Source organism: Peromyscus californicus, unplaced genomic scaffold (assembly GCF_007827085.1).
Source record: "Peromyscus californicus insignis strain IS unplaced genomic scaffold, ASM782708v3 Scaffold_7__1_contigs__length_154581171, whole genome shotgun sequence".
Taxonomy (NCBI): domain Eukaryota; kingdom Metazoa; phylum Chordata; class Mammalia; order Rodentia; family Cricetidae; genus Peromyscus; species Peromyscus californicus.
The window spans coordinates 113,637,873-113,709,961 of record NW_026294595.1 but is presented as its reverse complement, the minus strand read 5'-3'; the positions used below and the strand labels follow the sequence as shown (position 1 = coordinate 113,709,961).

The window sequence follows — 72,089 nt, the reverse complement described above, 5'->3', positions numbered from 1 at the left end:
AGCCCAGCCTGGTAGATTCAGTTGAGGCAGGTTCAGTCCCCTCCTCCCTACACCAAGGCTGAGCAAAGTGTCTGAGCATAGGCCCTAGCTTCCAAAAAGCCAGCTCATGCACCAAGGACAGGTCACAGTCCCATTGCCTGGGGGCCTCTTAAACAGTTCAAGCTAATCAACTCTCTCACTTATTCAGAGGGCCTGGTCCAGTTCCATGGGGGCTCCTCAGCTATTGGTTTACAGTTTATGTGTTTCCACTATTTTGGCTATTTGTCCCTGTGCTTTTTCCAATCATGGTCTCAATATCTCTTGCTCATCCCTCCTCTCTCTCACCGATTGGACTCCCGGAGCTCCACCTGGGGCCTGGCCATGGATCTCTGCATCTGCTTCCATCAGTCACTGGATGAGAGTTCTATCATGACAGTTAGGGTGTTCAGTCATCCGATCACTAGAGTAGCAGACAAATGGATGGAACTAGAAAATATCATCCTGAGTGAGGTAACCCAGACTCAGAAAGACAAACATGGTATGTACTCATTCATAAGTAGATACTAGATATAAAGTAAAGGATAACCAGACTGCAACTCACAATTCCAGGGAGGCTACCTAGTAAGGAGGACCCTAAGGAAGACACAGGGATTACCCAATGACAGATAAATGGATGAAATCTACATGGGCAAACTGGGGGTGGGGGTGGGGTAATGGAGGGCAAGGGTCAGGGGAAAGAGAACTTAGGGGAGCAGGAGGTCCCAGCTGGATCAGGAACAGAGTGGGAGAACAAGGAAAGAGATACCATGATAAATGAAGACCCCATGGGAATAGGAAGAAGCAGAGGGCTAGAGAGGTCCCCAGAAATCCACAAAGATACCTCCACTATAGACTACTGGCAAAAACTTAGCTGTATCCTATAGGCCCTTTGAAATAGAAACAAAACTCTATTTGCTTTTTATACAGGAGATTCAGAATTTAAATCTATTGCGGTGATACTTTATTTGTGCTGAAATGTGGTGATATTTTATTTGTATGTTAATAAATAAAGTTTGCCAGGAGATCAGAGGAAATAGCAAGCCAATTTAAGTAAACACAAAGTCAGACAGTGGTAGCACACGCCCTTAATCAGATCACTTGGCAGGCAAGGTCTCTGTGTGTTCAAGGCCATATTAGGGAACAGAGCCAAGAGTGGTAACTCACACCTTTAATCCCAGTACCAACCACAGAGACCTGGAGGTCTGTACAGACAGGCAGTGACAAGGAAGTGAGGTAGTTGGGCTAAGAGCCAATGCGAGGGTAGAACAGGAAGGCAATAAAACCCTGGGTAGACAGGAAGTTGTGGCACTTTGGAAGCTGTGGCATGTTGAGGTGGCCTATTTCCCTCTGATCTCTAAGGCTTTCACCCTTGTATTTGGCTCCATGTTTTTTATTTAATAAGACCACTTAGAAATTCATCTACAATCTATATTCAGGAAAGCTATCTTACTAGAAATAATTGTATGATTTATACTATGGATGAAATTATATGAAATATATACATATATATTTGTAATCCTATGTCTCTATAGAAAAGAATTCTACTGGCTCTTTTATTTACTTAGAAAAACTCAAAATTTCATGGTACTACAATATATTGTTAGCATCACTAATTTTATTCTTCATATAATAACACCTTATTCTGAAAAAGTACTGTACTGACATGAATATATATTAGAATCCTATACCAAGACTTTAAGACTATCGCTTTACAAAATTAATTCATTATCACTTTATGTGGCATTACCAATTGACATCCCTGACTCTCTTCCTTCTAGGTCATCTCTCATATCAATGAGTTTTTGTTTCTCAGGCTCAGGACATAAATGAAGTATGATACCTAAAAGAAAGTTTAAGCTAACTTAAAATGAAATTCTCTTCCTTGGGAAGGTTATCTTAAATTCAAAGTCTGGAAGCATAAACCTGGGGCTACGGAGATGGCTCAGCAGTTAACAGTGCATATTGCCCTTCCAGATGGCCTGAGTTCAATTCCTAGCACCATGATCAAGCAGCTCAGAACCGGCTGTGACTACAACTCAGCATCTGATGCCTCTGATCTCCTCAGGTTCACATATACATGTGGTGTACATATACACAAATATGGTTAAAAATAAAATAAAACAATTAAGAGCATAAAACTTTTGGAGGCTCTGCTGTGGGATGTCTTTCTGAATGCTGTGAATGTTTAACTCCCATTGGGTAATAAATAAAGCCATTTTGGCCTATAGCAAGAAAGCTTACAGCCATGTTGGAAATCCAAGCAGAGATACAGAGGGAAGAAGGGCAGAGAGGAGAGATACCCCAGGTGCCACCAAAGGAGCAAGAGGATGCCAACAGACAGGTAATGCCACAGCCACATGGCAACATATAGATTAATAAGAATGGGTTAATTTAAGATGAAAGAGCTAGCTAGCAAGTAGATGAAGCCATAGGCCATACAGTTTGTAATTAATATAGGCCTCTAAGTAATTATTTATAAGCTGCTGTGGAACAGTGGGTGGGAGAGATTCATGTGGATTGCTGAGCAAGACAGGACCAGAGAAAATTCTGTCTACATTTAGTGCCTACCATCAGGCATTGATACACACAGACCTAAAATGCACAGAAACAGAGCCAAGAGCAACTTCCTAGTTCATGTCTCTCATGCAAGCCATGGTACAGACTCTGTGGCATTTAAGCTTGAGCACAGCATGGTCGATTCCTGCCACCACACACAGAGCCCTCTCCAAGCCACACAGTGCACTTTGTGGCAGATTTAGCTTTTGCTAGTACAGACAAAAAAAAAAAAAAAAAAGAAAAGAAAAAAGGTTTCTGGGCTACACATTGCTTGATGGTGGCATAGACCCAGTGCTTCCCAGGGTTGGCAGTGAGCAGTGAGCATGCAAATCTCCCAAAGGCAGGCATATCTCTGCCATGTTGGGAAGCTGAGGTGGGTGAAGCAAGCTTAGGTCTAGCCAAACTGCAGTTTAAATCAATGGTCAAAAAATGATGACAGATTCACAACAGGACAGATTCAGATGAAAAAAAATTCTAAAAGGTTTACAATATGTGTAAAAAGGTACATAGGTTTGGAAGAGAGAGGAAAATTAATATAGGCAATTATATAAAGAAATAGTTTAAAAAATAAAGTCTTTAAAGAGATAATAAAAGTAATATAAAAGTTAAGCTATATAAGGATGAAAATTACACAAAGAATCTGGATACTGCATATTATTATATTGTTTTTGGGATTTTTAACTGCAGAGAGACATTTGATGGTAAGGGCTACTAAGTTAAACCAATATGTATATTTTAAAGGTATCTTGTCTTCAAACTTTGTGTCTAAGGATATGTTGCTTTGGAAAAGAGGTTCTGCTTTTGTTTCCACAAAAGGTGAGAACCTGTGGATTGTTTCCAGGCTAATATGTTTTGATTAACCAAGACCTCCTAAAAGGTTGGTACAGTCTGACAGACTACTATAGTCAAGATTTAACTACAATTCTTAATTTTCTCAGGTTCCTCATAAGATTGCCAGTGCCCCCAATTAGTAGTAAGTAGTATGGGAAGCTATGCCAAACTTCCCAAAATATTGTTTATGAATGTTTATTTTGTTTAAAGTAGAGTTGATTATAAATGCAATCTCTTTCTAAAGAAGAAAAGGGGATACAGACATGATAGGATAAAAAGGTAGATTATTGAACCTATTTTTAAAGAGCAACAATTTGTTTGTAATGCTTTACATTGTTATGGATTTTCATTTATTAATACAAATTTAAAGTTAATCTTTTATACTGTATATATATTTCTACTCTTGTTTAAGGCATTATGTTTATGCAACTCATTTTAAATTATAGTGCATAATTAAGAAATACAGATTAATAATTTGTCATCTATGATAATCAAACATAGTCATGTTAGTTAAATTTTCTGGGTATACATAGATATATTTCAATTAGATAGGTAATCCTGAAACACTTCAAAGACCTACAGAATATGGTATTTAAAATGTTTTAAGAACTTAGACTTTTCTGGACATTGAGACATGTCTGTCTGCTCATGGCAGCACCAATCTACTTCAGAGAAGTTGATGGGCATTGGAGAAACTCCATGTGGAGTTCACTTTCTTTATGGCAAAAGTTAGCCATTTGGGCAAGAAATTGCTCTTGCCTGGACTGCTTGGCAGTATTTTGTATAAACTGAACATGCAGGACCCATAGAAAGGTGACCACTGAACTTTGCAAGGCAAGACAGTATTGGTGAAATTATTAAGGCCACTCCACGTAGTTAAAAGGAGGTTTATTTAATGGTGTAACTTACAAATTAAGGGATAGGTAAGTCGCGGGGTCTGGGGAAGGTGTATCGCAGTCCAGCGGTGTTCTCTGGAGCTCTGCTTGGCCCACCTCCACCGTCCAGGGTCCTGGAACAGAGAGAGCGCGCTGGCCCATCCAGACCTCGGGTCTCCAGGCGCCTCCCTTGGTCCTGCCTTGTAGGCGTGACAGTTGCCAAAGTCTCAATGGGGGTTGGAACTTCAAAGCTGGAATGGCTACCTGCTACAAGGCGGTTCTTCAGGTTCCTGCTTCACAGAAGAAAATGCCTGGCATTCTATAGGACATGGGTAGAAGCAACTGTTGAACTTTGTCATAATGGACAGAATAGCCCTTAAAATCTCCTGCTTCACTGAAAGCTGTGCCAGAGACTCTAGGCCTATAGGCTGAAGATAGATGCCCCAACATTACAGAGGAACTTTGGATGACTTTCCAGGCAGCCAGATATTTCTATCATTTCTAGAATTTTGGAAGTTGCTTACAATGCACTTAGTATTTACTTAGGTAATACTATATCCTTCTGGAGTCTTTGATGAAGCTGAAGACTAGACAGTTATAGTTTTCCTTAGTCATGATAAAAAATAAATTAGTTATAAAACTTTAGATTCACAAAAATAGGATAGATGATAGAGTATTTTCTTTAATTTTTCCAAATAAAAATAGACTAGATATTATAACTGTAATTCTTGCTTGATAACTTTTGTTACATAAAATTTTTCTATGTTAAAGTTAAAACCTTCCTTTTGATTAGACAGAAAAGGGAAAGTGCTGTGGGATGACTTTCTGTATGCTGTAAATGTGTGTGGCTCCCATTGTATAATAAATGAAGCTGTTTGGGCCTATGGCAAGAAAGCTTATAGCCAGGCAGGAAGTCCAAGCAGAAAGACAAGGCAGAGTCAGAGAGACACCAGCTGCCACCAAAGGAGAAACAAGATGCCAGCAGACTGGTAATGCCATGGCCATGTGGCAACATGTAGATTAATAGGAATGGGTTAATTTAAGATGAAAGAGCTAGCTAGCAAGAAGCTGAAGCCATAGGCCATAAGTTTGTAATTTAAGCCACTGAGTAATAATTTTATAAGTAGCTATGGGGCCATGGGTGGGAGAGATTTGTGCTGGGCAATGTAGGACTGGAGAAAATTCTGCCTACATGTCTCTGTTGCCTGTCTATAACTGCAGTTTTATTACTCTGTCTTGAAGACAGAGGTGGTCATCCATGAATGAGTACATGAAACCTCTGACAGATGAGTTCTTTCAGAGACTTAAACCGAAGCAGAAACTGCTGTTTCATTTTATTAAATGAAACTATACCATTTTTACATGTCATTTAAAACACACGATAAAAATAAAATGTCATTAACTTTGTTATTGAGCTTAGGTAGGCCAGAAGTTTTGGTCTTTTGATAGAATTTACTTCTTTTTTCTGTTTAAACACTAAATTCAATTGAAATGAACTGTGTATAGATGTACATTTCTATTGGGTCATGTAATTGGAAACCCTGATATAGCAATCCTTCAAGTACCAATCATAAATAACAATCCCATTTATGAGACACATCTGTTTGCCCTTGTCAACTAACCACTAGCAGAAGGCCTTCTCAACTCTGATTACTCTGAACATAGATAATGAGCTCTTCCTCCAATTTTATTGATTTCCTCCTTGCCCCGTAGAAACATACTGATTCATAATTCCTTGTAAAGTTATTAGGTAACTTTGTATTTCATTTAATTTCACTGAAAGCAAAACATGTTCTGAAATTAACACAACAGAATCTTGGAAGGGGAAAAAATACCAGAGTCACCTAAATTTAAAAGTGGGTAATCTATTCTGAATTAGCAGAGTTAAAACAGTGATGGAATCAATGCACCCAACCTCATTACCCCTATACCTTATTATTATAAACTGGGAAATCACCTGTATTACAGTCAACTGAGGTTGGAGACACAGAATTTAAACTAATGGTGAGAAAATTGCATTATCTATTACAACTAAAACCAAATAAAACGTCAAAATTTATGCCTCACACATATTCTTATATGTTACAATACTGTATCCATATATATATATATATATATATATATATATATATATATACATATATATATATATGTATATATAGGAAGCCTTTTTTTTTTAATTCTACAAAACTCACAAAGAGTGATTTAAGTTGAGAACATGCCAAGGATAGTTTAGCAAGAAGCATGCAACAAATATGATATCAGTAGGTCAGAATTAGCTGAAACATCCATATTATTCGCTATCAATGCAATATATTATTGCATATATGTACATATGTATTACATATATGTTACAATATAATGTAAAATAATGTATATTGTGTGTGTGTACACACATGCGTGAGTTTGCATGCATGTGTGTCATCGCTCTACGCAGCTCCAGTGAAAACCTGGACAAAGTGAAAGGTAATGAGGGGATTAGGGACATACTATTTCAGAACTGATAGTCAAGAAAGACCTGCTGAAGATATATACTGACAGCATATGTGGCAGAAGGTCATCAAGGTGGGACCATGGATGTCTGTAGCTAGAGTTTTCCTGCCTGGCCCACAGTCAGGACAAATCTCTCTCACCCGCCAGTTCCAAGCCGCTCAAACCCGATCAAGTAAACACAGACACTTATATTGGTTTCAAACTGTATGGCCGTGGCAGGCTTCTTGCTAACTGTTCTTACAGCTTAAATTAATCCATTTCTATTAATCTATACCTTGCCACGTGGCTTGTGGCTTACCGGTACTTTACATCTTCCTTGTCCTGATGGCGACTGGCAGTGTCTCCCTCTCCAGCTTCCTGTTCTCTCAATTTTCCTCTCTGTTAGTCCCGCCTATACTTCCTGCCTGGCCACCGCCAATCAGTGATTTATTCATTGACCAATCAGCAACACATTTGACATACAGACCATCCCACAGCAGATGTCCAGTTGTAAGGGTGACCTGGTAGGTAGATGGAGTCTCAAAAAAACTAGCCCATATATTAGGAACATGTTGGATGGTGATGTGTAGGCAGATGGGAAGATAACACAGGGAGAGGAAGAAATGGCAGACAACAGACACTTCAGGGATCTTTGTTCAAGGTCTCTCTGAGTCTGCATATAGATATAAATAAGGCCATCACTTTCTCTGGAATAATACTAACATTGAATATGGTACCATTTTGCATTAAAATGGAAACAGATTAGAAATTTACAAGCATTTCATCAGAAGCAGATGGTCTTTTATTAAAATTCAGTCTTCTGAATAGCTGTTATTATATTACATAAAGCAAATAAAGTTACAGCTTTTTTTTGTTTTAGTTGAAATCTCATAGTCTCAAAGATGCTTATTGCTGATCTTCCATTAAAACCTCACTTCCTCACAGAGCCCACCTTTGAAAGGTCTGGCTTAGTGCTTCTCCCATACCTCTAATTATTACTCTGTGCTGTAAGTCATAGGTAGATCCATCAAAAGCTGTGAGTGTTGTGCATCTAGGAGCTTCACCAGTCATGCAAACCCATTTCCTTCCAGGTATAGGCAGGTAGCTAGCTAGCTAGCTAGACAGATATTCATTTACTGTGTCTATCATAAATTTTTTTTAACCTAATAAGTTTATTTTTATTAGCTACCAACTATAACCCAGAGTCATCAGATTCCCAGTATATCTTCATGTGAACTCTTTTGGAAAGTGTGTTTAGGCTTAGGCATACAGGCACATAACAATGTGTGTGTGTGTGTGTGTGTGTGTGTGTGTGTGTGTGTGTGTGTGCACATACGCGCATGTATGCATGTGCATAAAGGAGAGAGGCATCACATATATGTATGTATATGTTTTTATAACAGGAAAAAAGAACAGAAAGAAGAAAAAAAGGATAGAAATATGTCGAGGTGGAGCACAATTTATGCTGTTCAAGAAAATGTCTTACCCACTATGTCATAAGACAGTAAAAATATTCCTTCACGAGAAAGTACTTCCCAGGTTATTTCCCATATAGATTATTAGTAGGGTGATTAAGAAATAAGTCAACAGAAAGGTGTAACTTTTTTTTACTAGTTTTGGACTGTGGTTTGTGTAGTTAATTTATACTGAGCTCAAAATGCAGACCACCATTAGTTAGGTCTTAGATTTTGTTAGGAGTACTTAGCTAAATTTTGAGATATTTAAGGAAATATTTATTTTGTTAAATGTGTCACTACAGTCATAAGCTACCTTCCTCTCTACGTTTCTTCAAGCAAAAAGCTATTGACTCTGTATTTCAGGGAAGTGTACACCAAGAACATGTCATTATAGGAGTTTCAGGGGGCTGTCAGAAGCATTCCAATGGTACTTTGGAAAGAAGATGGGCTTTAGCCAAGAGCTGAAGAAAATTTGACATGTTTGTGAAAAAATAAAATGGAAATGGTTTTTTATCATTTCTTTTTTAGAGGTTTTAAGTCCAGCAGCTTAAGAAGAAAGTAAGAAGTAAGCTATACTGAAGACTGGGAAGAGTAACTCAAGATCAATGTCTGCTTGGATTACAGTGTATATTGAAGGGCAGCTTGAGGAACTTATTGGGGTCTTACGCCAAGTATAAAAAAATAAATAAGTAAAAATAAGGATGAAGATAGATCTCCTTATTAGAGCATTTGCCTATCAAGTAAGCCCTTGGTTAAAAATCCGGGACTGCAGATAGAGAGAAGTGGGGGGTAGGGTGGGGATTAGACTATAATAGAGTCTGTATTGAAGTTTTCTTTCCCAGAAACTATTAGTTATCCAAAAAGATAAAATTATCTATTAATTGAGCAAAGCTAATGTCACAAAATTTAGTGCAGGAAATACAAAACTCACCTTCCTAGGACTTAATGAGTCTCTGTATGAGAAGTAAAAGGAATATATACAAGTGCTGGACAGATGGCTCAGCAGTAAAGAGTGCTTGTTGCCTTGGCAGAGGACTGGAGTTCAGTTTCCAGCACCCATATTAGGCAACTCATAACATATGTGGGATATAAGATTTTAAAACTGTTCAGGAAGCCAGGTGTGGTGCATATGTCTTTAATACCAATGCTGGGGGTGGTGTGGCAGACAGATTCTGTGGGTTTGAGGAGAGCTTGGTCTACATAGTGAGTCCCAGACCAGCCAGAACTACATAGTGAAAATCGTCTCAAAAACAAACAAACAAACAAAACTCCTCAAGACTTTGCTGTTTTATTTCAAAGTGGATTTTGCAAAATACATAACTTGGACAGGCAAGAATTTAGGACATAATGACTTTGTATTGCAAAGGAAACTGTGAGAATCTTGAGGAAAGATTTATCTGATGAACAAGCTATTCATCATAATATTCAAGTTATTTTCCTTACTTACAGTCTTACCTTCCAGGAAACATATCTTCTGGAGCAAGTAGCAAGTGGCTATATTATTGTGTTTATTTTCAATACTGTTTAACATATGTAGAGAAAAATATCCTTGGTATCACTATTGCCTAACATAAAGACAAGAAATTATGTTGGTTTCAGTCTTCATTTCCAACTTTGCAATGCTGTATTTTTCTTTAGAATGGCAACATTTTGAGGCAAGTGATAATTATGATCAAGTTTCCCATTTGGTTTTCAAAATAATCTCTTGATTATTGATCTACAGTTAGTGTATAAAACCAAGATTGGGCTACTCACTTTACCTGAGTTTATGCCTTGTATACTAAATAAAGATATTTGGTAATTTAACAAATTAATAAATATTTGTTAAATGAACAAATATCTTGAGAACACTTTATATCTGTTGAATAGTTAGAAAAATTAAACAAATGCAAATCTCATGACAAGATTCGTAGAGAAAGAATAGACAAAATCTTTGGTATTTGGTTTTAAAAATGCCTTTCATAGAGTTGATTGACAATGTTTTGCTGGGTATTAATTTGTTTGTTTATAATGTGTGGCTGACTGTGATCTGATGATCATGAAAATGAAGTACAGGTGTTCTGAGTCATCTGGATTCTTTTAACATGCAGTTCTAATTCTGATTGGTAAAGAGCATAGAAAATATCACTCCTGTATTTACCACAAGAAAAAAGATCAACAAAACTAAAACTTAGAGCATTTTCTTGGAGCTTTGAGAGAACTGAGTTCACAGATAAACATTACAGCATGAAAACATGGAGAGAGAAAAATCTAAGGATTCATAGCCAACTTCTTCCGAACTACACCAGAAACTTTGGGAGCCATAATGTGTAATTTTAATGGAATTTTAACCAACTTAGAAATTTTTTTGACTTAGTAGGAAAAAAAATCCTTCCTAGTAGTTGTTATCTTAGGGCAAACCCTACAGTTTTATGAGTTTTACCTTTAGGTATTGTACAAAATTCTCACGGTAATGATTCACAAAAAATTCCCTCATGGTTCTGTTTTGAGGGTGGATGGGAGAGTTAGCATTATTAAAAGATAGAACAACTTCCATAGGAAGGCCTCCTATCTAGGGAAACAGACTCATCAGAGCTTTTTTATAGCAAAGCTAAAAAAAAGAAAGAAAAGAAGAAAAAGCCCTCTATTTGTCTGTTCTGACCTTTCTGTCTCACTTAAGCAGGAGGAAACAACACAGCAATGACAACAAAGAGCCTAAGAATAGAAGCCCACACAAAGACAGATGTAATTATAAAATCATAGAAGGCAACCTTGTGCCACACTTTAGCATGCAATGGTACTCCTGGGTCCTAACAGTGGTTCACAGCTGAAGAGCTGCAAGATGCAAATCCTTGGAGGAGGAGGACTTGGGAAAGTCTAAAGTCAACAGCAGAGACAGAACAATGCAGCCTCAACCAAGTATTAAACATGAAGTATGCTTCTAAGACAAACACAGCTTCACACTAAAGCTAATTTACTTCCAATTCTGTTACTGGATAAAATACATTTTCAACAAAATCTTATAAGACCTGCTAAAGGCTAACATATATCCTCTCTCTCTCTGTCTCTCTGTCTCTCTGTCTCTCTGTCTCTGTCTCTCTGTCTCTGTCTCTCTCTCTTTGTGTGTGTGTGTGTGTGTGTGTGTGTGTGTGTGTGTTGTGTGTGTGTGTGTGTGTCTGTGACTGTGTCTGTGTCTGTGTTGTTTGTGAAGACACATTTTAAGAATCAAAGTCAGAATCAGATGTGACAGGATCTTAATTCAACTGTAAATAATGTCTTATGGGATGTAATGGGGAAAGTAGACAGTATATAAGGAGAACTGATAATTCAAACATAGGGAAAATGTCTTACACACACACACACACACACACACACACACACACACACACACACACACACACAAAAGGAAAATACAAAAAGTCAAGTCCATGGTGATAGAAGTGATCATAGCAAATGCTTCTAATAGGCTTGTCAGTACACTTGACATAGTTGAAAAAGGGACCAGTAATCTTGAAAACACATCAGTTGAAACTCTCTAAACTGAAAAGCAACGAGGTAGAGAAATTAAGTAAAAAGCAATAACTGTTTGGGACAGTAAAAATGTAACATACGTGTAACAGAACATTTGAAAGAGAAAAAATAGAGCAGAAATCATATTTTGATTAACAAATCAAGGCAGACACTAAATCACAGATTCAGTAAGCTTGAAAACAGCAGGCAGAAAATTATGAATAAAGCAAAATAGAATGTGATTCTTAAAAATATTGTATGCAAAATAAATAGCAAAGACTAAGAAAAAATATTAAATTAAGCCAGAAGAGACCCAAACATATTACCTACAAAGAAGCAAGAGCAAGAATTACATGAGACATTTTTTTTGGAGCCATGCAAGCAAGAAAATTATAGAATAAAATATTTAAAAGTTTAAAAAAACATAATACTTTTCCCAGTATATCTATCTTCCAAATTATGAGAAGTAAAAGTTTCATCAGTCAAACAAACATTAAGAACTTTGCCAACATAAACATGCTCAGAAGAAGTGAAAAAATATTTTTTTCATTAGGGCATGGTGATATATTTAATCCTAGCACTCATGAGGTAGAAGGAGGTGGATCTTTGTGAGTTTAAGGCCAGCCTGGTCTACATATGGGGTTCCAGACAGCCATAACTACATAGTGAGACCCTTTCTCATGTATTGATAGTAATTGTTATTATATCATATAATAAACATATAATTAACATATTATTTCTTCAGAGAAAAGATGCATGAAAGGTAAGAACTTTGAATCTGCATAAAATAGTTTTAGAGAAGAAATAGATAAACTAACAGTTTATTTTTTATTATGACTTAATAGATAACAGTTAGTTAAAAACAATAATGACTATTATATACTAGGTAACTGGAACTACGTATATTGAAGTGAATGATAAGCTTACTGTTATGGACAGAGGAGAGCATATGTTTTTACTTTTTAATGATCTAGATCATGAGGCAGTCTACAAATACAAAAGAATCTTCTGGATTTTTCAAATAACATCTAAAAAGAAAATCTATAATTAATACTATACTTATAAGTGAGAATTAGGTGTCTTCTAATATGGGGAGCAAACCATAGATTTTCTATCTTACCATTCCTTATTTAGTTGAAGAACTCTTTTTTGCTAAGAAATAAGTCATGAGACAATCTTTTTATGTAGGCCACCCTTGCTATGTAGTTCAAGCTTGTCTTTAACTCATGACCCTGAGTGGCAAGGTTATATGTATGTACCAACATAAGGCAGAAAACCCAGATACAGGAACTGAAGCAGAGACCATTGAGGAATATTACTTACTGTACTGCTCTCCATGGCTTGCCTAGCCTGCTTTCTAACACATCCTAGGACTACATTACCAGGTGTGGCACCATGCACTGTGGCCTGGCATCTCCTTCTCACATCAATCATCAATCAAGAAACTGCCTCACAGGCCAGTCTTGTGGAGGCATCTTTCCAATTGAGATTCCCTCTTCCCAAATGACTGATGTGTGTCAAGTTGCCAAAACATTGGCTAATACAACAAGAATAAGAAAGCGATACTAAAGTATAAATCTTACAAAATATGTACAGAATCAGTATATTGAAAAATCACCAAAAATGACATAAAAAAGAAAAATGTTAATAAAGAATTATTTCCTTCTTATACTAGAAGACTCATTACTGAGTTCTTTTCACTTGATCTATAGATTTAACACATAATCAAAATCATAAAAAACTATGTTATAGTTACCAGTAAACTGATTCTAAAGTTCATATAAAAAGAAAAAAATCAATAATTGACAACATAGCCCTGCAGAGAAGGAATAAAGTTGAAGAACTCACACTGTCTCATTTTATTTACAAACATAAAAGTGCAATAATCATAATGGCAATACCAAAAATGAATGATATCAACTTGTAGATCTTTGAAACAAAGTAAAGGCCTTGAATATATGCAGAAATAAAGTTAATTTTTTTAAAAAGGACCAAAGTAATTCAGTGGAGAAAATATAAGCTTCCAACAATTTTATTAGAATAATTGGACATCAGTGTACAAAAAAATTAACCTAAATAGGAACAAAAGAAAGACAGAGCACCCCCAAATAATCCTGATTAAAGAAATTTAAAAACACAAACTTACAACTTCCTATCTTACCACAAAATTACAATAATCAAGAAGAAGGATAGACAGAGATTAATCAGTAGACCAGAGGTTAAAAAGATAAACCAATTGTTTATGGTTATTTGACTTTCAGCAAGGGTGTCAAGACCATTTCACAGAGAAAATGGTTTGTTAAGCAATTAATTATGGAACAATTTTATGCAAACAATAAATATGGGAGTGCTATACAGCTATATAATACTAATACAAAAAGTAATATAGTTTAATGCTATAAAGATTTAAAATTATAAAAGTAGTAGAAGAAAATATAGATTTAACTTTATTGAATATGGAAATAATTTCTTTGATATAGAGTCCAAAGCACAAAATAAAAAAGAAAATTTTTATTTTGTTAAAATTTAAAACTCTTATATTCAAAAACCAGTGTCAAGAACATGAAATAATAATACAAAATGAAAGACTTTACAAATTACATAGTTGAAAAAGGTCTCTCTTTAGAATTTAGTAATACAACTCAATAATAGACAACTCAAATAGAAATCTGAGTAGACACTTCCCCAAAGAAGACACACACATGTTCATTAAGAACATGGAAAGAGCCGGGCGGTGGTGGCGCACGCCTTTAATCCCAGCACTCGGGAGGCAGAGCCAGGTGGATCTCTGTGAGTTCGAGGCCAGCCTGGGCTACCAAGTGAGTTCCAGGAAAGGCGCAAAGCTACACAGAGAAACCCTGTCTCGAAAAACCAAAAAAAAAAAAAAAAAAAAAAAAAAAAAGAACATGGAAAGAGACTAAGCCATTGCCATACCAGAAATACAAAGTAAAAGCAAAATATGATACTATTTCAAGCTCAGCCTGATGGGTAGTGTTCCCAGGGGCCTCCCGAACAATAGAAGAGACTGTCATTTTTCTAAATGACATGCCAGAACTTACTGTGGAAAACATCATATACTTTGGTTATAGGACAAAAAGAAAACAGGTGGCAGTGAGCTGTGACCTTCCTTTCTAATGGTTAGCTTTCAGAGTGTTAGAGTATGTCATGCAGGCTCCTGGGAAAGGAGAGTCATCAACAATGTTACAGAGCTGCCAAACCTGAGGGCAAAAATAACAATCTTCCAGGAAAAAGGTGTACTCTGATATAATAGTGGCATGGTTGTTTGTGGGATAACCAACTGGTTTCTAATTGTATTTGAGGCCCACTCCACAAGAGAAAACTTATGTCTGCTTCAGTCAACTTGGTCAAGAGCCCTTGGCTGGGGAGGCCATAGCCCCAAAGAAGAACCTATCACTACTATTTCGCTAAATAAACATGTTGTCAAAGCGTTTTTTAAATATTGATGCTTATATCTATAGGTTAGTACTCTATTCTGCCTTCACCATAGAAATTTCTTATTGTAGCAGGAAATGGTTAATGCAGAAACCCATTGCTGGTCCAAGTGCTGACATCTATCTTGTTCCCTCCAAGGTCCAGTGAATGTCTCAGAAAGAGGGAACAGAAAAACTTACAGAGCTAAAGGATGGAGAAATGTGCAACCAAACGATGTTTTTCCGGACACAGGGTCACTGTGGCATTCATGACTTCACTGAAGTTCAGATTATCTACACAAGATGTACACACAGTTAATTATGTCAAGATTTGGTGGGGGAGGGAACCCCACACCTCTCAGAATGTCTCTTGACAGTTAATGGCTACTGAGGTATGCAGTGCCATTTTATATAGTGCAGACTCTGATGGAATGCTCATGGTCTTGTAAATAACCTCTCACCTATGCTGTGAAAACAACCCTAATTAAACCATTGGGTTACCCATAAACATGAGACAAAGTTGAAGTGGAGCTTGTTGGAAAGAAGAATTTCTGTAGGGGAAAGAAGGAGATATAAGACAGGAATGAGGAGTACAAATAACTAAAAAATATTATAAATGTATAAATTTATCAAAGAATAAGGAAAGCAAAGATATAATATTGTAATGCCTGAAAGAAAAGAAATTAATAGAGTTTGACAAAAATCAAGCATTTCTGATATGTGAAAGACATTTGTAAGACAGTAAAGATGCTCATAGAGACTATATATGTAAAGGAATGTCTAATAAAATCATCTAGAGATACTAGATAAGCACATTAAATTATTGGCACATAATTTAAGATTCAAGAAAAATAACAATGAAGTTGAAGGTGGTGGCACATGAATAAAATTCTAGCATTTGAGAGGCTGGGACAAAGGTCTCCTGGCTTTGGGAACAGCCTGTCTACAGAGGGAGTCAATGGCTCATAACAACAAAAACAAAAAAGCAAACAAAAACAATGAGATTACCATTATAACTCACATGGGATTACTGCAAAACCACTGTGAACAAGCTGGCAGAGCGTCAAATACGTGTACTTAGAGATAAGGAGATGATTTGTTTAGTAAAGGGCTTGTTATAAAAGTTCAAGAGTCTGGGTTCAGATCTTTAACACCATCAGTGTCTCAGTGTGCATCTGTAATCTCAGACCTGCGAAGGCAAAGAAGAAGGATCTCTGGGCACAGCTAACTGGGTAGCCAGTCTAACTGAATCAATGAGTTCCAGGTTCTGTGAGAGGCCCTGTATCAAAAAGTAAGATGAAAAGCAATTGAGATAGGAAATGTCAACAAGCACACAAAGAGTAGAAAAGAGGGAGAAAGAGAGAGAGAAACCTTGTTCATGCCTAGTAGGGATAAAATTTGGAAGGTGCATGAGTAGTTTGTAATTAGACAATGCTATAATTATAGATATCTATCCATCTGATTTAAAAGCCTATGTTCAAATAAAACCAACTTCTGGAATAAGGTGCCACTATGCATGTTATACATTATTCTCCTGAATGGAGGCAGCTAATATGTCTATTTTTCAGTAGGTGAATGCATAAACAAACAATGGCATCCCTACACTGGAATATTATTCAGTGACAAAAGAAAATGTAACTATCAATCTAAGCAAAGGCATGAACTTATCTCAAATGCAAATTGCTCATTGAAAGAAGACCATTTTAAGCATGTATTTTGTGATTCAAATTAGGTAGCATACTAGAAAAAGAAAATTACAGTAATGGAAAAATAATCAGTGTTTACTAGACTTGAATTGAGATATGGGCAGGAGAAACAATTATTTTTTAAGACAAGGTCTCACGAAGTAGCTCAGGCAATCCTTAAACTCATGATCTTCTTGCCTCAGTCTCCTGAGTACTAGGATTACAGGACTGCACCAACATTTCTGACTAGGCACAGAAATTTGTTTAGGTTAGTGAATCTATTCTTTGTTATAAAGCAGTGAGGAGGACTGATAATTTTCGTTAAACCTCAAAAGACTTTAGAGAACAAAGTGAAGCTTAGGGTATGCAAATTTAATTCAAAGCACTAAGGAGGTTTAAGGATTCCCAGGGTGGAATGCAAAATGTAACAACACGTTCCAACTTTATAACAAACATGAAACAACTTCACTGAAGGGATTGTTGGAGAGGTAGATGCTTACCTAAGTACTTTTGAAAATTAGTAGAGTCTGTAAGACTAAAGGCAAATGGAACTGCACATAAGCTCTGCACTCTGGTAAATGAAATTATTTTCCACGAGGGTACAGCTTAAGAGTGCTAATATTACTGCACATGTTCTCAAGTGGACAATTAGGTAGATTGATGATAGAGAATGGGAGCTAGGTCTCTCTGTCGCAGTACAGAGTTTCTAACCAACAAGGGAGGGTAGGTAATTCGTGCTAATGGACTGGATCTGGAGACATCAATATGAACTCATATTTAGCTTAATGAAGATGTGGATGGCTACATATAAAAATATTTATAGGTGTGTGTATATGCATGGCATCTTATATAGATGTGCATTTCCTCTCTGTTAGTGAAGAGGACCTAGAAGCAGTAATATTCCAATATCTATAAGCATATCTGCAGCTAGGTCTTGGTTTCTCTTGTAATTTTATTTCAAAAGGAACTAGAGATTCTTGGATAAAGCACTGCTTCAAGGTCTGGGGTACAGTGATCCTGGAAACCTAACGGCAGGGAAATATGGAATTATGCCAACCAATAAACCAACCAGTCCAAAGTGATTAGGTTCTGCTAAAGACACAAAAGAGTAAATTGAAATATCCACTAAGGCTGGATCTGAAACAGTATAAGAAACAAGGTAAGTATTAAGTAAAACTTGAAGTGGAATGCAATCCCAAGTTCAAAATCCAGGAGTGTGTACTGTCACAATAAATGATTAAATAAATAGGTAAATATGGACACTGTTTTACCTGTCTCATGCAGAAGATTCCTAAGTAATCCACGTAGTTGCTGGCTTCCAAACAGTGAAATACAGTTCTCTTTCCTTTTCTCTGGGCTGCACAGTGACTGCCATCTCCTTCCTTATCTCTGGTTGCATATGGTGACTTGTACTCAAGAGTGGATTAAGAAAAGGGAGAAAAAACAAAACAAAACAAAACTCATTCCCCAGTGACACATCTGCAAAAGCCACCTCTAAGAGATGACCAAGATATTGTCATCATAAACAGCATGTTAAATACTTACAGTTTGGAAATAATGGGATGTGAATGGTACTTCCTCTCAAATATCCACAACCTCAATTTAATCAAAAGAACATCTGATAAACTTAGTGCAGAACCATTTATAAAATACCTGATGTGGATCTTCCAAATTGCCAAGGTCATCAAGATGACCAAGGAATTGCCCTACTTTCGTTTCTGTTGCCATAATAAACACTGACTGACCACACTGACCCAAAACAAGACTTTACACTTCCACATTACCATCCATCATCAAGGAAAATCAAGAAAGACTCAGGCTGGAACCTGATGAGGAACTAATGCAGAGGATATGGAGAGTGCTGTTGATGGGCTTGATCTCTCTATGGCTTGCTCATACTGCTTTCTTATACATCCCAGGACCACCAGTCCAAGAATGACACCACCCACAGGGGACTGGTCCATTATACATAAATCAGTAATCAAGAAAATGTTCCACACACTTGCCTACATCCAATCTGATGGAGGTATTTTCCTGACTGAAGTTCCCTCTTCCCAGATGACCCTGGTTTGTATCAAGTTAAAAAAAAATCTAACCAGCATAGAAACTGTCACTTCACTAAAAGGAACATAAGGAAATGTGACCACTGAATGTAAATTGAATAGGATTCTAGAACAAAATATGACATTATGTTGAAAAGCAAATCCTTGAAGAAAATTATTAAATTGTGATTAACAATATATCGATGTTGGTTAATTATTCACAACAAGTATATCATACTAATTCAAGCTGTAAATGGTATTGGAAAGTGTGGGTGGGAGGTATGGAAATTTTTAAATTTTCTTAAATTTTTCTTAAATCTACAACTACACTAGCAATATTTACTTTAGACACACTGATCTTTTAGTTATTTTTGTGGTGACCATAGACTGTAGACACACTTATGTAGTTATGAAGTCAAAGAAAGATTTTGTCTGAGACAGCTGAGAAAATTTCTGACTTTGAACCACTTTGCATAGTTCTTTTAGAAACTGTTGGCCACCAGGTGACACAGGATGGCATCAACTGAGTATACTCATATGTTTTCTTACTTGTCATTTATTTAGAGGAAAATGTGAAGACTTGGTAACAGAACACGTCTTCTCAATTCTTCAGTATGTGGTTTTCACTTAAGAGGTAGGATGAACTTCAGATCACCTTGGAACACTGCTATCTGCCTCACTTAGAGTGCCTGTCTATTAATGCTGACATTTTCCTTTGAAACTCCATTTTCTTGCTTCAGGCAATAGGCTACTGAAAAAAAAAGTCAAAAAAGGCAGCTTGAAATTTATGACCTTATTGTACTTATGAAATTACAAAAAGGAGCCAGCCTTGTCCGGGCTAGCCACAGACGAGTGTAGCTATAACTAAAATTTACAGGTTGCATAAAAATAATCACATCAGCGGAGTGCCGTAAATTCCAGCTGCCCAGTCACCCCAGAAAATTCCTAATGGTTCATCATGCCCTGAAGTTTAAATGGTTGTTCTTAAGAAGCAAAGGTAAGTGACAGGTTAGATACATAAGCCAACTGTGATACCATTTCATTTCTTGAATTTAGAATGGATAGATGGGAAGAATAACCTATTTAGGATAATTGAGTAGATATCTGTGGGGAGCTTTAAGCTAGCTTCTAGTATAGGCTAACCTAGTACAAGGCCATAAGAACACTGAGATAGAAAAGCACAGCTGTAGCATCAGAGACATGACTTTTTCATGTGCCCACAATCTGATCACATGAGGCAACTCACTGCAATGAATCTGCTGAGGGATGGAATCCCTGTGCTGAGTAAGCCAAATAAATGTCTTGAAAAAATTTTTAATTTTATGCAAAGGAGATTGAAGGCTACTGAATAATTGTAAATTATATGATTTTTTAAACTTAGAAATATTATTATGGTTATAGTATAAAAACAACAAGAAGACTGTTACCCAGGTGAAAGATGGATAAAGTTCAATTAAGACAGTCATAATAAAAATGGAAAAGAGAGAGTATCATTCTATTAATTAGTCTCCAGTGAGAAAGAAGAATGAAAAATCATTCCATTGACTGGCTGGGGCACTAGGATAAAGTTGATGCCTTCATTCAGACAGTGATGAAGGAGTAGCAGGATCTTAAGACAAATTGTCTAGAAATAGACTTTTAAGTGGAGCTCTGTCTGTAGGAGTTTTATATAAGTGCTCTTGGGAAAGTAATGAAGGAGGTACTGGGTAAAGAGAAGGTCAGACCCTGTTGTGGTTGTGACTGAGGCTTGCCTCAGCTGGCCATATGGGAGCTACAAAGCTAGAAGGAGCCATTTGGAATGATTTAAATTTGAGACAAGCATATGGGATGTCTATATTCCCTCATCAGCCTATGCCGTTGCCCCCAGGGTACTGCCTGGAGAAAGGCTAGTCTCTGAACAAATGAGTTCCTTGTAGTCTGGGACAATTCCCAGTAGGTTATACCACTGCCTATGTCTCCAGCAGGATGAGATCTGGGATGGCCAGAGAGTAAGTTTGAAAAGTATACTAAAGTATCTACTACAGAGTTATATTTTGGGTGCCATTATGAGTTACAAGACTCATTAATTTGTGTCAGTAGAAAAAAATTCCTAATGCAAGAAAAATATCACGACATGTAATTACCAGTCTTGAACCTATCCCAGTTGAAGAGATGTCTAACTTAGCCTAGTTGTCCTCTTAAGAGCCTGAGGACAATTGAAATGAAAGCAGCCTCAGTAATACCACCATCCTTCCAGATCCTGTGGTGGGCTCATAAATGAGATACCCAAGTACAGATATCCTGAGAGCAGCCAACTACTGCTAAAAGCACTGCTGGAGCTTGGAAGACAGACCTTAGCAGAAAACCACATAAGCTGATGTGGTCATCACTCTTAAGCCATAACTGGGCCAAGGAGGACAGACATTTTCTAGGAGACTTTGGAAAGTAAGGATGAGAAACAGGCCTAAGGATCAAAGAAAGCAGCGTCTGTCACAACTGACTTTCTCACATTTAAAATTGTTCTATTAGACCACTGGTAATGTTTCTGTTTTACATGTGATTTTTTCATTAATAAAAGACTTTTTTAAATGCTACAAGAGGGCCAATGTTAAAAAGAAGATTTAAGAATCTCATAGGGAGAGCAAGACAATGATAATGGTTCAATGAAGGTCCAAAGAAATAGTAGTGGTTAGCATATCTGTAGGTACCCATTCTCAGCATGTCTGGTGTGGTAATAGAGACACCTCAATTGTCTGGAAGCTCCCAGTTAAGCCACTTACTTATTATCTTCTAAGGGTAATGTAAAATCACAGAGATATTTAAGATTAGCCCAACTACCACATGAGACAACAGAAGACTCTAAGGACAAAATCTGTGAGCAGAGTTTAGAACTTCTGGTAAGAAAAGTTTATGCTAATACTGAAAAAAAGTATGGGTGAGCCAAAAAGGAAGATCACCAACACAGACAGGTCAGAGCTGTATAGAAGGGTGTGAGGGGAACTGTTGGTGTCCAAGAACATCAAAGCGAAAATACAAAACTGTAAGGGAAGGAAATGAGGGACGGGGACACAGGCAGTTTCATTTTCAGACTATTACTAAAACAGTCTTAAATCCATGAAGCAAACACATTTATCAAGGATGAGTGAATGATGAAATGGATAAGCATCCATTCACACTTACACACACACACACACACACACACACACGTGCACACACACACACACACACACGCACACATGCCATCAAAAGAGTGGGTGCTGGTGGCTTGATTTCTGAAAACACAGTGTGAGACTTGAGGGTAGCTGCTTTATTTAGGAAGTGATACACGAAACAATAAATAGGCCAAAAAACTCGAAAACTAGAACAAAACAAATATTCTGTGCACATTAGCAAGGTCACAACACTTAGCCAAAGACCTCTCAAAGGCTCAGGGAAATACTCAGGGAGTATTCACCAGTATATCTAACAGTGGGACCTGGTGAAGAGATGTTGTCTAAAGGCATTTATCATTTCCATTCTGGCTTGACACTACTGAGTTCAAAGACGGGCCTGGAAAAAAAGACAAGAAGGTATTCACATTCCATATTGACGATTAACTATGATTTATGTAATGAGAGTTATAAGGTCATATTCCAGGTCTGGGAGTCCCACAGGACTAGACTCAATAGTCTGTCCTTTTGCAGAGATGATTAATAGTTAAAAACAGAGGAAGTTGATCCAATCAATGTGCTTTGAGAATACAAATAGTTAGGAGTCCAGTGTTTCCGAGTTTGCTTCCAGGCTCCTGACATGGGCTTTAGGTCTAGATAGATTGCCTGTTGAGTTGAGGAAGAAGTAGAAAAGGGAAGGGAAATGCATAATTAAAGAGTCCTGGTCATAGTATGATCTGGTTATAGAGATATCTGTCTCCATGTAGAAAATATGTCTATCATCATTATACTTGAAATGAGGGAGAGAATCAGGTACTTGATGAAAAATACTGGAAGGAACACACCACAGGTGATAAGGTCTCAGGTCTTAGGTTTTGTTTTTTGAGATTGTGACATCTCATTTCCAAGTCCAGAGTGCTAATGCAAAGTAGCAGTTAGCAGCAGTTGCAGGGTGAGGATTAGCAGTCCAGAGGCTGCAAACCCTCTATTATCTTCATGCAAATAGAAGCTCAGTAAACACTTCCTTGTTCTTCCAAATTAACTGGCCAAGCTAAACCTTTGTAAGCAGCAGTACAAAAGGTAAACTTCAGCTTGGTTCCTGCCAAAATCATCACAAATCCTGAATTAGTCAGATGTGAATTAATGAGCTTTTAGCGGGACTTGGGTTTTGTCAGACATATTGATCCTGGAGTGCAACAGCCCATTAAAGGCTATAATTAAGATGCAGTTTCTATTTGAAGATGAAGTGCCTGGGCAGGGACAAATTGTGAGATGCTCCTGTCTGTGAGGCTGACAGGCAATCAGGGGATGAACTTGTATGCAGAGTTCCTCTTGATTTCCTCATGACAGGAAATGACAGCCAAGATTCAAATGAAACAAATGGTGGTTATACAATTATTTAGACACTAAGAGCAAGAAGAGCTTTGCATCACAAATTACTGGTAGAAAGTGAGTTTTCCTATCAAGCCAAAAATAAATAAATAAATAAAAAGATCTGTGTTAAACTCAACCTTCCTTTTACTTGTATGCTTTCTACCAATACTGAGAGGCAGTTGCTTAAGTCAGACCCCTCTGGTTGAAGAATTGCATTTATAAGAAAAAAAAAACAAATCATTCACAAGTATTTGGAGTGCCAGGATAACTTAGGCTGGGCAGTGGCTTTTGAGGTGGTAGGCTACAGGGGCAGTCTAGAAGTGGACTTTGCAGAATTAGAGTGAGAGCTGCATTTTGGGTAGCAGACTGTCAGTGGGAGAAGCAAGAGAGAGTAGACACCACTCCACTTTCATTTGGATGGATTAAGGAGTCTCCTACTTGACTTCACCATATCTGGCACAGACTGGTGAATTTCATTCTGATTTTTGAGGAACATGAAGCGTTCTCAGGACCTAGTGAGAGGAACATGAAATGAGGACAGATTCCAAACCACAGAACAATGGCCTGGCCCCAGAACATGGAGCAAGTGAGATCTTCTGAAATTTGAATTTGGAAAAAGAAAACATACAAAACTATCTCTGTATTGAGGAGAAGGAAGTGAAGAGGTTCAAAGGAGCTTCAGATTGGACAGCATCCCTTTTTCTCTCTTACTGTGTTGAGGCCATGCTACATAAGCTCCTTGGGATAAGATGAACTGGTTTTATTTCTACTTTAAGTGTGAGAAAATGGAATCTTAATGTGTGGCTTAGTTAGGATTTCTATTGCTGCAATGAAACACCATGACCAAAAAAGCAAGTTGAGAAGGAAAGGATTTATTTGGCTTATATTTCCACGTTGTTGTTTATCATTGAAAGAATCAGGGCAGGAACTCAAACAGGTCAGGATCATGGAGGCAGGAGCTGATGTAGAGACCATAGAGGAAAGCTGCTTACTGGCTTGCTCCCCATGGCTTGCTCAGCCAGCTTTCTTATAGAACCCAGGTCCACTAGCCCAGGGATGACACTACCACAATGGGTTAGACCCTCCTCCATTGATCACTAATTGAGAAAATGACTTATAGTTGGTACTCATGGAGGCATTTCCTCAAGTGAGGCTCCTTCCTCTCTTCCTTGACTCTAGGTTGTATCAAGTTGACACATAACTAGTCAGTACAATGTGGGTATCTGATCAATGTTCACAATGAAGAAAAATCACTAAAATATGATCTTTTGGCCAGAAAGTTGTTTCCCCAATCTCACATACCCCTCAACTAGTTTTGTAGAGCTTTCTACAAGTTTATATGTGCCAGATTAGCACATGTAGACCCAGAGCAGCCACAGATGCAATTGTGGTAATTGCTGCTGGCTGCCAAAAAGAAGTAAAAGCACTTTATCTAACATAAGCCCAAAGCAGCATGGAGTTCTGACATTTGTATCAAATGAGGAGACATTGGGATATACTGTGAGTACTACTGCTGTGGGATGTTCTATATGGCAAATGTGTTGCTCTGATTGGTCAATAAATAAATAAATCACTGATTGGCCAGTGGCCAGGCAGGAAGTATAGGCGGGACAAGGAGGAGAATAAAGCTGGGAAGTAGAAGGCTGAGTCAGAGACACTGCCAGCCGCCACCATGACAAACAGCATGTGAAGATGATGGTAAGCCACGAGCTACGTGGCAAGGTATAGATTTATAGAAATGGATTAATTTAAGATATAAGAATAGTTAGCAAGAAGCCTGCCATGGCCATACAGTTTGTAAGCAATATAAGTCTCTGTGTTTACTTGGTTGGGTCTGAGCGGTTGCGGGACTGGTGGGTTAGAGAGATTTGCCCTGACTGTGGGCCAGGCAGGAAAACTTTAGCTACATACTACCTAAGGACCATGATAAGTGGTGCATAGTAGATGAGAACTCTGTCTACAGCAGGCAGCAGGGAGCATTTCTCTCAACATCAGGGACTCCCTTTTACAACCTCTGTCAAGACAGCAGATAACTGTGTACTCTTGATCACTTGTCATGTACAAATAACGGTACAGAGGAAAATAGATGAGGGGGTGATAAATTTAGATTTTAGCACAGGATTTTGTAAACTGTTTACATTTCTTTATTGGGCTTTGTTATGGTTTAGCTCCTCGAGGGACCCATGTTTTAAATACTGGCTCCCCTGTTAATAGTGATACATATGGAGGCTGAGGGCAAAAGGGCCTTTATTAACTATGCCTAGTTAATAGACATAGATTATTTATATTACTTTTAAAATAAATAAGTTTATTCATTTTATGTCCCAGCCATAGTTTCCCCTCTCTCTGTTTCTCCCAATCCACTCCTCCATTTCTGTGTAGGAAAGAGCAGGTTTTCCATAAGCATCAACAAAACACAGCATATCGAGTTGCAGTAAGACTAAGGACTTCTCCATGTATTTAGACTGGTCAAGGTGACCCAGTATCAGGAGTAGGGTCACAAAAGCTGGTAAAAGTGTCAGAGATAGCACCTGTTCACACTGTTAGGAGTCCCACACGAGGACTAACTGTAACATATGCAGAGTGCCTAGGGTGAATCTTTAAAGTGATTCTTGGCGGTTGATACTGGCCTTGTTTGCTGCTTCCTTGGAAGCCATATACAGTCTCTGCAACATGTTTCTGCCATTATAAATGGCACTCCATCACAATGAACTAAGACACTCTGAAATCATGAATCAACATAAATCTTCCTTCCCTTAAGTTCATTGTCTATCAAGAGTTTTCATTCTATTTTGCTTTGTCATAATGTTATAAAAGTGAATTGTCAGTTCTCTATCAGAAACAAACAACAGCCATTCTTATATTCTTAGAACTACTTTGCTCTTCCTGGAGGGGAACATAGAGTTATCTCTGTGGCTGCTACTCCATTCCCTGCCATGAACACTACTGCTTTCTCATCCAGATCCTCTTTCCTAAGGTGATATATCCATGTTCAGCTGCTACTAAGGGCTACAAAATTCTCCCTTCTCATAAGGTTTGGCATGATTAAAGTTGCCTTGTCTGTGAAGGAATTAGAATAAGACTCTCCAAATAGGCAAGCTGGCATATTCATCAATTTAGTCTAACGGCACTTGAGAAATTATTTCAGAAAGGACCATTCAATTTTGCTATGCACAAGAAGCTGTGATGGTTCTTTTAGAGAGATATCTATAACTTACCAAGGCCAGAAAATGATTGTTAACCAGAGCTGAAATTAACCTCAATAAACAAACTTTGACATAACGCTGATTATCCATGAGCTTCAATATTTCCATTTCTCAGTTAGTAACATCCCTAAAATTTATTATCCATAGTCCGTGAATCCATTGGTCTTTTCTTTCCTTTATGAATTTATTGTAGTATATGTATAAGTATATCATGCCTTGGCAATTTATTTAGACTTCATTCTCTTATGACTCAATGAGTGTGTAAAATTAAAGATTGTGTGCTTTCCTTCTACCAAGTCAACTCTTGAAGTAATAAGGTTCCTAGATCCAACCAAAAAATCCAACTAAGAATCAGAAGGCACGAAAGAGTGAGTCTTCCTATCCCTGTACTTAGGAAACAGTGACTTATGAATAGCTCTTTTTTTCTACAGTGAGAGAAAATTGCAGAACACATGTGAACAATGTGGTACAAGAGCCCAACACTCTTGTCTCATAAATACCAAGGTCAAAGTCATGACTTGAACCTGCCCATGGATGAAGCTGGAGGTAGTTATCAGTCAAGTCCTCGTCTTACCTGTACTGCACTGCTTCTACCATTTTAAAGGATTCTTTGGAGAAGTAAGCATTACACATAAAAATCTCTATATTGAGTTACTCTAATTGCGATACTGGATGATGCTAAAATCCTTATGTGACATCCCAACATAACTGACCTATCATTTACAAGATCACTTAAAGAGCAAGTCAATAAGAAAAGAGAGGACATTTAGGAACTTCAGTTCCTAGGTCTTAGTGTTGATACCTCAGTTTATTGGTAGCTAAAATTTCTTTAAAGAGTAATGATGATTTTCATTCTAAATTTAGATTCAATATTTAAAATATTAGAATTTTAAGGAAGGATCACATTTAAAGTGGATTCTATTCCTGTAAGATTTTAAGTGGCTTTTAAGGAAAACAAGCAATAATACTTGAACAATCTGTGATTACATGATTTGTTCCCTTCTCCACTGTCCTCCCTGCCAACCTGTGCCTCTCATACTTGTGGGCCTTCTTTCTTCACCCAAATTGTTTCACTTTCCTCTCTTATATCCTATGTATTTTATTCTTCCATCTTGCTCTCTCTCTTCTTTCCTCCCCTTTAATTGCTCCTTCTTTTCCTGGTCCTCATCTTACTTCGTATGCACATGCACAAACACACGCACACATACTTGATATGAGGGAAAATTGTATCTGGCTTATTTTGCTTAGAATAACGATCTCTCTGCTTTCATAAGACTCCTATAAATGTTACTACATCATTTTTTCACTTCTAAATGAAATTTCATGTACCATTTTATTTATCCACTGAGCTTTTGATGGACATCTAGGGCTTGTTTCATCCCTGACCTGTTGTGAATAGTTCATTGATAAACACAAATGTGCAGGTATCTCTATTGTATGTTGACTTAGAATCCTTCAGATGTATATTTCATAGTGGTATTACCGGGTTATGTGATAGCTGAATTTTAATTTTCTTAATGAAGCTCCATTTTGATTCTATATTGGCTCCAAAAGTTTGTGTTCCTGCCAACAATGGACAAGGGTTCCTCTGTCCTCACATCCTCAGCAGTATTTGCTGTGAGTTTTTTCTTGGAACTGTTTTTCTAGTTTTATAAAGAATGTCATTGTGATTTTGATGAGTACTGAATTAAATCTAGAGATTTCTTTTGGTTCTGTAACTATTTTCAGAATAATTATTGTGACATATAGACATAGGAAATCTCTCTGTCTTTCCGTATCTTCTTCAATTTCTTTTTTTCAGTATCCTAAACTTTTTGTTGTAAAGCTCTTTTATCTACTTAGTTAGGTTTATCCCTAAGTGTTTTATTTATTTGAAGTTATTATGAATGGAGTTATTTCATTCTGATTTCATTCTGGGCAAGTTCATAATTGGTATATATAAGAAAGCTACTGATTTTTGTATATTAGTTTTGTGTCCTGATACACTGCCAGTGTCAGCTCACTGTCTTCTGGTAAATTACCTAAGATCTGTTATATAAGAACATGTCTTCTGGAAACAGAGATGCTTTAGTTTCTTCTGTTTTGTGTATAGAAATTTTTGGTTTTTCTTCTCTTGTCTTATTATTTCAGGTAAGTCTTCAAATAATCTATTAAATCACATTATTGAGAGTAGATATTTTTGACTAGTGCCTGATTCCTGAGGTGATGCTTTCACTTTTCTCTCATTAATAAAGTATTGAGTGTATGTTTGTTACATACAGCCTTTATTATCATCATATGTGTTCCTTATATTCCACATCATTCAGGTATTTTATCATAAAGGGATGCTGAATTTTGTCAAATGCCATTTCTTAATCTAATGAGATAATCATGGAATTTTCATCCTTAAGTCTATGTATTATTGTCTTATGTTTGTTTACTTACAAACATTATTCATCCTTGCGATGAGACAATCTTGGTCATTGTGTAAATTATTTTAATATATTATTGCATTTTATTTTCAGGTATTTTATTAAGAGTGTTTGAATCTATATTCATTGGGGATATTAGTTACAGGATATTTTGAAACAGGTTTTATCCAGATGTTTTATAATGAATCATTCTGAGTTTGATTTGAAAAGAAAGCCTCACTCCATCAATGCATATCACTTTATTATTGCTACCCATACATTCCTGCAGTGGGAACATTGCTAAGGTAATATTCAATATTGAACCCAATTGTGTCATTCATGTTTTACAAGAACATCCTTCTTTTCTGGTTTGACAACTTTTTTTTCTTTTATTTAAGATTTTTTTTAATTCATTTTGTATACCAATCACAGATCCCCCTCTCATCCCTCCTCCTACTTCCCCCCAGTCTTTCCCCCATCCCCTCCTCCAAAAGGTAGGGGCTCCCATGAGAAGTCAGCAAGGCCTTGATGCAAGGGGGAGGGGCTTGGTCCTGTCTCGACTTTTTTTCTTAATGTCTACTTCTCTCCACAATCATTGATCCATTTCTTGATCAAGTATACATTGAAATCTCCTTTTTTCTTAAAATCTGTTTTCTGGCCTTGATAAACCCAAATAAATATAGCCAAATTCTTGTGAAGACACTGCAATCAAGTTTCCCTCATCACTTTCTGAGCGCTGTGTTTCTTGAGATCACTTGTGATCTCCATATTGTTAAATGACAATTTTGCTTAACATGATAGGTGACCAATCTGCAGGCCCCGATATACCTGTTTTTTTTTTTTTAATCTTCCTGGCCTCTATTTCTCAGCTCCTCTCTTAGTTCTTCCTTTTCCCATATGCTATATACAATGATGCCTCAGAATTCAGGCCCTGAACCTTTTTACTCTTCTGTTATCAATTCCTCATTGATTCATGAAACTCCATGCTTCATAGACCATCAGTTATACAAAATTCTTAATTAAGGTCCTCTTGATTTAGATGTCAATATCTCCATTTTTAATCAGCATCTTCCCTTTGATGTCTAGCAGAAACTTCAAACTTAGCATGTTAAAACATCGCTCTTATTTTTGTCCTCTCTAAGGTTCACCACATAGTTCCCTGCTTCCCAACAACATCATTCTTTTAGTTGATCAAGCAAAAAGCTCTTGTGTTAGCCTGACTCATCCATTTGCTTTGAAGCTCACATCCAGTAATCAAATCCTAAATGGCATTCCACTGAAATAGATTCTGATTACTTTTCCTGTCCTAACTGCCATTACCTGCTCATATCATCCTTGCTTCTAATTTGAGTCTCTAGGAGTTAGTGAAGTCACCCAGATCTTAGCAGTCCTAGCAAACCAGTTAACATTTAAGGCAGTCCATGCAGCATCTCTAAAGAAGGCCATCTGAATGATTCTCATCTCATTCATTATCAAAGAAAAAGTCTATATGGAAAAATCAGTACCTTTTTGTTGGATCAAAGTTCACATGTATCTTATCATAGAGTTGTTTAACATAATTTTTGAGAAAACATTAAAAATAAATACTCAAAGAAATAGAGCAGTTCATGTGTTTTCATCTTGGATTTGATGGACAGTGGACAATCAGAAAGAAATGGGTCTGGAGGACCCAAAGATAACAAACATGAAAGGGGAGGTCCCAGCAAGGTCTGCTTGTTTATATTCTTTGTGTCACTGTATGTCTTTGTAAATAAGGATGCTCCTTTAGCAGGGGCTTGGATAAGCCTCCTTTCAGGTATACTACATTATGCTTGCTTTTGGGGAGGAGATAGTGTGTGGGAGGGACTCAGAACTGTCTTCCTACATCTGATGTTTTTCCAAAACTTTGAGTGCCATTCTTTGGGGGTAACATATCCAAAGCATCATCAACATTTTACTAGCCCTCTAAGACCATATATCTACCTTCCTACTGAATTGCTTGTCTAATCTACTTCTTTCTTCTATACTTAAGCTATAGTGGGGGTTTCATTGTTACTTAGAACATATTATATATGTTTATGTATTTGTAAACTTGGTCTCCATTGGTGAAAGTATGTGGTAAGTATTTGGAGGTGTGACCTTGTTGAAGGAATTGTGTCACTAGGGGTAGGTAGGCTTTGATATTTAATAGCTTATGACATTCCCAGTTAGTTCCCTCTACCTCCTGGTTGTGCCTGAACATGTGAGCTGTTAGCTATTGCTATAACACTATGCTTGCCTGCCTGTTGACATTCTTCCTGAGTCATGGACTCTAACCCTCTGAATCCATAAGTCCCAAATAAACAGTTTCTTTTACAAGTTGCCTTGGACATGATACCTCTTCACAGCAATAGAAAAGTAGCTAAGACACCACCCCTGGGCTTTTGCACTTGTCATTCCCTCTGTCTGGTATGCCTCTTCCATAGCATATCTTTGATTTTCAGCCTTCATCCTTATCGTCTAAAAAGTCACCCTCTTGGTAAGGGCATACTAGACAGTCACTATCCCTTGCTTTATTCATTACTTACTATGTGTTCAACACAAGTGAATAATAGTAACTGTGACGTGATTACAAAAGTCAAAATGTCTATACAGCAAAAGACACAGTGAATATAGTGAAAAAGCAACTGATACCAAGAAAAGGTAAAAACAAAACAAAACAAAAACATTTATCTCTAAGACATTAAATATAAAAAATATATGACAGACTGTAACTCACAGAAAATACAAACAGAAACAGCATGAACATGCAGTAAAGCAGGCTAATTTACTAGTATGGAAAAATTTTAATTTTTTTTCCAAAAAGGATATACAAATGGGCACCTAGCATACTAAAACTGTTTAAAATCACTAATCATGAAAGCAAGACAAGTGCAAATCAGAAGATGTCACACTACAGGTTGGGTTGCTTTATTATAATAAACATTTCCTGGAATACTCAATGAATGAAAGTGCTTGAGCTGGTGGGATGCCAGAGCACAGTGTGACAGGGACAGTCTGGACATTGTACCAACTATAAGACATTGATCTGGGGTAGGAGACAAAGGTTGGGATCACCACAGTAGCATTTATAACGGTTCACCATTGGTTTTAAACTCGATCTTCTCTCTCTAAATGTTTCTCTGTATCTGAAGGAGTCTGAAGGTCTACTTCAAATAATTTTCCCTTGAGTCATAAAGCATTTGCTTCAAAAATAGATTCTAGAAACTAAAGTAAAATACATTTGATTTTCGTACCAATTTTACAACTAGTGATTCTGACTGCTCATTAAAGCTTCAGTGTTGTTTTCTTTTAATAATTGTATGCTATTGTCAAATTTTTGACATCAATAGAATACTTAATAATTATTCTGAATCTATGAGTCTATATGAACCATGGATTTTAGTAGTTTTAAAATTTTTTCATAATGTCAATATAAATGAAACACATTTACATAAATAATTTTAAATGGAATAGTAATTATGACATATTGTTCAAGGTAACACAATTGTTCACAGAGTTTTACCAAAGTTTTGAGCTTAGCTTAGTGATAGATAGCCAACAGTATGCTGAAGTACTTATTATTAAATTCACTATGTAGTGAATAGTTAGAAAAGTAACAGTTCAAAGAGTGAAGAACAATGAACTAGAATGTTCAAGTTCAAGTAATTTTCTAAAAGAAATAGACATAACTAAATGGGAAAATTGGGTTTTGTCTCACATTAAATATGCAAGGATACAGAAAAAGACATATCAGCTTAGTATCAATTGGTGTGTGTAAAATAACCATTTTTTTTTTAAAAAGGAGCATATGTTCTTACATACGTCTGACCACAAAAGTGTAGTATAATTTGAACTTACCTGGAAAACAAAAGCATTGGTATTTTATTGACCATCCAGAAAGAACACAGATGATGAAAACAAATTTATTTAGGATCTCCAAGTGGTTCCACATGGTAACTTCATGGTTTCAGGGAGTAGATGAGCATGGGAAATGTACCATTTAAATGTTAACTAAAAAGTAAGACATTTTTTCAGAGAATATGTTTCCTCCAAGGGATGTTAGGCATCCTTATGGTAATGTATTTTTAAAAGTAGCTTTTAGTAGTTTTAGAACATACTGTCTTCTTCACTGACCCTCTGTGAACTCAGATACAAGTAGAGTGTAGGGGGTTCTAGATTTATGCCTCATGTCTTCTCCCTCCTCACCTCAATCTAAATAACAATAATGCCATCATTTTAACGGACCTTTTACTTTCCGTCTAGCAGCTCATCTTCTTCTGCATTTAGGTAAACAGAATATAATTCATTTTTATAATAGCAAAACGTGATTTAAGTATCTATTAAATGCATGAACATGGCCTCGGTCAACTTCAACACAATCAAGTGTAATGCTGACTGTAATTTCTCAACCTCTCCATTTATTCCTCAGAAGTGACTGTTGTTAACCTTTCCATGCAGACATTGGAGTTCATTATATAAAGAATTCTAGAAGTTAGCATGTACTGTCATTCCAAATACTCCATGGCAGATGAATAATGGCTGTTGCATAACAAAATGGATCCCATGAAGGACTTAGTGAGTCAGGAGCACCAGATGTGTCTCTTTGCAGGTTGTTGGCCATAGAGCCAGGTGGGTTCTCCCATCTGCCACAGGGCACTGGCACAGTTTATTGTAAGGGGTAAGCCCTGGACACTGAATGCCTTCTTGTTGACACTAAGAGGGCTGCTGAGGGTGCATTACATTTAACCACATCTACTGAAAGACAATAAGTATGCTGAGCTCTTATCTTGTACAAGGCTTACCTAAGCCACAAAACAGATACTGAACATAATTCTCCTGTTTCTCAACAAGTACTAGAATTTCCTTTTTTTAGAGAGCAGGGGATAGCAATTCTCAGAATAGTAAAATAGTTTGAAGGAAAAAAAAAATGCCACTATATAAAGAGAAGAAACAAAATTTGAACCATCACTTTTGACAACAAGTTTGAGGCTCTTTGTGCTAAAAACAAATTGGTGTAGGAAAATATAAATGCCCTAACAAGAATTATGTATTATTTTTAAAGACAGACTATTGCCACCAATTTTCTGTGATAGATTTCCTCAACTATTATTATTTGGCTTACTTCCTTAATGGTCATTCTTTGAGCACTCAAAAGCCAATGTTTAAAGATGAATTCTTTATGAAGAAGAAATATTCCCAGTGCTGCTAGAAGCTTCATGGTGCAATATGCTCCATGATAGCAGGGGTATTTGTTTCACTTTTTTGTTTCACTTAATTCTCCAAAATATCCTCCTTGGTTAGAAGGATGTTTTTCATATATTAATTTAATAACTTTTTAAAAAAATAATAAATGAAGAACTTGAGTAAGTCATGATTTTTCCAACTGATAGAGTAAGTAGATCACTGGGCAAAAGCAACTGCTACCAAGGCAGAGGAACTGAGTTCAACTCCAGGACATACAAGGTGGAAAGATTTGTATAAGCTGTTCTCTGATTTCCAAAGGCACACACACACATGAGCACACACACACACACACACACAGGCACACACATGCAAATGCACAGGGGCACATGCACATATGCACACTCACACAGGCACACACATGCATACACACAGGGGATAACTACATGTAACAAATAAAATAAATCAGTTTATATTGGGCACTGTATGGTAAGGGGGCATCATAAGAAAGGGCTCTCATTCGCCATATTGTCAATGGTACAGAAAACCATGCATAGATGATGATGAAAAAAAAATCTCACTACAGATTCAGGTGCAAGAAACCAAACAAAGAAGGAGAGATGGGCAGTTTAGAACCAGTGTTAGTTTTGTAAGGCCTTGTCCTCTAGCTCACAGAACAAGAGGAATGCTAGAGTATGAGAATAGAGATAGGAGTGAACTTCTTAGCAGAAATCTCAATTAAAAAGAAATCAGTTGAAAAAATCTGTGGCAGCAGTCATGAGCAGTGCTTCTGGAGGCCCTGAGGGAGAAGCAGAAATGCAAAGTCAAGCACCTGGGTCTCATCTGATCATGACGTTTGCTTTTGGTAGTTACTGCTTTGGGGACATGCACCATGCAGATTGGTTGAAGCTAAGAACATTATACCCATACTTGACCTACATACCTAAAAATAGTACATGTGAGCATATCTAAGACTAAAAGCATGGTTACATAAATGTTACTTTCCCTTACCATGTACTTCTTTGAAAATAGAATGTTGGTTCGGCTTATGAGCTCATGTTTACAAAGAAAATGCTGGGTGGCGCATATTATAAAAGACTAAAATAATATTAAAGAACACAATTGAAAGGCTAGAGACTCCTCTCTACAAGTTTGTATTTCTAGTAGGTTTTTATCATTGTCAGTTTTCTGTCTGTTTTTGTAAATATAAAGTGGAAAATGGCTAAAAATCCCACATTTGGCATGCTTTTCAGGTAAAGACATGCCACTTGAGGATAAAATGCCGTGTAATAGAGAAGAATCATAAAGCATTATAGAATCCATGAAAATTAAAAATATTATGGCAGAAATTTTAAAAATTCAGCCTGTGCCTCCTAAGGACATCAGTCACATTAAGGACAACTGAGAGTTTACCTTTAAGATTCTTGCATCATAGTCTAAAGATATTGTAGATTGACATGCAAGACACAAGCAATCTAACTAGAGATGAATCCAAACCTAGATCATATTAAAATCCTCCACTGCAGTTCTACTCCTCAATAGAGAATATAAGGATAGGTAGTCACACTGGTTAGCAGAATTCATTACAGACATACTAAATTATGCATTGAAGAGCTACTTTAGAATGCAGAGGGACATTAAGTTGCTTGATGAAACCTGAAGTCTGCCTGAGCTTATGCCATTATTAAGGGTACTCCTTTGCTTGGCGCTGCATGAGTATAACAAATGAATTGGTCAAAGGTCAAAGTGCTTATCTAATTAATGGCTTCCTTATATTCCTCCTCTTCTTTCTTCTCATTAATATTATAAAAGCAATATATACATATTATAAAAGATTAAAATAGTATTAGAGAATATAAAATGAAAGGCTGGAGATCCCTTTCTACCAATTTATAATTCCAATAAGATTTCATCGTTATCAGCTTCTTGTCTACATTTATAATTATAAAATGGAAAAAGTCTAACAATCTCATATTTGGCATACTTTTCAGATAGATAAAGATGTGTCATTGAGGAACAAAATGCTATATAAGACAGAAAAATCAGAAAACATTAGATAATCCTTGAAATTTTTTTTTAAAAATACAGTATAATTTTTAGAAATTCATTCAAAGAGTAAAAGAGAAAGTCCCACCTACAAACCACAACAATGACCACCTTAGCAAGATAGGCCCAATGGTACAATAGTGGCACTTACATCTTAAGGATACCCAACAGCTGTCTTATTGGACTTAAGGGTTTAATCCCTAGGAGAACATCTGTGCCTGATGATGTAAACTAACCATGGCTACTGTGGTCATGTACCTCAGAATATAATCAACTACTGCCATTTCCCTAACAGTGTAATAACTAAATGTATTCCAATTACATGTCTTCATACCCACAGATAAGTGTAGCTTTCACCAGTATCAAATAATCCTCTTTTGAAGCACATGGAGAATATTCAAAGATCTACAACTGGCTCAAAATGAAAAAAAAATTAAGTGACCATCCCCAATTTGTACATCTATATTGCAACCTTTATAACTAAGGTTCGGGTTGGGGATTTAGCTCAGTGGTAGAGCGCTTGCCTAGCAAGCACAAGGCCCTGAGTTTGGTCCTCAGCTCCGGAGGATGGATAAATAAATAAATAAATAAATAAATAAATAAATAAATAAATAAATAAACAAAACTAAGGTTTAGGAATCATCATGGAAGATGGTTTGAAAAGACTGTAAGATTCAGAGGACCAGGATATCTGATTTGAGATAGTGTCTTCTGGACCTGAATGGGAAGTTGCACTTGTAAAATACCAACAAAGTGGTTACCTAAACAGGATGCACATAATGACAACATCAGATGACATGTCAACATGGATAGAGGACTAGGCCCCACACATAGATGAAAAGCCCTAGGCAATTAATCACTGTTGAGAGGAGAGTCAGTTTTCCCCATGAACAAAACATCTGGTAAGTTATCCAGCTCCAAATTATCAGCTCTAAACAAATATACAGGGGAGAAACAATAAATGAACTCAGTAGGCTGCATTTTCACATATACACACATATAATTAAAGAAGTCATGAATTTGAGAGGAAGTGGGTGAGGGACTTAGGAGAATTTCAGATAAGGGAGAGGGGAGGATGGATATAATGTAAACATTGTACTCATGTATGAAATTACCAAAAAATAAAATAAAATAGTGAGAAAATAGAAGCCAGAAGCAAAACAGAAAGACTTTATGATCACAAACCAGATCAAAATAATTCATCTTTCTGCATCTTAGACTCTCATAAGGGGAGATTAACAAATACTGAAATAATCAGATAGTATACACAGTTTGGTACCAGGTGACAAGAGCTATCAAAAATAGTCAAACTAAAGAGGGAACTGAAGATCCAAGGGTATGGTAACTAGTTGATAATTTTGATAGAATGATTAGGAGTTAATATACTGTACTCAACTTTAAAATGAAGAGATGTTACAAAGATTTGAAGGAAGGCATTAGTAAAAGGTATCTAGAGGAAAATTCTTCTATAGATATCCTGGCTAGTTTTATGTTTACTTGACATAAGCTTGAGTCATCTGAAAGGGGGGAACCACAACTGAGAAAATGCCTCGATAAGGTCAGAGATTAAGGCATTTTCTTAATTAGTGATTGATTGGGGAAGGTCCAGCCCATTGTGAGTGGTGATATCTTTGGCCTGGTGTTCCTGAGTTTTATAAGAAAACAGGCAGAGTAAAGCCATGAGTAGCAAGCCAGTAAGCAGCACCCCTCCATGGCCTCTGTTTCAGTTCCTGCATCCAGATTCCTATTCCTACCTTACTTGAGTTCTTGTCCTGACTTCCTTTGAGAATCAACTGTGATGTGGAAGTATAAAGCAAATAAACCCTTTCCTCCCATCGTGCTTTCGGATCATGATGTTTCATCTCAACAATAGAAATCCTAACTAAGACATATAGGTAATGTCAAAGGAAGAAGGTCCTGGGATATCTGTACCAAGAAAAACAGAATAAATCACTTGAGGCCTTTGGGAGAGAGTAGTCTCTTTTAGATTAAAGGGATTAATTTGGTTTCTTATTGACAGTAAATGGGGTCTTGGTCAGACCCGTACACTTTGTGTGAGTCTATGTATTTACTTTTAGGGTTGGGGTGACATAAATATTTTCCTTCAAGAGAAATACTGAAAGCCTTTCTTCTTTTTCTCTTTCTATGAAACCATTTGAATAAAAATATTTTTAAATAGTACCTGAATTATTGATAGAGTCGAACACAAGACCTTTCAGAAAGGGAGTGTATTTATCACAGGCGAATTACAGGATTCCTTCACAAGAATTTAACTTAAGCTGATAGCTACAATACCATCAAGACTTTCTACCTATACTAAGTTAATTGGAAATCACTTATCTTTTCCATTTTAAGCAGGCTTTCTAATGTATTTATGTATTTTAGGAAGCTGTTCCTTTTCATTTTGTAGTATCTTCTGATATTTTAGTTAATTCTTTGTTGTTTTCAGTTTGAATTATGTTTGAGATTTTTGGCTTTGTCTTTTTTTGTATGGTAGTATCTTGCATGTTTGATTTCTTAAAATCAAAGCAATCTTTGAATTTACAAGCATCTTTTGGTATCCATGGGTGATGATTTCCACAACCTTCTCTTAGTTTCTGCCTTATACCCTGTCACAGAGAGCAAAATTTTCCAATGCTTCAGTTCCTCATATAAAATGCTGTGTTATTTGCAGATAACCTACCAACTCTCTCCTACATAGGATAAATCATCACTACAGTATTTAAAATAACAAAAATAGGGCAAACTTTACATAATATTGTTATATTATTTTGTTTGGAAATAAAAGGATCTCAATGTTTTCAGGATCAATGTTCTCCAAATGTTTTAAACCTGAGGTTTGTTGCATCTTCAGACACATAAAGCATACATTTGAAAGGACAACTGGATTGTTAATTTCTATTTCTTCCTTATTTTTTTCTGCTTCTAAGGATTGAACCCAGAACTTCTCATATGTTAGAGAAACATTTTACAACTGAGATACATCCCTAATATTTTTTCCAATGTGTTTATTGTTAGTTCTTGGAGTTCATATAATGTGTTTTTGATGACATTCAACCCTGCAGGTCCACTCTCTCTACCAACTCAACATTACATCCCCTGACTTTTTTTTTCACCCATGGAGTACATTTGGTACTTCCAATATCCTCTTGAAGGGTGTGACCTTCCAAGAGAAGATGGGCCACCCACCAGGGGCCATAACTTAAAGAAAACTGACTCTTCCTCTCTTATTATCCCTCTATTGCCAGTAACTACTTATCTGGGGCTGGAACTTTTGCTTATCTCCATTCTTCATGCTGGGAGTTTTGTCTGACCTGAGTTTATATATGCTTTGTCCATTCTGTTTTAGCTGCTGAGAATTCATATGTACAAATTCCCAAAATGAACTTGGAAGTGTAAATTCATAAGTGTAAAAACTGAATTCATACAGTGTAAACTGCTCAGCTGTGTGGAGAAAATACTGTTTCCCTGTAGCCGTTCACCACATCTGGCTCTTACAATCTTTCTGGGCTCTCATGTAAAATACCTGAGCCATGGGAGAAGCGGGTATAATATAGTTGTCTAATTTTGGACTGAGCATTCTATATTATCTTATTCTCTTCACCTTGGCCAGTTGTTGATCTCTGTGTTAATCACCATCTATTGCAAAAAGATTCTATAATTAGGAGTCAGTTTAATACTGTGCCTATTTAGCAGAATAATAGTATTAGGTTCTTTCCTAATGCCTACAGGTTGTGGGCACAGTATGGGTGCCAGAAATGGATTTTGACTTGTGGTGTAGGTTTAAATCTAAGCTGAAAGTCATAGGTTACTCACATGACATCCATGCCCTCCTGTGGAAATTGAAATTAAAGCTACTTTGAGATTTCATCTTACTGGAATCAAAAGGGCTAAAACCTCAAAACTGAACACAGTATATGCTGGTGCAGATGTGGAGAAAAGGAAACACCGATTCACTGCTGGTGGAGGTAAAAACTGAGAAGTCACTAGAGAAACCAGTGTGGATGTTTAATATTCTTTAAAAGCTAGAAATAGCTGAAGCGTGATCCTAACTAGTCTTATCAATAAAAACTCGGAGTTATATACAGCACTGATAGTTATATCAGTCTCGGACACATATCTACTATATACTTGCTCATCCATGTTTCTTGCTGCACTATTATCAATAGCCAGGAGACTTAAAACAGTGTACATGCCCATCAACTGATGAACAGAACATGAAAATGCTGTGTATTTACAAATATCTCATGCTTTCTCTCACTTGTGGATGTTAGCTTTGAATATTCAGATATGTGTGTTCCATTTGTAATTCTCATTGAAGTCATAAAATTAATAAAGGGCCATGTGTGGGGGATTTGAAAGAGTGCAGTGAAATAAAGGGTTCAAGGAGAATAATGTAACAGAATGGGTTAAATGGAGAGGGTTATGGGACATCAGGTTTTAAGATGGACTTCATGGACAGATATATAATATTAGACACAGAAAAATTCATATGGAAGTTTGCTATTGTAGAAATTTCACATATATGTGTGTACATATGTGGATATGTACACATACATGCACAACATAAATATATACATATATTATATGCAGAAAATATAATTTAAATGAAATTACCCATAATGGGTCAACAATACTCCTGCCAAACATATAAGGCTAACAAATAAAAATTTTATTGCCAGGAATGGGTTACCTATCTTGGAGTTGTTGACTAATGAATTCCCATAGAACTCAAAACATTACAGGCCATTGTCATTGCCCTTGTTTACCCTCTAGAACAGTGTTTCTCAGCCTTCCTAATGCTGTGACTCCATAATAGAGTTCCTTGTGTTGTGGTGATCTCAACCATAATGTTATTGTCACTGATACTTCATAACTATAATTTTGCTACTGTTATGAACTGTGATGTAAACATCTGTGTTTCCAATGGCCTTAGGTGATGTCTGTGGAAGGATTGCTCTACGTAAACTACAGGTTGAGAACCACTGCTCTAGAATTTGACAGCAAGGCCCTATTGCTGAAAACACCACATACTTGAGTCAGAGAACATTAAGAAATGAAGCTGATACAGACCCTGAAGCTTCAGATCTAATGAGTAATTTTCTTAGGACTTGGATGTGATAAGCAACCTATTGGAGGAGAAAAATAATCATTAAACTTACCCAACTGTGAACTCTATAAGCTACAGCAATGATTGACATGCTCAATCCTTTGTATATTCTGAAACATGATTATGCTAACTTGCTCAGGTAAACCTTGAACTCACTGTGTAGTCCAGATAGGAATTGAAGTTCTGGTCCCCCCGGTTCATGCGTCCCAGAAAGTGGCATATGCACCAGCATCAACAGGCTCAATTCAGTTTCTGACTTCATGTGTTAATTTCTGTACCTGTTTTCATTTCATGCTTATTTTACCTATCATTCTGCAGTGTTATATGATGGTTAATATCATCGACTTTGACCCTTGCAGCCTAGGGTGTGATCTGGTTTTTTACAACTACTATTTGTGCTGCTTTTTCAAACGTACAAATAAATATTTATCGCACTTTTTTCCATAAGCTAAATTAATTCATCTGATACACATTCTGATGCCTGCCTTTTGTTCTGAGCCTTCTTCCATCCTTCTTCAATGTATTCGCTTATTGTAGCAGTGGTAGCATTTATTTACTGGTGCCCATAGGAAACTTTTCAGCTTATGTGATGAAAATGACAATTGTTTCAACACAATTTTGAGGATGCCTAAAAAGAAAGTAGGAAATCTAACAATCTTATTCCTCAACCTTTTCCAGTCATACCCTTTAGATAAGAAATTCATAGTCTCATACCTTATCAGAATACTTTCTAGCTCATACCCCTTCATTTGATGAGATCATATTGATACTTTCTCAGTAGCCTCTACTTCAGAGCTAGATAGAAATGACAGTGAGAAAGCTATGCCTGCTTAAACTATTACAGATTGTCAGTAACAAAGAAAGACAGTAAAACAAAGTAAGGCTGGCAATAGGTTAAACCTACAGGATAACATTTAAGGGACTAATGAGGTTAATGCTGTTGCTAAACTGTTAACACGAGCCCTACACTAGAAGGAGATGTACGGTAATAAAAGGTGACTACTAATTTTGAATTACTCAAAATAGATACCCAGTGAACAAGCATAAAAGGCTTACCTGTATTATAATGAGGTATTTAAGTATTATATGTACTAGAATATATATGCACATATATGTTGCATGTAATTTACATGTATACAAAAGAAGAAAATAAATATCCATATAGTCATAAAAGAAATAGCATATATGTAATGGAATAAAGATGCTTACTTTTAGTAAAAGTAAAATTTTAATAAAATAACAAAAGGGTAAAAAATATAAAATATGTTTAAATTCATGAGCTCATAATAATATTTAAAAATGTATTGTCCCTATTTTTGAGATGTGAGGAAATTAAATTGTTCCTATCATTCATAAAGTCAATATTCTGAAGAAACAGATCCAGCATGTGTTCTATCATTTTTGTACAAATTCTATTACCTAATAAGAAATAATTGAGGAGTTTTTTTCTATACAGACTTAACCCAAGTAGAAAATGCATTAAAAACCTGAACTGTGCCACTTTATGCCTTATAAACAGTTAATGATTTCAATATAGTCAATGTAAAAACAAAGACAATTGGTTTTTGTACTCTTCGTGGAAGAGAAGTATCATCTATAGAACATACCTACTTAAAATGGATATAACATTATGATCAAAATTTTAAATCTGATTAGAATTACATAAATGATACAGAGGACAAAACCATCTTCAAAGAGGGAATGAGGACACAATCAGCAAAGCCTGCTGGGTAAAGCTCTACAGGTCAAATTTGTTGTATCTTTAAGATGAAAATCTCAAAGCAACAGAAGAAATGTGGGAGAACCTACACACCGAAAGAGATTGATATGAGGTGTAATTGTAGATCTGGGTTGGATAAAACTTAAGTTCCAAAAATTAATCAGTCCAGGAAGCTCTAATATCTGGATACTGACATTGCAGTTAAGAAATAATTGCTGTTTCCTAGACCTCTCAACAGTGTGATAATTAAGTTTAAAAGTCACTATATGAACTATATTTTGAAATGTTTCAATAACATATTGATTTAAAAATAGTTAAATTGGAGAGGGCAATGGATAGGCATAGATGGTAGGTATCAGGTAAACCTTAATTTTAAAAATATTATTATTTTATCTATGTGGGTGTTTTGATTGCATTTATGTCTGTGCACCATATAAATGCTTAGTGGCCATGAAGACCAGAAAAGGTCATTGAATCCCCTGAAATTAGAATTAAAGATGGTTGTCAGCAGCCATGTAAGTCTTGGGAATCATACCTAGGTCCTCTGGAAAAGCAACCAATCTCTCAACTCCTGAGCCATTTCTCTTGCCATAAGCGAGTAATTGGACAATAATTAAAAATAAGATCCCAGATTCTCTACTTTTTTCATGATTAATGTCCATAATAATTAAGGATGAAGAGAATAAAGGAGAACTCAATCCAATGAAGGTTCTTCCTTCCTTCCTTCCTTCCTTCCTTCCTTCCTTCCTTCCTTCCTTCCTTCCTTCCTTTATTTATAACATGTTTTCACTATGTAGCCCAGAAACCTGTATTCTCAATTCTTTTGGCTTTGATTTTTCAAGTCCTGGGAATGCAAGAATGTGCCACCATACCCAGATTTACGAACACTGTATTTTATTAATATAACCTCAAATTGATTTCTTATTTAAAGGAAATAGCTACTACATTTAGCTCCCCCCACCATATTTGCACCAGTATTATTTGTTGCATGCTTGGTAATAGTTGTAATAATTTTTTAAAAGAAAAAATACTTTCCTAAAATTTAGTCCACATTTGAAAAATATCATACATTATGACACCCTTTTTTTAAATTTATCTTTATCTAATGCTTGATTTTTCTCTTCATCCCCTTTGCCTTCATTAGTCTAGGACACAGATCACACTTGGCCCACAGATGGTGTATTTTTCTTTATCACCTATTCAATGTGAACATCTGTGATTGTTTTTTGTGTGCTTTATATTCCCTAGAAAGGACTATAAGCATCTTTGGTCCTTCAGATTTTCACCAATGAAGCTACAAACACTCCATATAATCTCAGGTGTTCACCTCATACAGGACTTAATCCTGTTCCCAGACAAAGATTATCACTTGCTTACTACTCCTAAGGTACCTCCCCAGGATGTGACACTCCTTTCAGCTAGCTCATCTCACTCCATGCCCTGGATCACATACCCTGACCTTTAATTTTGTGTGTTCCATCCTCATTTTCTTCAAGTGCACAGCTGCCACTTACTTGCCATTTCACTCTACAGACCCAGTTAACCTGTAATCAATTATGGCCCCAAATACTTAATATTTATTATAAGATAGATGTGTGATGAAGTCACATGTTGTTTTACTCTCACCTGCCAGGGATATTAATCATTTTTTTGTCTGGTGTTTTTGCTCTGTATATTCTATCCACCCCCAGTAGCTTTGTAAGTTATCATATTCAGTGCTTTTGTTTAAATAGTCTTTATTTTATTTAATAATGCCCCCCAAAGCACAATTGCAGTGGTGCTGTCAATTGAAATGTCAAAGAGAACCCATGTTATTCTTTCTATAAATGTAAAGGTGAACATTCTCAATAGGGAAATAAAAAAAATAGAGCGAATTTGTTAAGATCAACAGTAAGATATAATAGAAAAAATAGTGTATTTACAGTTTGGGGCTATCTGAGATTTGAGACACCTTAGGTGCAAGAGTGTGTTGTAGATGAATTCATTGGGATTGGGCTCTGCAACTCTGCATTTTGATTGGTTGTGGTTTTCTGTAGTGGTCTCTGTTGCAAAGAGAAATTTCTCTGATGAGGACTGAGGACTACCCTGAGGATTAGCTTTCATTGCACCAGAAGGCATCTTGCAAGCTTCCAAAGGAGGAAGCAACCAACAGTCCTACCCAGCTATGATGCCTATGAACTACAAAAATGATTAGCATAGCATTACAACCCTAAGAGTGAAGCAGTGGCACTCTTACATTGGTGGTAACCCACAGCTCTGTAACTGGACTTAAGAACCATTCAACAGGAAGGAGAACATGATTTGTACTAGAAACCAAGTCAACTGCTCAGTGGTATGAAGTCATGAATATTGGAGGAGAACATACCACCCCTACTTTACTAGACCAGTATAATCCCTGAAAGCAACATAAACATTTGTCTTTGTATCTACAGGCGAATGTAATCCATATTTTCTTATACTCACACAAACTTCAACCAGTGACTTCCCTCAATCTATTCTATCATAAAAAAAGAAGAAAAAACTGGTATCTTTAATTTTGGCAAAGAATCTAGCCAATGTCCTTGGCCTAATCTTATCTCTAGATCATTACTGCTCCTACCTGATGTTTTCATGAAGCTCTAAGCAAATTCCCTTTTCTACTTTGTCTGCATTCCACATTTGTCTTATATATCTATACCACTCATATTTAGTTCCATTCCCAGATACACACATCTGTATCTTACCAAGTTTCTTCCTGAGTCATATGACCTAAAGGTCATGTCACCCACAAGGTCATGTCACTTTGTACTGCTGGCAAAGCTAAAAGCCACATCTCTGAAACACAAATATAAAGCAACTTATAAGTTACTTTTATTTCTTGATAGCCATACCTTTTAAACCTTAGAACTTGATTTTCAGAAAGACTCCCTGTGCTGTTTCTATTAGTGGGTAAAAATTAAAGAATCTGCTATTTCCTGTACTCCCCTGGGTACCAGGAAGCTTAGAGTTAAATTAATGTTCAACCACAATTAACACACCAACCAAAGAGGATGTTGCTTTTGCTTCTTCTTTGTGAAAACCCTTTCTTTTTTTTAATTTCTAGTTTTATTTTTAAGTTTATTATAAATCATCCCTGATCCGATTCAAAGTCTTCAAGCTGTGATTATAAATGAAACTTTAAAACCTGGATTGGAGAAGAGGATTTTCCATGCAAGATCTTTTCTGAAGTATCAGTTTAAGGCCAGAAATAAATACCATCAAGTCTATAGTAAGTCAGAAACTGAACAATCTATTGACCCATCCAGTTTACCAGGGAGGCTCTTGGTTAACATACTTTGCCTTTAAATCAGAAGTTTCTGATTTACAATGTCTAATCATGTCATGAATGTGCTCCCAGGAGCTCCTAAACAAATAATCTAATAGAAGCTTTTAGAATCCTTGTGTGATGTCCTTTCGAAGCAATGGGGCCAGAGGAACAATAAAGCAACAAGACATTGGAACGCTCATTACACATGTACTCACAATGCATAACATTTACCAAGCTCCCTATACCTGTGCTAGACACTATGATGAAGTTAAGGACCCAAAACCCTAGCTACAAAGAGGCCACACAATTTATATCTTCCTCACTTTTACAAGCAAATAGCTACTTATCATGTGTTTTATTCATTAGACAATTAGCTAGAGGTTATTTTGTAACTACTTTTTTAACTTCTCAAGAAGTGTGTAAGCTGGGCAGCAGTGGCACATGCCTTTAATCCCAGCACTCGAGAGGCAGAACCAGGTGGACCTCTGTGAGTTCGAAGCCAGCCTGGTCTACAGAACGAGATCCAGGATAGGTACCAAATCCTGTCTTGAAAAAAAAACAAAAAAAGAAAAAAGAAAAAGAAATGTGTATTTTCTTCATGTTATGACATTCTGAGTCTTTCAAAGCAAATGTATCTGTGGCAAATGATGGGCAAACCATTTATAGTTGCAAATGAATGCATTTTTGGTATCCTTTTACTTTTTTTTTTTTAAAAAAACAGGGACTCACTATATAGCTCAACTGGCTATGAGCTCACAGCAGTCCTCCTGATTCAGCTGGGGTTATTGGTATGTGACACCATACTGGTCTTTGAAAGTCTTTCTTTTCTGTATATATGCTAGAGTAGTTAATGAACTCTGGGTATTGTACAATGTAAATGTAGATGCAAAACAACTCTCTATTGAAAAGGAGTAAGAGATAATTTATTTGTTCTGGGTTCAAATATGTGTGACCAGAGTGTAGGAATATATATTTAGGTTATCTCCAGTTCCAAAGCTGCAACATCAAAATTTCATGGAGATTTTACAGTAGTAGAACTAAGTTACAAATAAGAGTTCTTGAAAACATATTGATAGAAACATCAGAGAAACAGATTACAGCAAGGCAGATACACTTTAGATGTTATCTGATAGTTTTTGGTGCTGTGACTGGCAGAGAATAGGGTTGTATTAAGTCAATACATTCAAAAGATTTTTATATGTTTAATCAAGATGTCTGAGACAGAGTCGGACAAGGAATGACTTTTTAGGGCAGTTGTTTTGAACTTTCCTAATTTTGAAATCTTTTAATACAGTTCCTCAGGTTGTGGTAACCCCAACCATAAAATTATTTTCATTGCTACTTCATAACTGTAATTTTGCTACTATTATAAATTGTAATGTAAATATCTGTGTTTTCTGATGGTCTTAGGTGATCCCTGTAAAGGGGTCATTTGAGAATCACTGTTTTAGCGTTAAAGACAATTGAGAAAATTTATAACTGGGCTCAGTTATGAATAATCAGTCAGCTTTTATAGGCACAACTTCTTTTCAGGGATTCTCTTTCACCTGGGCTTATGCTCTAGCACTGATATATGCCTCTAAAAGTCCCTCAGTGGATTTTTTAAAAATGCTAATGAAGCTTTGACTTTCTGTCTAGAATTGCTCTATTTCCTAGGCTGGTTCTACTGAGAGACTATATTATTTGCCTTCAACCCTGAAATATTCCCATGCAATCTTTTTGCCTACAGAGTCTAATTCCACTAGCTTGAAGAAAGATTTTTTTTTCTAGTAACAACAGAGGATCAGGATATGATAAAATTATTCACGGATGCCATTGCTTGATCAATGGTTTCTAAGGGTATGAATTGAAATGAGCATTTGTAGGGAGGGGAAGATTTAAGAATTAGAGCGGGTGGAACATATCATGACAACATGGCACACTGAACCAACTAAGCAGGGCTCACATGGCCTCACAGAGACTGAAGTGGCAAGCATCTGGCCTGCATGGGTCTGTGTCAGGTCCCCTTCATATGTTAAGACTTCTAGCTTGGTGTTTTTGTGAGACTACTAACAGTGGGAGCAAGTGTGTCTTGGACTCTTTTGCGTGCTCGTAGGACTCTTTTCCTCCTGTTGGGTTGTCTTGTCTTCTTGTATCATGTGTTTTGCCATTTTTGGTTGTCTCTTGGAGGCCTACTTTTTCTGAAGGAAATGGAGGGGGAGTGAACCTGGGATAGTGGGTGATAGGAGGAGTAAAGGGAGGGAAAACTGTGTACAAGATGTATTATGTGAGAGAAGAATATATTTTCAATAAAAAGAAAGAAAGTCAATAATCAGAAAAAAATAAATAAAAAAATAAAATGAGGATTTGTAACAAACATACAAATGGAGGCTTTGCTGGAGCTTGTTTTCTTGTCATTCTCCATCAAGAGCCTGGACAACAGGACAGGTCTCAAACCTGCACCCCTAAAGGTGCCTCTTGAGTACTGTCATTTGCTAGTTTCATAAGTTGCAGCCTTCCCATGCTCTGATGAAGCCCCGGGGTTCTGAAAAAGTTTGGAGAATTAGATCATACTCAGAAACAATGAGAGAAAACTGGGATTCCTGTTTTCCTGTCCACGATTCTTCATGGCACTCAGTAGGATGCAGCCTTGACTATGAATGTTGCCCCTCCGGCCACGACTATCAAAGAGCAGAGAGCAACATCAAATTTCTTGGGATTTTGTGTCTTGGTGTCACCATTTTGGCTTGCTTGATTTCCCTGAAAGAGCATGAACACCTTGAAGGATGTTTCTTTTAGGATCTTTATACTTTTCTTAGGAACCTCATTTTACTACAGGGATCACAAAAGACTCTTTTCTCTGAAAAATCTGAGGCAGGATTAAAAGACAGCAAGCAGCCTTTCATCAGTCTTTGGAGGAAATAGGAGAACTGCTCCCTGCAGTTGGCCTGCACTGTTTTCTGGCAGTGTCAGACATTTGACAAACTTCAGATGGAAGAGAGTTCAAAGGTTGCTCTCTTTTCAGTGGGAAGGGAACAGCTAATCCACACAGCATCTTTGCACTTATTAAACAGTCTGAGATGGATTAAGCATTGAGATGAGAAAATGAGTTTATGTATATAGGGCATTTCTGTGAGGCAAAAGAAGTCTGCAGGGGAAAAGCAGGTGTAACCTGGCTCTGTTTACTGCTGTGATTTGCTGGCAGAGCCTCCTGAAGACTATTGCTGTCATTCAGCAGAACAGCTCCTTCAAAACTTGGTTTGTCTTTTCTCTGATTGAAGACAGAGAACTGACCCTGGATGACAGATTCTAAAAACAGGGATATCTTTATAATTGATACTTCACCTTCTTGAGGAGACCTCATCAAACCACACCCATTCAGAACTTTCTGTGTATAAGATACACTCATCCAGTGTCTTGCAGACTATTTTGGGACAGAGTTTACAACTACAGTAGCTTTATTAGTTTCACAGAAATGCTATAATGAATTGCCTCAAACTAATTGCTTTAAATATCAGAAATTTATTTTCATCATTATGGAAGGCTGGAAGCACAAAATCAAGGTGTTGGCAAAAACTTGAGGTACAGCTTGCTGCTTTTCTCTTCCCACTTCTGGACACTGTAGGTATGCCTGGACCTGCAGCTGCATTGTGGCAAGTTTAATCAAGGAAGTCAGCTTCTCTGGGTACTACCTACAGAAACACTTGTCTCAGTTGAAAACTCTTGTGAATAAGATCATTTCTTGTTCTTTTTTCTAATTTTCTTAATTTCTTAATTTTATCACCAAGACCTATTTTATTTTCTTCTATTTGTTTGTCTATGTGTTTCTCTGAGTTATGAGGTGATTTCACTATGGATACCAGGTTGGTCTAGAACTTACCATGTAGCTCAGACTGGCGTTCAATGCATAAGTACATGTCTTAGCCTCCTACATAATTCTCCCATTGGGTTGTAAGGGCCAGGATATGGAAACATGTTTATAGTAAGGGAACTGTTCATCTTAATAAAATGACTGTAGCATTGGTGAGATCAGCTGGAAAGAAGCTTCTAGTGTTTCCCTGGTTAACAATTTGTGTGTGTGTGTGTGTGTGTGTGTGTGTGTGTGTGTGTGTGTGTGTGTGTGTGCTTTTTGCTTTGAAAAAGAACCAAGTTGTGGGATCAGAGTTGAAACTGTAAGCGATGAGGATCATAAGCCATGCAAAGTGAGATGACAACTGGCTTTGGGGTATGCCTGCGGGAAATGCTTCAGAGAAAGAAATCTATATAGAGGACAAGGAAATTTTACATAATTATTTCCCATCAACTGCTGTTGGGAGAGAAAAGCCTATTAGTAAGCAGCAAAGTTAAAGGAGTAGGACTGCTTCAGTATCTTGTCATTCCATTGATAGGACTTTGAAATGACATTTTTTTCTGTTCTCAGAAAAGAAAGCCATTTATGATTAGAAGTAATCAACTCTTTTTCAATTTACACATTTTTGAAGGAAATTATTTTAGATTGCTTTTAAGCTAGTCAAAATGCAGTTGTGAAATGTTAACCAACAGCACCCTTTCCAAATATCTCCTACTCAAGCATTTCCGCAGCATATGCTTAGCTCCCAGGTGACACAGAAGACATGGAAAGGCAGAACTCAGTGCCAAGAAGTTTTAGAAGTGTTTCCTAAGAGAATTAGAATTGTACCTTTCCTCATATCACCCTGAATTTTATTCTAGATTTTTGCCTAGAGAATGAGAAGTTTCTTCCCTCTGTGTGTATGTTGCCTACTGAGAAATTGGGGTCAACTTAAGACATTCATTGAGAAGGTTTTTGTAAAGTTTCTAAACTTCATAGCACTCAAATCTACTTGCTATTCTCCTCTGTGTTTGTTAGATCATGCACTTATCATTTGTCTCTGTCTCCATGAAGAATGGATTCAACTGAACAATTTACCCATGACTCCCCTACCACTCAAAAAAGAGTTTTCTAATCAAATACATATTTGATAAAGGGATAATAACTACATATTTGTTGAGAATCAAACATATGTAGATATATTCTCAGCTATCCTTCATATTCAAATGATTAAGATCAAAACCTAATGTTAAAGGAATAAACTACATTTATAAATGCCATTTTGAAAACAGAGTAGGTATGCTCTGTGACACTCTTCACCTATCCTATTTGTATCCTCCATAGGAAAGAGAAAGAAGTATAGATTGATGTTTTCTACTATTTTTTCCCTAAATCTTGCTTTCTGTTGATGCTTCTTCTGGTTCAGATTATCACTATTAGGTAAGCAGGGAACTTTGCAGTCCTTAAAAGGATTGTAGACAACTGGAAGAAAGGACTGGAGGCACAAATCAGTAAAGAGTGCATGAAAGTCCACTTCTTAAGGTTTTTCCATAACGCGATGCTTCGCTCATGATGGGAAAGAATAGACTCATTGAAAGGTGATTTGATTTTGTTAAAATAAACATCAATTTCCCCATTCAATTATTGCATAGGCATGAGCCCCTATCCCACAGCAAAGTCCATATTTAAACATTGTAGGCACCTCAAACATATTTAATGGATTGGAAAAAGCCCATGTAATTCTACAGAGCCATATCTTTCTGGTGCAAGCAGATAACACATTTGCCAACTCAGAGATTATGTCAAATACCATTCAATATTAAAGTGGTAGAGCAGACCAAAGAAGTACAGATGTCTGCTTCTACAGTTTATATTCCACCAAATTTTCTGTTACAGTTAGCCAGTTGTGCTACTTCTGCTGTCCAAACTCTTCTATAATTCCTATGCAAATGGACAAGGCTAGCCTGAGGTAGCTTTCTAACATACTTTCTGTATGAACACAGACAAAAATGACTTCAGATGCTATTTTCAGTGAGACCCTGTGTGGCATGGAGCCCATGTATGGAGCCTTGAAAATCCAAGAGTGAAGCACTTCTCCTTCAACATCCACTAGGCAATGTGTTTCTAGTAGGGTGTAGGGTTAAATTGGAACAAGGGCTTGGAATAGGTGTGTTGAGATAGAGAAGTGCAAAGAAGAAACAATTTCCCAAGTCAAGTGGAATTTTGAGTCCACTAAAAAGTCACGCTAAGGAAGATGCAATGGTGGCCCATCAGATACCACTGTAGTCTCTGAAAGGTCACCAAATCCCTGTGATCTATATGAGGTTCTAGAGCAGGAAGACACATTGGATAAAAAAAAATCAACAAACATATTACTATGAGGCTGAGGAGATGGCTTAGCTCTTAAGAGCACTTCCTACTCTTGCAGAGGACCTGAGTTCAGTTTTCAACACCCACATCAGGCTACAATTTCTGCTCCAGGGTATCTGGTTCTCTCTTTTCTGTACACTGTGGCACCCACATGTGCACACACACGTGCATACACACACACACACACACACACACACACACACACACACACACACACATACACACATCATACATAAAAATAAAAATAAATCTTAAAAACAATGAAATAGTACTAAAAAAAACCTGTGAAATATGAATGTTGAAACAGAATAAAAAACACAAGAAAACATGAATAGTCTCTCAAAGGATTTCACAGAAAAACAGAAGAGTACAAGCAGCTTTGCATCGAGCCAAATCAATGATGGGGAATGATCACAAGTCAAATGCTCATTACAGACAAGGAAAGGAAAAAAAAAAAGGTGAGGAATTTCTCAATAAGTGACAAATGTAAATCAAGGTTCATTTGACAAGAATTTGTGAGGCACTCATGTATCTTCTAATATTTGTGAAAAGTGGAGGAATATTTGTCATTATTTTAATGAGTAAACATGAGATAACAAAACCTGACTTTGAATGTTATTGTCATGTTTATTAGTCTGGTTACCACCAAATTGCTTTTAAATTAATGTAATAAACCTTTTAAAAGAATTCAACTAGCTTTAAATATGATCATCTTTGAAGCAAACTGCACTGGAATCAAATGTGCAAAGGAAATAGCAAAGTTGACTTAAAGAGGTTTTAAAGCCCCGATATACGCTCCCTCTAGCAGTCACCAAGGGTTCCTTTCTCCCTACATCCTCACCAGCATTTGTTATCATGTGTTTCCTTGATAACAGTCATCCTGACTAGGGTGAGATGGAATCTCTAGACATTTTCATTTTCCTCTTCTAATGGCTAATGATGTTGAACAACTTTAAAAGTGTCAAATGCTGTTTGTATTCCTTCTTTTGAGAAGTCTCCATTCAGTTCCACAGCTCATTTTTTTTTATTGGGTTGTTTGTCATTACTGGTTTGTATTCATAGTACGGTAGGTATGACCCAGATTGTTGGGAAAGAAAACCCATCACCTCTCTTCCTCAGCTGTGGGTACCATGTGCTTTAATACTGACCTGCCTGGTAAGATTTGTCAATGGTGCAATGATAGCATGACTGCCTTGAAGAGTAACAAAATCATTTCTGACTTGAGAACCACTCAACAAGTGTGAAGTCAACTTTCTCAAAAGTACCCTACCCTTGAATCTACTACTAATGCTTTGTTAAATGGACATATAATCAAACTGTTTTAAAAATATTCATGCTTGTACTGGAAACTAGTGTTGCCCTTAGCCTTGGTCAGAGAAGCATCTTTTCATAGTCAGTGACAGTTAACTGTCAAAATGCTAAGAATAAATGACCAGTGGGTGCTCACCTCTAAAGGGGACATCCATATCATGCCCACCAGTGTAGCCAGAGACTTTTCTGTGTCCCACTCTGTCCCACAGCCACTTATAAAATAATCACTCAGAGACTTACATTAATTATAAATGATTGGCTGATGGCTCAGGCTTATACTAACTAGTCTTACATTTAAATTAACCTATAATTATTATCTATGTTTAGTTACATGGCTGGGGAACTTTTTCTCAGTGAGGCATTCTCATCTTGCTTCCTCTGTGTCTGGCTGGTGACTCCTGACTCCGCCCTTCCTCTTCCTAGAATTCTTCTAGTCTACTTGTCCTGCCTATACTTCTTGCCTGACTACTGGCCAAACAGCATTTCATTAAACCAATTTGAGTGACACATCTTTACAGTTTACAAGAGCATTATCCCACAGCACACCAGGGTCAGGGAATATTGTAAAAGAGGCACAAGAAAGGATGGAAGAGTCAGAGGATGGGGAGGAATGATATGAAACACTGTCTTATGACAGTGACATTGCAGTCTTGTTCCTAGAGAAACTGGGTTTACCTGTACAAGGCCTGCACAAAATGGAACTCTTTCACCATTCCATCACAGATGAGGAAAGGGCTCATGAGGATCAAGCCTCTGCTGAGGAGTTTGACGATGAATGGTTTCAGATGTGTGTCTGTGGAGGCAAGTGGGGAAAATTATTTTCATCAATGGGGTAGCAACTGGTAAACTGCCCATGTTCTGGTAAATAACCTTCTATCTATGTTCATACAAGCAAACATGATTAAATTGAGTGGATTAAGGAAAAATAACAACATGAAATGAGAAGAACTATTTGGCAGAAGTTCAGTAGTGGGATGAAAGGGTTAAGGAAGGTTAATGGGGTGACTCTGATCATAGTATATATGATTGTCAAACAAATTTAAAAAAAACTAAAATTAAAAAACAGCTTAAAACAATGAAATGTTTAGAAAAGACCACGACATACAAAATAAAACAGAGCAGAAAATAATGAATTATGCCTTTCTTCAGCCTAATCAAGTTCTCCTCTGTTCATCATTTTTATATGTGCTTCCTTCAAGAAAGGGTTTTTAATTAACTTAATTTTAACTCAATTACTGTTATTAAAAATAAGCTTCTCACAGCTTTTAAGTTCTAAATAAAATTGTATCAATATATTAATGTTGATACCATCCATCGATTTAGCTGCAAAAGAATCTTAACATAAATCACTAGAATGCACACTTCTGGGGAAAATCAAATGCTTGATGGTTTTAATCTCTCATCACAGGCTTGCACAAAATGAGTATAATGATGTTCATACCCAGAAATAAAGAACTATGCACCCCAATATTGCAAGTCCTTGATGTTCATAAAAATAAATAGGAAAATAGGTTGTATTGTACCTACAACTCTGAGTATTCATTATAAGCACTGGATTGTATATTTTTAAGCAGGTGAATTTTATAGTGTGTGAATTATACACCAATAAAACAGTCATTAAATAAGGAAATAGAGAACCTAATTTAATTCTTGACAGTCTTATGAAACAGCTACAGGGCATATGGTCATTATTAACAAATTCAGTCATTTTTAATTGCTGAACATTAACAAGTTGAAAATAAAACTAATATTAACTCATGGAAGTTTATACAGTATCCAAAGGAGATTTGCAAAAGGGATTACCTTCACATTTGCTTGTTGATTCTAGTGTGACATCAAGTATTTGAGTTTCCAACTCTATAATACTAAATTATATTTAATTTTTTGTAAGGATTAGAAAAATAAAAAAGATAGCAATTATCTTGAGAAGCAGAGCATATGCACAAATGTCATCAAGATTCTGAGCTTTAAAGTAAGAATGTACTTTTTCCTTTTATTTAAAATAGATATTTTTCTCATACAATATACCACAATAATAGTTTTTCCTCTGTCTACTCTTCCAAGCCGGCCCTCACTTCCCCTCCCATCCTGTATCCCTTTCTGTCTCTCATTAGAAAACAAACAGGCTTCAATAAAACAAGGTAAAACAAAAGCTAACACATGGGAATTGTGCAAAACAAACAGATGGAAAAGAGTCCAAGAGAAGGCACAAGAAAAAAGAAATCCACTTATTACACATTCAGAAATTCCATAGATATACTAAACAGCAAGTCACAATATATACATAAAGGATATGTAGGCTAAATGGACAGAAGAAAATAATAAGTTTTTTTAAGTTAGTTCCTTGACATGATATTATGAAACAAGAAGCCTCCAAAGATGCCTTTGTGTTAATTTTCTGTTGGCCATCTACTGCTGGGCATAAAGCCTTCACTTCAGAGTAGTTTCTTCCTCAGTGAGAATTTAGGTTTCTTCTCCCAGTAATTTATTCTATATTTTTACCAGAAAAAAATGTAATGGCTGTCAGTAGTCTGATTTAAAGGAGGTCAAAGAAACTGAAAGTTTCCTTTGTGTAAAGGAAGGTATGAATACATGTTTCCATCTAGCCACTTGCACGAAAAGTATTAATCCTACTATTTTTTTTAACACATCCTAGGCATAGCTCTGCACATTACACAGCAGTCTAGGGATAAGTGGTCTCATGATACATAATGAGCATTTGTACTCTATGCTGCCATACCATGTTGAATGCTCTGTACTTGGGCAGTCGTTCTTTTGCATCTTTAGTATACCTCTGCTCAAATTCTAGTCTCTGGCTCGAGTTTCTGTCTTCTTTTTTTTTTTATTTAATTTTTTTATTTTTATTTTGCAATACAATTCAGTTCTACATATCAGCCACAGATTCCCTTGTTCTCCCCCCTCCCACCCCCCTCACTTTCCTCCCAGCCCACCCCCCATTCCCACCTCCTCCAGGGCAAAGCCTTCCCCGTGGACTGAGATCAACCTGGTAGACTCAGTCCAAGTAGGTCCAGTCCCCTCCTCCCAGGCCGAGCCAAGCGATCCTGCATAGGCCCCAGGTTTCAAACAGCTGACTCATGCACTGAGCACAGGACCCGGTCCCACTGCCTGGATGCCTCCCAAACAGATCAAGCCAATCAACTGTCTCACCCATTCAGAGGGCCTGATCCAGTTGGTGACCCCTCAGCCATTGGTTCATAGTTCATGTGTTTCCATTCATTTGGCTATTTGTCCCTGTGCTTTATCCAACCTTGGTCTCAACAATTCTCGCTCATATAAACCCTCCTCATTCTCACTAATTGGACTCCCAGAGATCCACCTGGGGCCTAGCCATGGATCTCTGCATCCAGATCCCGCTAAGTTCATATCAGCATTGTTTGTAATAGCCAGAACATGGAAACAACCTAGATGCCCTTCAACTGAAGAATGGATAAACAAAATGAGGTACATATATACAATGGAATACTACTCAGCAGAGAAAAACAATGACATCATGAGTTTTGCAGACAAATGGATGGATCTAGAAAAAAAACATCCTGAGTGAGGTAACCCAGACTCAGAAAGACAAACATGGTATGTACTCACTCATAGGAGGATACTAGATGTGGAACAAGGATGACTGGACTGCTACTCACATCACCAGGGAGGCTACCTGGAAAACAGGACCCCAAGAAAGACACGGGGATCGCCAAATGACAGAGAAATGGAATGAGATCTACATGAACAGCCTGGACATGAATGGGGGTAGTGAAGGGCGAGGGTCGAGGGAAAGAGAGCTTGCGGGAGAGGGATATCCCAGCTGGATCAACAACAGAGAGGGAGAACAAGGAATAGGAGACCATGGTAAATGAAGACCACATGAGAATAGGAAGAAGCAAAGTGCTAGAGAGGCCCACAGAAATCCAAAAAGATACCCCCACAACAGACTGCTGGCAATGGTCGAGATATAGCCCGAACTGACCTACTCTGGTGATGGGATGGCCAAACACCCTAATTGTTGTGATAGAAACCCCATCCAACTTCTGTCTTCTTTCAATGACTCTATGAGGTCCTCCCTACGTCAACATAGATTTGTATAAAGCTGGGTTTAAATATAAATATAAAAAAACATTAAAAATAAAAACCCTGAACAAAATTAATGCTCAGCAGTTGAGAGAATATGGCTCTTTTGTGTTAATCCAGAAGTTTAAAAGATTTGTAAAGTTGTTAAACAATGCCATTTGTCTTGTTAAACTTTTTTTGAATTTGAAATGTATAAGAAACAAATGTTACTTTATAAATTAAACAAAAGAAAATAATTGTTGTTAATGTTAACAGATATTTACTATATTACGATTTTAAAACAAAGTAAATTAATAATGTTTTGTATATTTTTGTTTTAACTTAAAATATGCTTAATAACAAAAAGTATATATCAAGGAGGTAAAAATATCTTCATATTGCCATAATTATTTTCAGTGTGAAAGAGGTCCTTGTATAGATGGATGGATAGATGGAAGGGTGAATGGATGGTAGATAGATAGACAGACAGACATCTGCTATCTATGACCAATTTTTCAATGACAGTATGACCAGCTCCATTCTCAGATATATAATATTTTACAATGTTAAGAAGCAAGGCTGCCTGATGTCCCCAAATACATGAGTTTCTAATATTCTATGTCATTAATTAATGTTATTTGTAATACTGTTTTCTTTCAAAGGGCATGTGTGCCTTCTAGGTTCTCTTTACACAGCAAGCTGATTGCTAAGGTAGGATGGGGCAGCCGAAATGAAGATATAAAAACTTCACATTTCATTGGTTTATTTCCTTTTATCTTATGGAGGTTCATCAGAGATATGGCTTCATTTATGATCTAAAGAAAGGGTTAAGGACAGAAGTGCTATTAAAGAAGTTACAAAGAGGTGAGTTCCTTCCTTTACCAAGAACTATTTGGTTTCCATGCTCCTATGAAAACCAATGCCTTCAGCTATGGATGAAGTTAACTATTAAAGTCAGCCATTCTATGTAATGAGTCTGTCAGTTAAGTTCTTCTCTTCGGGCAAGTCATATTTCCTCTGTGAGCCTTAGTTCCTGTATTAGTTACTTTGGTGTCACTGGAACAAAAGGCCTCACAGAAGTAACTTAGGGAAGGAAGGAGTTATTTTGCTTCATGGTTTCAAAGGATTCAGCTAAAGGCAGAACATTATTGTAGCAAGAACACGATACAGTTGCTGCTAGTTCCATTGAAGGCAGCAAGCCGAGAGAGAGAGAGAGAGAGAGAGAGAGAGAGAGAGAGAGAGAGAGAGAGAGAGAGAGAGAGAGAGAAAGGGACTCAATAGACCCTTCAAAGTCATGTATCAGTGGCTTTTGTCCTCCAGACAACATAAATTTGCATATCTCCCCAAATATCATGACCAGCTGGGGACAACACCTTTAAGGAATGAGGTGATGAGGCACATTTCATGTCCAAAATATGATTATTATCCTACCTGTAAAATGGGATGGAGATCTCCACATGGCAGGATGGGAGTACTTGGTAAGGTTGCACAGTTGAAGTGTCTGTAACAGATCAGGCAAGGGGCAGGATCAGCATCTTTGCATTTCATCGGCTTTCTTTGTCCTCCAAAGTGTTCTTCTCTCTCTCCTTCCATGTTGTCAGAGGAACCATGGGGAATTCTGAGCTCTTGGTTTTGTATTTCTATTTGTTTGTGTTGTGAAAAAAGGGGAAGATTTATAAACTTTTCACAATTGTCTTTACAGATAAGTTGAAGGTAAGGTCTGTGCTGCTTCTTTGATGGGTAAAGTATAAAATATTTCTATGCTGTTCTATTTTCTATCCAAAGAGTTATTTTAAACAGGACAAGTTAAATATTATTTCATTATTGGAAAATGGAAGCTCATCATAATGGAGAGATAGTGGCCTAAAACTGGCTGGGCCTCAAGTGTAGACCATCATGGCTTCTTTTCCTTTGAGCTTCTTTCACATTACTTTTGGCTTGAAGAACCAGAATACAATGATTAATGTATAATATATATAAACTTCATGTCACTTCAGTGAATTAATTTTTATTAGTCTTTTGAAGATTAACAAAAATACATTCACAAATATATCATTCAAGTATTATCATGCAATTCTTTAAGTTCTCCTTGGAGCTGTACACCTAGCAATTAATATATGAACCATATAAAATGTTTTATGCCAATATGTGTACAACCTACAAAAATGATCAATATAAACTAACAATTGTGATTCATAATACTCTTAATAAATTGAGGAGTAACCATAAAACTCAAGATAGATGCTGATATCAGTGAAGAAAACTTAGGGTTACGTGGTCTCCAGGAAAATAAATTAGGAGAACACAAGGAGCAGGAAGGAGCAGCATAAATGCTGAAGTAAGTGCATGTATCAATCAGAAGTAAAGTCTATAGAATAAACCCAAAAGGCTAGAGCCTAGTCATTTCAATATTTGCTAGGAGCTGGACACACATTACAGCAAATTTTTACCTCTAAGTCAATATTCCTAAAGGAGTTTAAGACTAGAAAAGAAATGAAGAAGTAGTGAGTAAGCATATCTACACATCTCTTTGAGGATTTCATAAAGATTAGCAAGGCAGGAGGCCTTCCAGCTCACCCATTTCCCTACTTACTGGCAATAGGTGATGCTTATGTTGGCTGTATTAGGGAGAGTTTACTACTTTTGCTCATGAGGCATTAGCAAATTATTTAAGCCTTATTCTCCTTCCTACTTCACAAACAAAGAGTTATTTAAATTAAATACACCAAGCTTTTAGGCCATCAAATCCACTTTAGGAGAAAGTGAAGAGTTTTTTGCCACAGAAAAAAAAGAACCTAACGGAATTTCCATGGTGGGAGGCTGTCATACAATAACTACATTTTAAATGTTTCTTATTCTTCTGAAGAATTTATGAAGCATTTTGCAAGACCCAACTAAACAGACACCTTCCCCATCCTTTCTCACCCAAAAAGGGTGTTTGATTTCAAGCATGTGCCCTTTTCATGAGTTGAAAAGTCTACAGTTTATAAAAATATCTCCTTTGGATAAATTTGGAAAATGGCATAGATGGAAGCAAGCCAGGATCAAAAAAGGTGGAGAAGGACTTGATCATTACAGGTTGGTGATGTTCTTTATGGAAAATGAATTCCTCTATTTTTTCAGCATTTATCTTCTGAAACCCCAAGAATTCTAAGAAGAGAACCATTGGTAGCTGTTGTCACACCTACCCTTGTTGTTGTAACTCTTTTTGTTAAAGTCATCACTATGAAGCTTTATCAATGTGGAAATGAGCAATGAGAGTGGCCAACAGTGATTAGTAATTATAATTAAATGATACATTCTTTTTTTACAATAATCACAAACATATATCCCAAGAGAACCTTGTGCTAAGCCTGATTTCCATTATATTATATGGCTCCTCTCCATTAATTAGAGAAACTCATGAAGCATATACTTGTCTGCTCCTGACAGGTCAACATCTGGACCCTCCAGCTCACAACTTTCCAACTGTCAGTACATTTTGTAAAGTAACTCTGAGCTTCTATCAAGAATAATCACCACATATGTTCTAGAAATAAAAAAAAAGGCCATAAAAGTTTCTTTCAATAAGAAGAGGCTCAGTCATAAAGCAATGAAAGTAACTCCAAACTTTCAGTGGGTTAGTACAAAACAAAGTCATTGTTCATTATCATAAATCTGTCATGGGTCAGGAATCTCTTTTTAGGCTATTTCAATGCTTTGCTTCCATGATCATCAATGCAAGAAATTAGGAAATCATAAAGCATCACCAATAGCTGCAAGTTAGAAGTCATGAAGCCGGGCGGTGGTGGCTCACGCCTTTAATCCCAGCACTCGGGAGGCAGAGCCAGGCGGATCTCTGTGAGTTCGAGGCCAGTCTGGGCTACCAAGTGAGTTCCAGGAGAGGCGCAAAGCTACACAGAGAAACCCTGTCTCGAAAAACCAAAAAAAAAAAAAAAAAAAAAAAAAAAAAAAAAAAAAAAAAAAAAGTCATGAATAGCACATACCCTGGCACATTTCAATGGCCAAACAATGACATGTTGTAGCACGAATGTTAACAGGTCTTTTTCATAAAAAAAAAAAAAAAAAAAAAAAAAAAAAAAAAAAAAAAAAAACCTGAGGCTTGGGATTGAGCCATTTGTCTTGCGAAATTTTTCCAAACTGACCTTTGTCGATGCTTTCTTGTAACATGATGGTCCTGGCTATTCTTCTCTGAACAAGGAGCAGTAAACCCTTGGTCCCAGGTAGCAGCATCACCGCAGTCACCAACACGATGAGAAGGAGCCAGCAACTCAGAGCAGCAGCCGCTGCCTTCATGGTCCCACCGCTACTGTTTGTGGCTGGGCCCCGGCCGTAGCTTCTCCTTAGCAAGCCTCCTGCCTCAAACTCGGGATCCTCCTGCCTCTGCCCCCTTCAGTAAATCCAACCAGTGTGCTCCACCACAACCGGTTGAGGGTAGCTCAGGTCTGAGCTGGGGCTGCAAGGCTACAGGCAAGCGGCTTTTTCATGAATTCGTACCACAAATGTTGGGTGCCAGATGTAGCGCGAATCTTAACAGGTCTTTTTAATAAAAACAAACCTGGGGCATGGTATTGGGGTGAAAGCTGGAAGACTAGAGAGACAGAACAAGCCACAGCTTCCTCACCTCGCCAATTCCTCAGCTGATCCTGTTTCCTCAGACTGAAAGCCTCTGAGTCCTCGTCCGAATGGGTCTCAGCTGAACTGTGCTGCTCCAAAGCCTAAAAGCTTAACCAACCTTCCTGGTTCTCACGCCTTATATACCTTTCTGCTTTCTGCCATCACTCCCTGGCATTAAAGGCGTGAGTCACCATTCCTGGCTGTTTCCAGTGTGGCCTTGAACTCACAGAGATCCGGATGGATCTCTGCCTCCCAAGTGATAGGATTAAAGGTGTGTGTGCCACCATTTTCTGGCCTCTGTATCTAGTCTCTGTTCTGTTCTCTGACCCCAGATAAGTTTATTAGGGTGCACAATATTTTGGGGAACACAATACCACCACAACATGTCATGCTAAACTTAAAAAAGAAAGAAAAGAGAGATCATCCCATATTCCCAGACAGAGAGGGGAGCTTGAAACACTGGAGAAAAGTGGGCCACAATGATAACAGTGGCAATATCGGAATTAACTAAATGAAGATGCAGATTGCATTAAAATACATAGGAAAGAAACTTGTTAGAACACATGCATCATCAGAAAAGGACAATGCAGTGATTATCTATCTGAACCAAATTTAAACTCTGTTTAATCAAACATTTTTTTATGCCACTCTTATAAGTAACTCCCATCTATGAATCAGCTTATAGATTTGTTTGACTTACTCATTCACTTAAGGCTTTATTCTTACAAGAGCTTCCCTAGGTGAAAACAGAAGCCTCAGGTATCTGGACTTAGCAATTATTCATAAGCCTTATTCATAGCACTTCACTCATTTCAAAAAAAATCAACAATAAAACCCCACAATAAACATATTCAAATGTTCAGACTTTCCTAAGACTTTTCTCCAATAACATACTATGTTATTGTAATAACTATGTTATTGCATTTGTAATTAAAAATGCCTGTTTATTAAGAGTAATAGACATTTCTTTCTTAGTTCTATTAAAGCAAGGTTCTGTACAATACCACTTTTGGAATATTTTGTGATTTTTTTTTTTTTACTCCCCTACTTCTTTCTCGGAGTGATACCTGAACAGTCCATATTATCTTAGTTCAAGGACAAGTAGCTAATAGGCATAAATTGATTCAATTTATTTAAAATGAGCTGTGTGAGTGACCTGAATGAGGTGTCCTATTTAATGAAGGAGAGTCTTGCTGCATTTTCCTGCTCACAGAATTGCATAGAGAGCTGTTGTCAGCAGGTGGGGGACACGGGAAGGGAAAGAGAGAGGAAATTCATTAATGCTAAAGTCATGGATTCCACAAAAGCCTCCTGTTATGAAACTGATAACACAAGGTGAGATCAGTGAAAAGATTTCAGTCATCTGTGTAAGGGGCAGTGAGAAGAGGTCAAGCCAAAGCAATCAGTGGAATTTACTCAAACATCTGTAGTTTCTTAGGGCATTTAATAAAAATGTCCATATTAGCATTTGGTTTTTCCAGAGTATGAATAATTTTCTACTCAATTTACCCCTGACAGGCTACAGACACAAAGATTTTTTTCAACTAGACTTTTCATAAGGTAGAAAGAGGGATGGTGTATGGTGTTCTTTGTATGGTAAGAGAGAAAGGTTCAGAGAGGGAATACTTTTAAGGCAAAGGACTAGAGAGATGTCTGAGCATGTAAAGTGCTTGCTGCACAAACATGGAGGCTTAAGTATGGAACCCACATAAAAGTCAGCCACGTCTATTGTAGTGGCTTAAGTATGGAACCCACATAAAAGTCAGCCATGTCTATTGTAGTGGGTAGCCATTCCAGCTTTGATCTGGAAGATCCAACCCCCATTGAGGCTGCGGTTACTGTCACGCCTACAAGGCAGGGCCAAGGAAGAACCTGACGACCCGAGATCCGGACGCCCCCTGCTCGCTTGGTTCCTGGACCCTGGACGCTGGAGGTAGACCGAGCAGAGTTCTCCAGAGAACACCGCTGGGTTGCGCGCCACACCTTTTCCAGACCCTGCAAACTATCCCTTCACTTGTAAGTTACCCCACAAAATAAACCTCCCTTTTAACTACGTGGAGTGGCCTTAATAATTTCACCAATAGTCTACGATACCAGCAATGGGAATGGAGACAGACAGACCCAGCAGTCTTCTGACCAACCAGTCTAACTGACATGGCAAACTCCAGGTTCAAGGAGAGATTCTGCCAAAAAAAAAAAAAAAAAAACCTGAGGCGAGGAAGGTCCAAGGATTAAGTGGTAAGGAAAGTGGAGCAAAGGGACAGAGGAAGAGGTAATAGGTGAGTTTACCAAAATCAGGGTTCTATATAAAAAATCCATATAAAATGTGCTAGTTAGTAAGTTAATTTCAAAATACAACCTTAAAAATAAAAGGGAGTTCAAGCATAATTACCCTGCATGGGTAGACAATGTCCCTCTCAGAAGACGTGGACTATTAAGTGAAAATTGCATAGAAAGCAGGAGATACCTCCCTAAGACTCATTGGTCAGAGGTACCCCAGAGGTCTGTAAATCAATACATGTGATGTCCTTTGGTTACCTATCATAAGTACATGGTAAGATTCTATTGCTGAAGATACAATGTACTTTATCTGCAGGATGTAGAGAAGTAATATCAAGCTCAACAAGAAATTTCCTCTTGGCTAGATTTCATAGTAATGGAAGGTACTGTACAAGATATGCAGGAAGAAAGACGTAAGTGATCTTATCCATTGCTGGACCCTACATGCTGCAATACTCACCTGTCAAGCAAGATTTGCCTCCTGATACAATAGTAGCATGGCCATTATGGGATAACAAATGTTTTGTTTGAATTTGAGCCTGTTCCCCAGGAAGGAATTTCATGTCTAGTACTGTAATCCTGGGCAAAAAGCTCATGGTCATAGGCTCTATATTAGAATATGCTATTGCTATTTTACTAAACTATTATGTTATCAAATTGCCTTCTAAATATTTAATCATAGACCTATAGACCTGAGTTGCTCTTAACCTTGATCAGAGAAGCATCATTTTACAGGAGACAGCATTCAAAAGAGAGATGCAAAGGTGATCAAACTTCTGAGAATGAGAGACTGAGTGCTCAGCCCTAAATAGAACATCTACATTAACTACCCTTTACCCACCTATTGCTCAAGGGACCAGTACAGAAGACAAGGCACAAAGAATGAGGAAGATACGATGGGGAGGAGTGCTGTGCAGTACTGTCTCTGGACACGGTGTGGCTATTGCAGTCATGAACTCACAGCAGCTGTGACTACCTTCACAAGACCTATACTAAATCAAGCCAGATAAAACTTCCACATAGATGTGGTAGTGGATCACTAGGCCCCATGTCTTATTGAGAAGCTATGGGCAGTGGAAAGTTACATGGTCAAGGGCAAGGGGACTTACTCATTTTTTGGAGGATGTGGTCACTGGTATGTTTGCCATGTTCCAGTGTATGGCCCTACATCCAAGCACATATGGGCAGCAGTAACTATCTTTAGTGGGACACATACATATATGTATATATGTATATGACAAAAGACTCGAAGTTGGGAGGAGCTGTAGTGGAAAATAGGAGCAGCAGATACAATTGTATTTCATGGTGTATGTGTATGAAATTCTCATGGAAAAAGAAAAGTTAAAAATAATAAATAAAACAGAGAGTAATTGACAGTGATACACAAGTCAGCCTCTGGCCTCTACATGCATACACATAAACACCACACACACACACAATTAGAAACTCAAACCAGGCTCCTTTGAATATTTATCATACTTTTTATTTTTTCATGAATTTTTAATACTCATCAAAAATGCATTAACAGTTCTGTTTCACTTCAGCCTGGGGATCATTTACAAGGGATATTCAGATCAAAACAGTGGAAGGATTACCTCAGCTACAGAGTTTCAGTAAGCTGAGGAAAGACACTCATTATCTCACTTAAGAACTAAAGTGTGAATTTATCTTCTGAAACTTTCCTTACCAAAGAAAACTCTGAAGAAATTCAAGAACTACCCAGGGTACAAGAAATCATGGTCTTGAGTCACAAAGCAGAACTCTGAGGTTGTCCTTTCTGCAGATTAAGCAGTATTTACTTTTATTATCAAATTATTTTATATTGTTAATAAACTTCTGTGATGAGAACAGAAATTGTCATTTGTGTACAATTCCCAAAGAAAGATGTAATTATATCCCGTTATTATTGCTCAACACAGAGCTCCATCTAAGATATCGATATAGAAAGGGTTTGGATTTGCATCTGCAGGCTTCCTTCCACTGAACTCCTTGTTCCTGAACTGGGAAGTTTGGGGTCAAAGGTAGAATCTATGTAATGACTGTTATTCCTCTCATAAGTAGGCTTACTTTTTTGTGTCTCTAGTCAAGAACATTTTGATCTTCCATTAGCCTATGCTAGAGTTCCACTCACATAAATCCTGACTTCATGGGTTCAATGAGAGTCTTTGAAATCAGGAACAAAAGATGATTCTCTTATTCAACAACAAATAAGATACAAGTGAAATCTTGGAGACATATAAAATTTCTTCCATACATAATATATAACATAAGAAAATGGAAATTTAAACATGAAGTTAATCAATGGCTTGCATAATATGAAGGTTGCTGATGGTTGACACTTATTTTTAAGGGACCCAGGAGGTCACCATATTAGAAGTGTGGTTCTAGACTCACCCGAGTCCTTAACTAAGAAATATTGTAATTGTCAAAATTAGGCAAAGGCTCTTTGCTAATTCCCAACTTTTAGAATTAATCTGTAGTGAAAGTCGAGAAGTATTCATTTGGTTCAAAATAGGAAAGTAAATAATGTTGAGTTTGACAATATGAGAGGAAATACATATCTGACAGAAAATGAAATAGAAAAGGAAAATGTAAAGTGGACAGATGCAGTGCTTATGTTGACACAGAAGGCACAGTAGAAAAGAATTTCAATAGCAACACAGCTATAAAACGCGCACCTATGGGAAGTGGGTATACAATGAGTAAAAACCTCAAACTTTAAAGCAGTGTGTCAACAGATATCAGCAACGTTTATAAATCAAGAAATGATACTTGTGCTGTGTGAAGTTAGGGAGGAAATAGAAACAGAATTGGGCCCAAAGAGGGGAGAGATGCATCACAAGCTCTTAAATACTCATAAATTCTAAAGCTACTTAGTCAATTTTTTTTGCAAGGGGAGTATATAAATAAATGAATAAATTATTGAGAAAAAAATCACATTGGTTTACAACTCAGCACAGAACAGAGAACATCCATTCGTAACTCTGATGATGTACAGCGCTAGGGATAGAAAGAAATTTTTCATAAGTACAAATTCCCAGTTATCTCTGGGATACAAAGGAGAAGGGATTAGGATTGGACAGGTGTAAGCAGGGGAGGTCTGAGCTTGGAATCCTGGATTTGCCATTCCTATTAGGGACATTGGCCTCCCTGAGACACCATTACACTGAGAAACTTAAAAACCCAGACAGACACCAGAATTTATCATGGAGCAGCTGTGTTCTGCTCAGGTTAATTCTGAGTAATCAAGACGACATGAATCACATATTCAAATCAAGTAATTCATGTAATTAAAGGAAAATGAACTTGGGATAAACAAGAGGATGGGCCCTGTGAAGGGTGTGAAAGGGAGTCCAATGTCAGTAGCTTCACTTGCTAGAATCCACTTGGGGATTCCTTGGAAGAGTGAAGCCGGCAAAGACTATGGAACTACAAGAAAGCCTATGTACCTTCTCAACTGGACATTTGAAAATGAGCAAAATATTTCCACAAGTATGTATACATCTAAAAATAAAGCTTTCAGATTAACACACACACACACACACACACACACACACACACACACACACACACACACACACACACACACACAGGAATGCCGAGTTGGTGGTCTTGGAGGAACACTTTAGGGGAGATATCACAGCTATTACTCTTTGCAGTGAAGGCAACATGGTAAGGGGATAATGAAGTTGGTCTCAGACTGCTTGCTGGACAGGTAATTTTAAGTTAAAAAAATACAGTAAAATAAAAGGAATGCCAGGAAATGGGTATATTGGCATGACAAACAAAGGTATCTTCATTTTCACTTATCTCAATCTGAAATTTAACATTTCCTTCAGGTATAAATGAAATAAGCAACCATAAATTACTGAAAGTCTGTGGCATTTATGCCCATAGGAAATGCCAGTGACTTGGTATCACATTGTTTGGCGATAATGCCTTTTGAATGTGATTTGCACCCAGTGTTCCTTCAATATCACAGTAATTCTTAAACTGACAACTGGATCTTACATTTTTTCAGAGTTAAACCCATTCACTTATATAATTAATGTGCATTAGTAAACAAGAAAGGGAAAGAAAAGAAGATGTTGGTCGAGGATGTACAATGTAGCTCAGTGGGAGAGTGTTTGTCCCAAGACTGCAGGGAGAAGAGCAGAAGCTGACTGAGCCAGGGTTGCCCTCTGCAACGTGGGGTCTCTTACATTTCTTTGGGTTGTAAGTAAACTGTAGTTGGTTGTGGCTGCTGTGGACCTGAGGCCCTCAGCTCCTCAAAGCTATATACACTTCCCTGTGTGCGGTTTACTATACACATGGAAGATTTTCTTCCATCTGGGCCAGAGGATCTGAATTCTCTGTAATTAATTCTTGGATTATAAACACAATTTTAAGACCAAAGCTTTTGAAGGCAGGAATCCCCCTAACGTAGTTCTCTTTCGGTTAGTACAAAGTCAGCTTATTGGTGGTCTTTTCTCATCTTTAACAACTCTTCTCCATTTCCGTATCACCGGGCCCAATCATGAGAATAATTTCAGGTCCTGAATGGGAGAATTTCACAAGATCTGTCCACTACTAAGGAGTGGATATACTGGGAGAGACCATGTAACTCATCCTTGTGCACCACCTCTCCATGAGAGTTGATGACATGTAGTTTGAAGCAAGATCAGAGTTTGGGGCAGTTTCCTTTCATTTCAACTGCAGTTCTAGTTCAAAAGCAGCTTCAGTGCACTGGAGTTTTTTCATTTCACCAGGTGATTGATGGCATATTTTACCTAGATGCCCCAGGATCTGGCATTCAACCTCTGGCAATGTCTTTCTGTTGGTAAATCACTCATTTAACAGGTATTAATTAAGCTTCCCTGAGGAAAGGATGCTTGGTCTACAAAGTGAAGCAAATGTTGTCGTTATTTGAGGATGGAGGATAGGCACAGGAGAGGCAGATACCCCAGGCAGAAGTGAGTGAAATCAGCAAGTGAGACCAAGTGATTGATGCAGAGAGAGCCAGAGAAGAGCAGTGTGGAATGAAGCTCTAGTTCTGATACCCTGAGAGAATTCAGGGATCTTTGTAGGGTGGATTCTGACCTTCATTTTGAAAAGAACATTCAAGCAACATGATGAAAGGGAGACGGAGAGCAGAGGGTGTGAGACATACAGCCTGGTGTGAGCTGTGAAGGGGCCGTTACCATTCTGTTGTTGCAGTGTGCAACAACATAATCAGAGATGAAGGGAACGTTCTCTGACTGCCCTGGATGATAGTAGACTGTAGCCACATGTGGACACGGAGTACTTAAAATCTAGCTAGTAATAATGTCAGGTTGAATTTTAAGTTGTACTTAACTATAATTTACTTAAATGTAAGTTGCAAATCTGAATGTGGCACCTCAGTCCTGTAATCCCAGAATTCCATAGGCTGAGGCAGAAGCATCATGAGTTCAATGCAAGTCCAGTCTTATCTGCATAATAAGTTCATGGCCAGCCTGCATTATATAACACAACCTAGTTTCAGCTGCATCCTTCTTCTCGTGTGTGTGTGTGTGTGTGTGTGTGTGTGTGTGTGTGTGTGTGTGTGTACAGTAAGGGTGTAGTTCAGTGATGGAGTTCTTGTCTAGTTTGTGTTTGGGGTTCTGTTCCTAACCCCACAAAAATAAAAGTAAACGTTCATATGGAGCTAGCAGCATCCATAATAACCAGTCTCAGGACTGAAGTGGTGTATTGTGCTAGTTGGAAGATGGCATAAAGAAAACAGTGTGGCACTGAAGAACGTTTAAAGAGTGTTGTAGGTGTGGCTTGTCTGTGGCTGGGGATAGGGAGAGGGAAGGAAAGAGTGTTGGCAAGTATCGTCCCTGGGTTTCATGGTTTATCACTGGTTACTCATTTCAAGTAATTAACCCTTGGAGATATTTCTTCTTTGTCAGTATATAGCAGCTTACAGACATCCCCCATGAAGGGCACCTTGCCAACCTGTTAGCTCAGGGTAAGTACAACAGCCTCTAGGAAGGATAAAAAAGGAAAACTTGAGAAAGAAGAAGGCTGAAGAGTCTGGGTCCTTGAAAAGCAGAAATGGGTTTTGTAGAAATAGATGCTGTCTACTTAATGGTTAGGCCTAAGGACTGTACTTGGCTATGGTCTGCCTTTCAAATTCTGCTGAGTAAATCTTAGCCTAGAGGCTGATTTTTATTAGGTTGACAACTCTGCACTGGAGTGACTCAATAGCAGAGATAGAGGGTTTTAGGCGTCACAAGAACGCCAAATCCAGGTCTGACAGCACGTGGGTGTGAGGGGTGACACTATTCCCATCTCACAGCAGCCAAGGCCATCCTCATCACACAGAAGTGCTTGTACATCCACAGGAAGAACCGATGTTTTCCTCTTTAGAAAATCTTATTTACACTAAAATGTAAGTTCCAGTACTGCAGTAATAAAGCTAAATTCAGATTGGAAACACTAAAAATACAATCACATTAAACCTCCACAAATGAATCGAGTGAATCTGTACCCCGTGCTTGTGAAATGTTGTTCTAAGTAGGGCATGTACCCATCCAAACTGTATGCTGTACCTAATGTGCTTGTCTCAGCTTTGTCCACCAAGAAGCAAAAGCAGTCAATTTGGGATGATTCCCTTTTCTGCTTCATTAGGAGATGGAAAGCCATTGACACTGGTCCTGTCCTTCTGATGGAGGGGAAGACAGTTTCCGTATTTAAAGCCTGTTTTGAAGATTTGGGATTTAGAGGAGACCAAAGAGAATGCTGCTCCGTGTAGAGGCTTATTGGTTATCAGGCCTCAGATTACACACACTTTTAAAATACCATCCACCCTCATTCTAAAATGTAATAACCCTTCTTCAGATCAGTGAGCCATGGCTATGTAAACTCCTGCCTCATTTTAAGTAGTTTTCTGAGTTTCAAGTATTATGGGATACATTGGATTATTTAACAGAGGCTGCTAGACAGATGTCTGGAATTCCTAGTTGGGTCCTAATCAGGAGAAAAGGATAAAAAAGACTTTTGATATGATTCAACTAGATGAGGAGGGAGGGGAGGGAAGATGGAGGGAAAGAAGACTAAGACGAAAGGAGGGAGAAAAAATGGATGGGGAAAGCAAAAAGTCGCATTCTCAGCAAATAACAGGGAAGATTGCATTTTATCCTTCCCTGCACTTTGGATGCCACTTACATTCTGATGAGCCAGTGGGCCCTCTCTGAAGTTCACATTTCCAAACACACAAAATGAATTGCTTAGGGATATAAAGCAAAACTGAACTTTAATGAAATCTAGTAATATAAATATTTAAAAAAAAAGCATGCAATTGTCATCCAGTAAGATACTGTGTTTGATTCCTGTATGTACACC

At 37.3% G+C, this 72,089-nt stretch overlaps 1 long non-coding RNA gene across 1 annotated transcript; it reads right to left on the bottom strand.

Annotated features, from left to right (window-relative positions):
• Positions 1 to 14,616: 14,616 nt before the first annotated feature.
• LOC128100507 (uncharacterized) lies at positions 14,617 to 64,636 on the bottom strand. The gene is made up of 6 exons (XR_008214818.1): positions 61,991 to 64,636; positions 59,277 to 59,346; positions 54,462 to 54,579; positions 19,406 to 19,607; positions 18,086 to 18,226; positions 14,617 to 16,408 (listed from the first exon to the last, which is right to left on the bottom strand). It is a non-coding gene; the product is annotated as an uncharacterized LOC128100507 (long non-coding RNA).
• Between the last annotated feature and the right edge of the window lie 7,453 nt (positions 64,637 to 72,089).